Raw genomic sequence first — 72,089 nt, forward strand, 5'->3', positions numbered from 1 at the left:
CCTTAGTGGGGTATAATGTCATACAGTCCACCCTTCAGGCAGCCATTTTCTCCAGGGTAATTGATCTCTGTAGTTGGGAGATCAATTGTTATTCCAGGAGATGTCCAGGAACCACCTGGAGGTTGGCTTACCTAAAACCATATGGTATCACAATCTCAGCACATCATAGTACTGAGACAGCAGCAGTAGGAGCTCAAGGTATAACATAACAGGCACCAAGGCCAGGACTATAGAAAGAAGACCAGAAGACAAGACAAGCCTAATGCCAGGAGATGAGGAACAAATCAGCACAGCGATGTTCAGAAATCTATCTCCCTTGTTTTCTCTCTCTCCCTGCCTCACGCAGTTCAGCCATGCCACCCTTCAAACCCCCACCCCTTATAATCCAATACTCCTCTTCCATGTCTGAAGTTTAGAGTGCCTTCCCTGACAAAAGGCTAATTTTCATGGAAAAAATAGGCTCTGCTTTGGAGGTATGTGCATAGTGGCCAGACTGGTTGAAATGGAAGGTAGCCAGCCAGTAATTGAGAGAAAGGAGGCAGAGCAGAGCTCTCACATGCATTAGGCTTCTCCTTTCTTTTGGCTACAGGAATAGCCTTTGCCCATTCTTCCTTGATAATATCTTTTGTTTCAGCCGATAGTTCTTCTGGTTCATGATTAATTAAACTTAGTACTGAAAATCTGTTCTTTACAATGTCTTTTAAATTCTTCAGTAATATTATTTAGATCAGCACTACGATTCTTTTAGTGTTTCTCTTCAGCTTTATTCTAATTTTTGATATTAGAAACTCATGATCTGTACCATAATCAGCTCCTGGTCTTGTTTTAGCAGAGAGAATAGAGATTCTCCAACTTTTGCTTCCAATTATGTAATCTATTTGGTTCTTGTATTGGCCACCCGGTGACTTCTACGTATACAGTTGTCTTTTGGGTTGCCTGAAGCACGTGTTCACAATGAACAGGTTGTTGGATTCACAAAATTCCATGAGTTACTCTCCTGCTTCATTTCATGATCCTAGTCCAAATTTTCCAACAATGTTTAATTCTGTGTTGTCTCCTACTTTTGAGGTCAAGTTACCTATGATTATCAGCGTATCTTGTTTAAAGGCAAGGGGCAAATCTAGACTTGTGGGCTGCACACTTACAAGCAGCATGTGCACTTCCTCAAGCCCCAACATCAGGGTAAAGCAGGAGTCTATAGCTAGAAAACCTTTGTTCACATCATGTACTGCTACAGAAATTTAGAAAGAGGCTATAACTTGAGGAGGGGAGGTGCAAATGATGGTACCAGGTATATAAATACGCCAAAAATCTTATCAAGGAAAATGTGGTACTTTCTCTGGACTTGAGGATATAAGCATTGCTTTCCTGGATCAGACAATAAAGTTCTTCTTCTAATATCTAGCTGCCTTGGAAGACCACAAGCCAGACATGAAAGAGATGGCTTTCCTGTTTGTTTGGTCCTGGCACCTGGCTATCAAAAGATATTTTGCCTCTGGGTTTTTGTAGTCCATGAGATCTGTTATTCATATTAGATACATGTTCCCAGATCCCATTACGGTTCAGAGAAGGGAGCAGAAAAATGTATCCAAAATAAGAAAAACAAGCATTAATTTTTGTCCTTCTTCAGATTTTTCCAAGGGCTCAGATGTGGTAATACTGTGATTTGGCTTCACTTCCCACAAATCAATACCAAATGCAGAGAAACAACCTGCTACATGGCCCTTTGAGGACTAAAATAGTGCAGAAACTAATCAGGAATTCAGCTGCAGGAAACAGGCCTTCCTATGACAGGAAGCAAAAGAGAGACTGCTGGAGACAGCCGTCCAAAAGCAACCAATTGCCAAAAAAGACAACATGGCTGTACTGACAAATCCGTAGCAGGAAATCTTTGAATTATGCATTCAGTCTGCAGAGCAATTTAGTCTGTCATGTGCTTCCTGACAATAGGCACTTGGAGTCACTTTATATGCATTTCAGCTCCCATAGTCACATGAAGACCATCATCTTCTATAGAAACAAGGATGTCAAGGTCACAGAGTTTTTGGACTTCTACCCTCAAAAATATTTGTAGCTCATTTCCTTAACTATTTCCAAAGTTCTATTGTTTTCAGGTTTGAATCTCTTGTCTCTGTTTTAGTTTGCGTTTAGGCAATCTCTGACAATGGTCTCCCTAGCTAAATAGTGAATCAAAGACTAAAATAAATAGCCTTATCAAGGATGAAAAAGACTAAGCAAATTCCATCACCACCATTCTGTATTGTAAAAGAAAACAAGAAATGTCGGAATGCTGTGATTCTGAAACCCTGTGAAAAATAATTTCATTTAATGTGATAGAAAGGATTTGAAAAACCATCACTTAATTTTGGAGAAAATAACAAATCTGAGTTTCAAAATATCTTATACTTGGATGCAACCAAATCTGAAAGCTAGTTTATGAGATAAATGACATTAGGTTCAGAGGATTAATAATAGATTGCATTTACAAAGTATATTACAGTAGACCTTGCCTGCTAGGATCAGGAACTCAGGTCTCATCTTTTTTTCAACATCAGATATGTTTACACAGCAAACCCAATTCTTACTATAGGTTGCTATGACAGAACTTATTGTTATCTGAGTGATACACTGGACCTTTCATTAATTCTTCTTTCTTGTTGTGTGACCATTATATTTATATATGTGATCCATCTGTTTTAATTTTTAGCACCATGTTAATCTGTGGCCAAAATAAATATAATGGAGGATGCACAGCTGCCACTCCTCTGCCGTATCATTTCCATGGTAATGTTTGGTAAAAATAATGCATGTTGTGGCTGCATACAGCATTTCCCCACCCTATTCATTGGCTTTTGCCTGCTGGCAGTGGTGAAATTCTGGTTGTAATGAGATAACATCTGATACTTCTTTTTTGAAAAATATATTGGCAGTGTAATATAGATTGTGAACACCCATGCATCTCACAATAGCTTGTCAGGTAGACGGGTATATAACCTCTAGACTGAAGATGGGCATGAAGAATGAGAGATAATGGCATGCCTATGGATCACCAAATGAGTCCATGGTTTAGATGAGATTTGATCAGGAAATTTTGTTTATAACTCACATTCTTGGTTATGTTATGTCAGGTCTCATGGTTATCACACAATTCACATTATCACAGTTGTGTTATGTTTGGCCTGCTAAAGATTAGTTAACCATTTGCTTTTAATTGGCACCTATTGGAGGAGAAACATTAAGTGCCACCTAATGGCAAGACAAACTTACTTCGTTTATTAGCCTCTCTCAGTTTAATCCTATAGCCTGTGATATTGTCACGGAACTGGTTTTGATTCAGATGGGTTCTTTATAACTCAAAGAAGCTTTTGCTTACCATGCCTTTGGTCTAATGGCTTCCAGGTTATAAAAACAGTCAGTAAAGGTAGATGCATATTAATAGAGTAGAAAATATGTTGTGGATATATGCTGCAGAAGCAGCAGTAATCTTGTGAATGCTACAAGTGTCCAAAGCATGATCCAGATATTTGGAAAACTAGATTGAGCTGGGCATCATAAGTCCACCTGTTCTAGCCCCCAACACCCAACAATGAATGCCTTGGGAAATTCATAAGCAAAATATTCATTCTACTTAGTTAACAAACTAAAATAACCTGGAAAATCAACCCAAGTTGACTTCAGTACATAAAAGGGACTGTGTAAATTAGTGCTTAACAGAGCTATCACAGATCATTCACTTATATCATTAAGGCAACGAACAACACTATAAGCCAAAGTATAATAGCTGCTACAAATACAGTGAAATCCTAAAGAGAGTTACATCCCTCTATGCCTGTTGACTTCAAAGGACTTAACTCTGCTGATGATTGCATTGCTAATATAGGACCTTACTCAAAATCCCCTTCCATATTCAAAGTTAGGACCATTATAAAAAGAATTCTAGATTGATTGTCTGATTCAATTAACTCCTCAAGTCAATTATAAATATTCTTTAAGGTCTTCTGTAAAATTGGGTGGTCAGAAGAACCAGGGTTCCCTTACTTACTATTTAGAATTTATTTCTTTACCAATTACAATATTAGAGATTTTGGTGATTCTGGAACTATTTCTACTTAATCTATTCTCCTGAGCAGCTTTTCACTTTATCCCACACAGCAGGAATACATCAAAGGTCATTGCCCTGCCATATGTGCTTACTTGCTAGTCTCTTCCTTGTAATTCCAGTTCAACAGAGGCAAACTGCTTCTGCTTGCTGCAGATAAACCATTGTGAAGGGTGACTCTGCAGTTCTATTTCCAAGCAGAAAGAAGAACTCCCTTTTGTTGGACTTATTTTAAAACTAGCAGATAAGCACATTCCAGATGATATAAAATTTGTTTGCCCTGCTGTAAAATTTACTCCCAATGTTCTTTTGAAACATGCATTTCAGAGGCAGAAAAAAAAGTAAAAATTGACCATCAATTCTACGGAAAAAATATGACAAGATGTTATAAATCTCTGGACATGCAGTATTAATAAACTTAGACAAATTACTTACATTTAAGCCAACTAATGATCAATTGTTATAACCACTTTGAGGACGCTTATTCAATGCAACCAATATAAAGAACCTAAGCATAAAAGAACAATAATTCACTGAAAATTCTTCCCCTCATCTACCAATAAAACTGTCAGGGTCTGTTATCCTGGGAGAATGTAGCCTAAGTAACGCCATATTAATTTCTGTAGTTGTTTAGTCTTTCTCTCCCTCCAGGTCCCCCCCCGCCAAGTGCCAGGACCGCATTTTCCATGGGAGAGGATGCTGCATCTTACCTATGTTCTTCATAGTCGACCTTGGGTATCCAGCGTTCCCACAGAGAAAGTTCCTGCTATGTGAACTCTGGGGGGAGGCTGGGTTCTGAGGGCTTGATGTGTAACAACCTTCGTTCTGTACGGAATGAGGTACAAAACGAAAGTTGTTACACATCAAGCCCTCAGAACCCAGCCTCCCCCCAGAGTTCACATAGCAGGAACTTTCTCTGTGGGAACGCTGGATACCCAAGGTCGACTATGAAGAACATAGATAAGACACAGCATCCTCTCCCATGGAAAATGCGGTCCTGGCACTTGGGGGGGACCTGGAGGGAGAGAAAGACTAAACAACTACAGAAATTAATATGGCATTACTTAGGCTACATTCTCCCAGGATAACAGACCCTGACAAAAACTGCCCTTCTAATGTTGGACCTGACTATAGGATACAAACTGATATCCCTTGATGTATTGTCGAAGGCTTTCACGGCCGGAGAACGATGGTTGTTGTGGGTTTTCCGGGCTGTATTGCCGTGGTCTTGGCATTGTAGTTCCTGACGTTTCGCCAGCAGCTGTGGCTGGCATCTTCAGAGGTGTAGCACCAAAAGACAGAGATCTCTCAGTGTCACAGTGTGGAAAAGATGTAGGTCATTTGTATCTACTCAGGAGGGGGGGGGGTTGAGCTGAGTCATCCTGTAAGAGTTTCCCAGGGTATGGAATGCTAAAGGCGGGAGGCTTCACTGTATCCTGAGGAGGTTCTTTTGCATATGGATTGGTACTTGATGTGCTAATCTTCTCTGCAGGGCTGTTGTCGGGGATAGAATGTTTTGTTAGCCTGGTGTTTTTCAGAACTGGAAACCATGCTCTGTTCATTCTTAAGGTTTCTTCTTTCCTGTTGAAGTTTTGCTTATGCTTGTGAATTTCAATGGCTTCCCTGTGCAGTCTGACAAAGTAGTTGGAAGTGTTGTCCAGTATTTTGGTGTCCTGGAATAAGATACTGTGCCCTGTTTGAGTTAGGCTATGTTCAGCCACTGCTGATTTTTCAGGTTGTCCAAGTCTGCAGTGTCTTTCATGTTCTTTTATTCTTGTCTGGATGCTACACTTTGTGGTCCCGATGTAAACTTGTCCACAGCTGCAGGGCATACGGTATACTCCTGCAGAGGTGAGGGGGTCTTTATTGTCTTTTGCTGATCGTAGCATCTGTTGTATTTTTCGGGTGGGTCTGAATACTGCTTGTAGGTTATGCTTTTTCATAAGCTTTCCCATCTGATCAGTAATTCCTTTGATATATGGCAAAAACACTTTTCCTGTAGGAGACTGTTTTTCCTTGGTTGTTTGATTCATCCTGGGTTTGATTGCTCTTCGGATTTCATTTCTGGAGTAGCCATTTGCCTGAAGTGCGTGGTTTAGATGATTGATTTCCTCACTGAGAAAGTGCGGCTCACATATCTGTCTTGCACGATCCACTAATGTTTTCATTATGCCTCTTTTCTGTCGGGGGTGGTGATTGGAGTTCTTGTGTAAGTACCGAACAGTGTGAGTTGGTTTCCTGTAGACCTTATGACCTAACTGAAAGTTTGCTTTGCGGATGACCAAGGTATCCAGGAATGGGAGTTTTCCCTCGATTTCGAAAAGTGTTCTTAGGATTGCAGCCAGCATGCCTATAATGTAGGCATGCCCATATGAAAGTTTTGGTTATACCACCTTTCAACCTTTTTTTTCAACTTTTAAATATGGGAATATTAATATCATAAATCAGGGTTACTGAAAAGTTCAAATATCTCAAGAAATATAAAGTATACCGCATACTAAAATGCTGGTTATAGCTTTTGAAACATAACACCTATTTAATTGTTTTATTTACCACCAGAGAGTATATAATAATAAAACAATAAAACTTTATCATCACTTGATAACACCAGCAGTGATTTAAGATTGGTAGCTATATCAATGTACTTTTCTTTTTCCAAAAGCTTTTTACAAACTTTGGCCTTGGAACTTGTGCTGTACACAGATTCACTGTAAGCCTGCTGAGAAAGAAATTAATCTGATCATCATGATGGAAATTACAATAAACAGGAATGGCTAGCCATCGTAGCTGGAAGTCTACTTGATTATGCCAAAACTATGTGGAAAGATAAAATTAGGGTACCAAGACTTTCAGTACCCTTGACTTCCTGAAGTGAAGGTTTCTGCAATACAAAGACTTTATAGCTGCCTTGCTTTCTTTGTTGGTGGTAGGAGGGTAAAAGAAAGATAGCTGTCATGTCTTTTCTGTTTATATTAGAGATAATAACAATGACATCTCTTACATCTGGTTGATGGAAATATTGATCCTAAACATGGAGCTAAAAATTTAAGGATAAGCATTAATAAAGAGTTACATCAATGTTTTCCCTTTGTTCCCTGAATTTTGAAGCAGGCATGTGATGGAGATGGGGCAAGTTTTCCCAGTCCTTTGCAGCCAACCGGTTACGCTGTAGATTACTCAGTGTGTTAATTGATAGTAAAGAGTGAAATCTTTATGAGCTATTGTCACAAAACTCAGCAAAGAGGAGAAATAATATTGAGAGTGGGGGAGTACTAAAAAAGAAAATAAAGAGTATGAAAGGAAGAAAGATGGGAGCTGAGAGGTGGAGGGACAGAGATCTATGGGTGGGGAAACAAAGAACATAACACAGATATGGTGATACAGAGAGAAAGAGCTGTGCAGTGTAGAACATGGAACTGAGAAAGATGTGGTGGTACCACTACTGAGACAATAGAGCCCTATGAAATAAAGAGGAAAGGAGAGGTTAATAGCTAATGGGTTAAAAAATACTGAGATAAAATTGCTATAAAAATGTGTCTCTGCTGTTAATGTAGCAGTGCAGCCCTCTTGAATTAATTAATATATAATAGTGGACCTCAGAGTGATTTAGCCCCCTCATAGTTGCTTGAATTGCATACATCTGATTATGAGCATGCATGGAATAATTGGGGTTCATGGTAACTTTGCTCACTTCAAAGGTAAAGATATATTTCTTAGTACATTGTCTAAAAATCAATACAAAAACCTTATACACATACAGAGAGAGATACACACATATCTATACATATTTATATATCTGTATCTAGATACATGTAGATATATAGATCAATTGATAGAGATAGAGATAGAGATAGAGATAGAGATAGAGATAGAGATAGAGATAGAGATAGAGATAGAGATAGAGATAGAGATAGAGATAGAGATAGAGATAGATGTGGGGGGAGGAAGAGGACAAACTTTGTGTTCAAGAGAAGATACTGGATGAATTTCTGTGGGTCATGAAAAATTACAGTTTTTATCATGGATGCTCATTTCTAGTGATAATATTTGAATATTGCCTGATCTGCATGCCTCTTTCTCTTTTGTGTTGAGCATCATTTCAAATATAATTAAATGATCTCAATAGCTGGCCACTGTATGAAACTGGATGCTGATGGACCTCTGGTCTGATCCAGCAGAACTCTTCTCATGTTCTTATGTTCTTATAACAATAAAAAAAATCAGAAAATATAATGGATGCAACCACCCATAAATACTTGTTTCAGAAGACCTTTGGGAGGAGTTCTTGGTGTGACTCATTTTATTGCTGTTTGTCTGCTATTTTTAACTGTATTGATTATATTGGTTTTATTGCTGCCATAAGACTTTAATGCTGCTATTTCTGGATTTTATCATTACAGCTGGCTTGATATTCCTTTTACAATATGAATTGGTTATTGAATCAGTTTTAGTTACTATTTTATTGTGTATTGGATTTTATGGTGTTATTTTTATTGCTTGCTTTGTATTTTGTATTTTAAAATATTGTAATGTCTTTGCTATTCTTGTACAGAGGAGTGGAACACAAATCATCTTAGCAGCAAGATGCCAATGTATACAATATTAGAAATGCTTTAAGAAAGTATGCAGAAGATGTACATAAATCGCAGTCATCTTGCGAGTCTTTTTATAGCTAAGTTAATCATTTGTCTCCTACAGGTTGGAGTTACTTTTTCAATTATAAGCATAGCTTCCTCCCTTTTTTAAAAACTTGTCTGCCTGGCAAGCCAGTGCCACTGGATGTCTCTTCATTAGACTGCTGCTGTGCCCTCATCCTGTTTATTATAGGTCATTGAAGATTACCGCTTATCCAGCATGACCAAGCAAGCCCTCCCAAGCCATTCAGGATGCATGACATTAACCTGAGCAGCCTTTTTGGAGCCAAGCATCCATCCTTCATGCTGATCCTTCACACAGCATTAGAATTCCTTTCGTTTGCTTGTTTCTAAATCATCTGTTTCCTCTCACGAGCACAGCTGCTGCACATGGTCTGTTGTTATAACTGTGTAAAAGACAGAACCCCATTAGAAGCAATTAGTCTTTGCAACCATTGGATCCTGGTTCTAAACAACAGCATCTCCCGAGTCCTGGAGATACATTTATTTATTAGTCTACTGGTAATTATCTTTGAACTTACAGGTTAAAGGTATTACTATTACATTTAGTACTAAACTATTTAGCTCTTAGGTGGATAATGAAAACTGCACAATGGAGCCATACTCAGACAAGACAGGGAGACTTGGGGGACAGATATGCAGAGAAGTCTTACTCTTGTACATTCATAAAAGTGGGGAAATCACTTAATAAGGACTGAAATATGGTCCAGAAGGGATGAATTGAGAATCATTAAAGGAAAAATGCAGGGAAGGGAATCAGCCTATTAAAGCCCCTGAGAATTTAGAGAATCCAGGAAGGGGGATTCTGAGGATAGAAATTTCCCAGTTGTCCCCCCTGAGATTCTGGTCAGATCACCAGATCACCATTACCTGTTAGAGGATCTGCTCCCAGTTAACTGGCATCAGAAGAACTTTGATAGCAAAAGGATTGTGGACACAGGACCTGACCCCTGGAAAACATGCAACTTCCAGCCTCAGTTTCCCCCTAAGTTATAATGGTAGTCCCTGCACTGTACTGGTCATATTTGGCGATCAATACTGTCATTTTTATAACATTATATTACACAGGACAGGGCAGTGATCCCCAGCATGGCAGCTGATAGACACCTTGGTGCCTCCTGATGGGTTTCCTGAGTCCCATTTGTTTGTTCCCCAAAGCATCTCTCTCACCAAAGCAAAAATCCAGTCCTGGATTTCCCCTACCTCTCCGTTGCAGGAGAACTCAAAAACAAATGAGTTCACAGTTGGAGGATGCTTGGCTTGCAATTTCCCACATTTTGTGATTGGCCTAGTATCCCATGGCAACAATTTTCCGATTGGCCCGAGCACTCCATGGCAGTTATTTTGTGGTGGCACCCATTCCCTGATCTCAAAATTCTAAAAGTGCCCACAGGCTTAATAAGGATTCAGAACACCTGGGCTCCTGGGCATCTCTGAACTACTGTATCACTGAGCACTGTATTCTATAGCACGATCATACTACAGAGCCGGATGGGACTTTTTCATAAATCCAGGGTGTTCAGTGGCTAAAGGAATATCTCACATTTTTATTTCCTCCATGCTTCTTCATTATGTATTATTATGAAAAGAAAATAATACCATTGTTTCAAAAGAAAAATCCTGTTCCATAAAAAATAACCCTAAGCCAGAATAACCACCATCACTATATTTCCTATAACTTCATCCTTTTTGCATCTTATATTAGGATGCTTCCAAAATTATGGTGGTGGAAAGCACTGTCAAGTCATAAACCACTTACGGCAAACTCTTCTGGAGTTTTCAAGGCAAGAGACTAACAGAGGTGTTTTGCCATTGCCTGCCTCTGCATAATGATGCTGGTCTTCTTTGGAGTCTCCTAGTCAATTAATAACCAAGGCCAACCCTGCTTAGCTTCCAAGATCTGATGAGATTGGGCTTGCCTGTGTTAGCCAGTTTGGGGCTTCAAAAGTTATACTTAACAGAATTTCTTCCAAGATGATGTTGTTTTGAATTACCTGCTGGATGGAACTGATGCTTTAGAAATACTCTGTTACTATATTTTTCATTTCTATCATTAGCTTTTCCATTTCTGAATCCTATATAAAATACTATAAAATACTTTAGTCCTGTACAAAATACTTTAGCCACCAGTGGGGGGGGGTTGGGGTGGCACGAGGGTTTATGGGGAGAAAAGTCTTTTGCCTTCCCCTGCAACATTTTTCCTAAGGGTGCTATTTCACCCCTTAGGGGATCCATGTGTACCACTGGCACATACGTTCGGCTATAGATGTAGCTATAATGAACAATTCAGTGTGTCTGCCAGTGACATTATTACATCACCAGCAAGAGTCTCTCATTTCCTCCCTTGTTTTTCCACACACCAGCCAAGTCAGTGGTGGCAGCTGAGGGGGGCTGACTGGAGGTGGGGGATTTCCCACCCTATCCTGGGTAATTGCAGCCCTGAATACTACGAATATTCTAGTTTGTGACAGTTTTCAGTTCATTTGCCTCCCCGTTCCCACTGATGTGTACATGCACATTGATAAAATGCTTCAAAAGAGCCATCTTGATATGATTGTAGGTATCAAAATTATTTTTGTGCAGTGTTTGATTAATGAAGAGAATGCAATGCATCAGTAAAACACCACACAGATAGGATCTACAGCACAGAAAGAAAGTGCACAAAAAAGCACAGAATTAATAAGGGAATGAAATGGGGAAATCCGCTAAATTAAAATGTAGATTCTTCAGTAACACCGTCTCGGCTCATTAGAATATCATGCATAAAGTTACAAATAAAAAATGACTGTTAACTGTAGTGCTGTCAGCAGCTGTTATACTGTTTGTGATCAATTAAAAGAGCTAGGCCAGCAGATGACAGATCCCTCTAAATGGCCACCAGTTATAACTTGCATACTGCCAAAAATCAAGATCATGTTCAAATTATTATTTACAAGGCTTCATTTGGCACATGTTCATTTGTTGAAATTCTCAACATGCAGCTATATAGAAGAGCAAAGCTTTCTGTGCAATCCTTTGCTTTGTTGCTGTGCCAGCTTGATGAGGTCATGCCATCACTGAGGAATAAAAAGGGGAGTTGGGCTATTTCTTGGAATGTCATTATTGTATTGTATTATATTGTATGTAAATGGAAACGTTGTATTCTGCCCTAAGGCCTCCTCCGGCGGTGGCAGCAGTGGCGGTGGCCCTCTCTGCCAGCCAGTTAGCCACAGCTGCCTAGCAGCGATGGGGAAGGCCTTCCGCCCATGTGACACTGGCTGCACCGGCAGGCCACGGTGACAGGGAAGGCTTTTTCTGCTGGCCAGCTTGTCCGGGATCTGGGTCCCAGCCCCCAGACTTGGTCGGAGGGAGCAGTGGGAGGCAACCAGGAGGCAGTGGCCCTACCACCCCAGCCAGCAACCAGGTCCAGAACCTGCCCACTCCAGGGGGAAGAGGCGAAAGGCCCAAGCCTCAGAGGGCTGGGGGAAGCAGGGGGAGACCAGGCAGTCCCACCCTCCAGGGAGAAGAGAGGGGGCTAAGCAGGACAGAGGTAAAGGGCCAAGGCAGGGGGAACAGGGACCCAGCAACAGCCCAGACAGAGCCCGTACCTGTCAAGGACGAGAAGCAGCCACTGCAGCCCAGAGCCACACCCTGGCTAGAGGACAGCAGCCTGGCTCAGGAGGTGCTAGGAGCCAAGCCCCTCCAGGTGGGGCTGCCACAGGCACTCTGGGGGAGGAGATGGGTAGCCCCGCCCAGCATCAATGAGCAGGCAGCCCAGAAGCTGGCCAGGGCAGCTCCTCGCAAGCAAGGCCAGCCAGGCTCAGCAGCACAGAAGCCGGCTGGGGCAGCTCGTCGTGAGCAAGGCCAGGCATGCTCAGCAGCACAGAAGCTGGCTGGGGCAGCTCATCGTGAGCAAGGCCAAGGAGACCTCAGCTGGGGATGGCTTGCATTCAACCCCACCCTGCCAGCAAGGCAAGGAAGCCAAGAAGGGATTAGTGGTAGGAGGGAAACACCTGAGGGAAGGCACAGCTGGGCCAAGTCAGGAGAGGGAACAAGCCTAGAAGGAGGGTGGGGCAGGGAAAGGAAGCCCTATATAAGGTGGCTAGGAAGTGCTCTGAGGTGGTGGGTGTGAGTAAGGAGTGATGATGTGGAGTGAGAGAAATTGCATTGCATTGCATTGCATTGCATTGCATTGCATTGCATTGCATTGCATTGCATTGCATTGCATTGCATTGCATTGCATTGCATTGCATTGCATTGCATTGCATTGCATTGCATTGCATTGCATTGCATTGCATTGCATTGCATTGCATTGCATTGCATTGCATTGCATTGCATTGCATTGCATTGCATTGCATTGCATTGCATGAGTGGAGGCTTGGAGGAGAGTTCTGGAAGGAGGAGATGATGGAGGACGCAGAGGGTAAGCAGGCCAGGTTGAGCAGGCCAGCGAGTGGACTGAGAGGGAGTCTGGGTGATGTATACCGCCCCTCCTTCCACAGAGCAGGGTCTTGCAGTATCCCTGGTGCCCCTCTGATGCCAGGGCTGGCCCAGCTGGGGCCCCGCCCAGCGGCGGCAGCAACAAGCCCTGACACAGCTGGCCAGCACAGCAGCGGCTCCAGCCTTCTGCCTGGTCAGGTAAGTGGGGTGGGGGTGGGAGTTTAAGGGTGGAGTTGGGCCTTAACACGAGCTTAACAGGAACATATCAAGACACTAAATAGTTGTGATGATTAAATATCATGTTTTCCTTGCCTTAACTGAGACTAGAACTGGGACCCTACAGCTCATAATTCTGGTTATTTAGCACTCAGTTGCACCAGCTAGAGACTTCAGTAATAGTTTCTAAACTCTCTCTTTTTCAAAGAAAAAAGCAAATGTGTTTCCATAAACAATGAAGAATGCAACGGGTAATTATAAATGTTATTTGTAGATTGATCTATATGGCTTATTCATAATTCTGAATTCCATATTTTCTGCTAATTGGTCAAAGATGGACTATTCAAACATGGCCAGAATAGAGGTGCATGCTATACTTCTATTCTGGTCCAACAAGTGACAACTGTACTCTAGGGGTATGCACCAGAAAAAGATTTGGGTTTCCTGCTTCAGGTTTACCCAAAGCGGAAAAAAGATTCGGAAAACCCTGAAATCTGAAGCGGCCTGCACTTCAGATTTGAGTTTCTAAGTCACTTCAGAATGCTCCAGAAAGATCTGGAGCATACTGAAGTGACAGGGGAGGGGGAGGGGGGAGGTGCACCAGAATCCCCTAATGGTTCCAATAACACCCTCCCAGGGCCATTTCAGCTTGGAAAAATGGTACAGTAGAAGGCACAAGCCTCTTCTCCCCATGTACCACAATACTAGCACAGATCAGGCTCCTGTATACCTGACATTCTGTTAAGGAATTTGCTATTCTTGTCTGATTGAAAGTCTCAGAACAGATGGGACTTCCGGTTTGGGATTAATGGGGATCTGAAGCAGCCTGGGGATCTGGGCTGTCCGGGGCACTGTTTTTTTGGAAAGCGAGGTGCTGAAACGCCTGCTACCAACCCAACTTTAGGGAGAAGTTGGGATTGAACACTGTGCACCCCGAGAGAGTGTGATCTTGGTGAGGAGGGGGGTTCTGAATCAAGGATTCTCCCCACCACCTTGAGGTCCCCTCGGAGAAGGGTGAGCTACTAACTCTGCAGTGCCTCAGGAGTCATTAATTGGCATAAGATTGTCAGAAACCAAGCTCCAGTAACAGCTTTAACCAACTATAAGCAAAGGAAACAGCACAGACAACCCGCAGACTCGTCGAAAGGTAAAGATCATTATCGGACTTTGTAAATCAAAATGGCAGTGAAAAGACTAGGATAAAAAATTTAAAAGGACAGAATTTAATAGAGTAAATGTCAAGGATCAATTATTGAGTAAAATTTTGGATGCTGGCGAAGTTTTAAGGACTAAAAAAGTTAAAAGAAATATTGTTTATACATACTTGTGGTTAGAAAAGAGATAGCCAGCGTGAGAAAGGAGTTGTGGACTAGTGGAAGCATCGCGAGACGGGAAGTAAACAGGGGAGCAGACAACGTGCTGCCTAGAGAAGACAGCAGAGGGCAGGAAGCGGGAAGACCGACTAGAAGAAGCAAGACCCAGAAGCAAAACAAGGGAAGTACTGGAAAGGCTACACGACTACAGGAACAGGAAGCACGCCATTTTAAGTGAGGTATGAAGCAAAGCCAGTAACCATAGAGAAGCGGCTAGGAAACCATAGAGAAAAAAAGGCTGACATTTTGAAATCAAAAGGAACTATTGTTAATTGTTAAATAAAAGTTATTTAAATATATTGAAATAAGAGAGGAACTAAAATAACTCAAAACGGATTTAAGGAAAAGAGCGGATACATGGGGAGGTGTGAAGCCGAGTCCTACGATGGCAGCAAAAAAAGCAGACAGAGAATGGCAAGCCTCAGTAGATGCAGCAATTGAAGGATTAGAAAAAAGAGTTGCAGAGAATCACAAAGAATTGCTGCAAAAAATGCAGGAAATGCTTTCAAAAGATTTAAAAGATATGAAAGATGCTAATAAGGCAGAAGTAGCGGGACTGGCAAAAAATATAGATGGAATAAAAGAGGAATTGCAAGCAACCAACAAAAAAGTTGAAGAGGTAGAGCAAAAGACTAAGGATTTAGCAACGAATATAAAGCAGGAAAATCAAGGGATGCAAGAGAGAATGGCGTTGATGGAATGCGAGGTGACGGAAAGGCAACTAAGATTTCACGGCGTGCAGGAATAAGATACGCAAACTGCACAAGAACAAATGACAGAAATTCTGGCAGAATTTCTAAATAAAGGAACAGAGGAAATATCAGCAAATATGGATCTGGCATACAGAATCAACTCAGCTTATGCACAACGAAAGAAGATACCAAGAGATATTATTGTCTAATTAGTGACAAAAAGAATGAAAGAGGAAATTATCAAAAGGCATTTTGAAGATCCCTTAATAATGGAGGGAAACAGAATCCAGATTATGAAAGAAATGCCAAAAAGGATTCTCCTAGAAAGGAAAAAATATAGAGAGTTGACCCAGAAATTAAGAGAAAAGGACATCAGATACAGATGGGAAATACCAGAAGGACTAAGCTTTTATTATAAAGCTTTAAGAGTCATCATCAAAACAAGAGAGCAGATAGAAAAGTTTTTTGAGGAAAATGCGGAGGACTTTCCCAGACCATTAAGAATTTAACATAATGGAATACAAATTATTATCGTGGAATGTAAATCGACTTAACTCACCCCAAAAGAGAAAAACAATTTTTAATTGGCTAAAAAAACAAAACTGCAATATAATTTGTTTACAAGAGACACATGTTAAGGATCAAGATACTAAATATCTAAAAAATAAAAAGCTAGGAAAAGAATATATAACATCGTCCAACCAAAAGAAAAAAGGAGTAGTGATTTATATTAAAGAGACTATAGACTCTAAATTAATTTTTGAAGATCAGAATGGAAGATACGTGGTGGTGGAAATTAGTGTAAATGCCAAAAAAAAATTGATAATAGGTCTCTATGCACCCAACGGTGCAAAAGACCAGTTTTATAGAGAAATAATGGACAAATTGGATCAAGACTCATATGACCAGATGATAATGGCTGGAGACTTCAATGGTGTTGTGGATTTACAAATAGACAGGAAAATAAAGGGAGGTAACAAAAAATCTGGAAAATTACCAAAAATATTTTTTGAATTAGTCCAGCAAGAACAACTTAAGGATGTATGGAGAAAAGAAAATCCCAAAGGCAAAGACTTCACATTCTACTTCACGAGGCATTCATCATTTTCAAGAATAGACATGATTTGGACATCAAAAGAACTAGCTTTAAGTACAAAAAAAGTGGAAATTTTGCCAAGGGTGAGTTCAGACCATAATCCAATATTATGGAAAGCAATAATGGGTCGGAGAAAAGTAAGATGGAGAATAAATGAAGATCTATTACAAAGTCAGGACAACTTGAACTATTTGAGAGAGGAGACAAAACATTTTTTTCGAATATATAATAATAATGAAGTTTCAATCCAAATGGTATGGGACACATACAAGGCCCCCTGCAGCTGGGACGGGGGCTGCCAGATGTTGGGATCCAGCTCCCTGCCCTGGATGGGACACCACTGGCAACTTTGCCAGTGGTAAAGAGTCTGGGTGTGCTCCTGGATGCCTCCCTATCGATGGAGGCCCAGGTCACGGCTGTTACCAAGTCTGCATTTTTCCATCTTCGTCAGATCAGGCAACTTGCCCCCTACTTGACGCCCCAAGACCTGGCTACATTGATCCATGCAACGGTCACCTCCAGGCTAGATTACTGTAACTCACTCTACGCTGGGCTACCCCTGGGCCTGATCCGGAAACTACAACTGGTCCAGAATGCGGCGGCACGGGTCCTGACTGGTATACCTTACCAGTCACACATCACACCTGTCCTGCGCCAGCTGCACTGGCTTCCAGTTGAATTCCGAATCAGGTTCAAAGTGTTGGTTCTTACCTTTAAAGCCCTGAGTGGGTTGGGACCGGCATATCTTCGGGACCGCCTCTCCCTGTACATTCCCCGGAGATCGCTTCGATCAGCGAATAAATATTTACTTGTGGTCCCCAGCCCTAAGGAAGCCCACCTCGCTTCAACCAGGGCCAGGGCCTTTTCAGTCCTGGCCCCAGCCTGGGGGAACGCTCTGTCAACGGAAACCCGGGCCCAGCGGGACATATTATCGTTCCGCCGGGCCTGTAAGACAGAGCTGTTCCGCCAGGCGTTTGGTGATTGAAGGGGGCGGTGCCATGTCGGCCTCCCACCTTTGGGGTGGGGAAGGTTCTCCCCACCACTGCACCTTGTTAATTTGTTTTATTATTTGTATATTGATTTTAGCTTTTGTTTTTATCAATTTTAACTGTTCACTGCCCAGAGCCCCTGGGGATGGGCGGTATATAAGTTGAAAAATAACATAAAATAAAATAAATTTAATTGTATTAAACAACAAGGACAAGAAAAAAAACAAGAGAAATGGTATGAAATTCAGGAGAAATTGCATAAAAAAGAACAGGAACTAAAGAAAAAACCTGGGGGAAAATCAATAAGACAAGAAATTAAAACACTGCAGGAGCAAATAAGAGCCATTAGCAACAAGGAATTAGAATGGAATTTAAAGGTATTAAAACAGAAGTCATTTGAAGGAGCAAATAAACCAGGAAAGTACCTAGCTTGGCAACTGAAGAAAAAAAAAGAGAAGAAAACCATTAGTAGGATAATGGAGGAAGGAAAGGAATTGAAAGGTCATCAAACAATTAAGTGTGCCTTCTACAAATATTATGTGAAATTATTCCAGAGGAAGGCAGTAAATTTGGAAGAAATAGACCGATATTTGCAAAAAACAGATCTACCAAAGATAACAGAAGAAATGAAGCAGAGACTGAATGCTCCAGTAACAGAGGAAGAAATCGTACAAGCAATAGAAGCAGCAAAGATTGGAAAAGCACCAGGACTGGATGGGATCACTGCTAAATTCTACAAAGTAATGAAGGAAGACCTTGTACCGATATTAAAAAATATAATGAATGATACACTTCAAGGAAAAGGACTTCCAGATACATGGAATGAAGCGAGTATAGAGACTTCCGGTTTGGGATTCATGGAGGTCTAACGCAGCTCCATTTGCGGAGCTGACCGGACTGCCGTTTTAAGCGGCCGGCGGGGTGAAAATAGCCCGCGGCCGACTGCTCTCAGGCGGAGAGCAGGCAAAGAACGCTCAAGACCCTAGGGTGAGTTAGATCTCGGACGAGGGGGGGCTCTGTGCAACGGGTCCCCTCCCGATCCTTGAGGTCCCACCTTGCGACGGGTCGGCTACAATCTCTGCGGCAGTTTTGGGGCCAATTCGGCTGGCATAAGACCTACATACCCAAGCTTCGATTGGGGGAAGAAGCGGAAAGGAGAACTTGAAATCGAAACAGCGATTACAACCCGAGGAAAGTGAAGGGAAGGTAAAGATCACTATCTTCCGATACGGGACAGATTGATAAAAACAGAGAGGAAAAAAAGTAGATTTTTAAACTGCAACAGACTAGCGAAAAGGAGGGGAAGCTTCGGCAGGAGTTGTATTTGAAAAGAGACTAAGTTTAAAGAAGTTATTAAAGAAATCGGACTATTGTTTTGAATACCTGTGGCTTTGGAGCTGTGAGAAAAAGACACCATCGCGAGATCTGCTGTGGGAAGACGGGAGACAGGAAGTGCGTAACAACAATAGAGCGGCTGGAGAGAAGCGGCCCTTGCTGGAGGGCAGGAAGAAGGGAATCACCATTTTTGAGAGGGGAAGGGTCGCGGCCTCAGCGGAAAAGGAAGTAGGCCATATTGGATTATAAAATCATAGAGAGACCATAGAGAAAAGACGCCCGACATTTTGAACCCTTTAAAATCAATTTATGCAAGAAGACCGGGACATTTGAAACAAAAAAAGGTACCAAATTTAACGCCACGGAGCTAAGGAAGAGAGCGGACTCGTGGGAGCGAGCAAAAGCAAGCCCCACGATGTCGAAGAAAGAGTGGCAATCGGCAATAGAAAACCTGGATAAAAAACTTTTTGAGGTGATTAAAGAATTTAAAGACATGAAATTGGAGCTGATCAAAGAGGTTAAACAGACAGTAAAATCGGAGCTGTCAGAAGTAAAATCGGAGCTGTCAGAAGTGAAGAAAGGTATGGAAACAATACAAAGTGAATTACAAGGGACACAGCAGAGAGTTAAAACAGTAGAAGGAGCGATGGAGAACTTAGCAGATACGCAACAAACAGAGATGAGGCTGATGAGGGGAAGGTTGGCGGTTGCGGAAAGTAGACATATGGAGAAGCAGCTGAGATTTCGCGGTCTGCCGGAAATGGAAGGAAAGACAGCGCAAGAACAGATGACGGAGGTGTTAGCTGAATACCTGGGGAAGGAGGAGGAGGATGTTGTGGCTATCCTAGATGTGGCATATCGTGTGAATTCGAGAATTGCAACCCAGAGGAAAGTACCAAGAGACGTGATTGTACAATTTACAACAAGAAATTTGAAAGAGAAGATTGTGACTAAACAGTTTCAAGATCCATTGGAGATCGATGGCAAGACAATCATTATAATGAAGGAGCTACCCAGATCAGTGTTACTAGATCGGAAAAAATATAAAGCGCTAATCCAGATGTTGAAGGACATGAAAATCAGGTACAGATGGGAGCTCCCAGAGGGTTTGTCCTTCGAATTTGGAGGTGCCAAAAAGCGTATCAGATCTGAGCGGGAGATGGAGCGATTTATAAGGGACAATGAAAAAGACTTACCAACAAGATTATGAATATGGAGTGTAAAGTATTATCTTGGAATGTAAATGGACTAAACTCACCGAATAAGAGAAAAAATATTTTTCACTGGCTATTAAAACAAAAATGTGACATTGTTTGTTTGCAAGAGACTCATATTCGAAAACAGGATGTAAAATATTTAAAACTGGGAAAATTGGGCAAGGACTTTGTAGCGGCCTCAAGTAAGAAAAAAAGAGGAGTGGTGTTGTATGTAAAAGAGGAGCTACAACCAAAATTCATAATGAAAGATGTGGAAGCCAGATTTGTAGCAGTGGAATGTACTTGGAACTTAAAGAGAGTGTTGGTAGTCGGAATCTATGCACCTAACGGTGCAAAAGAGAGCTTCTTTGAGGATTTGAGGAAGCATTTAGACGATCTTTCATATGATCAGATAATTCTTGCTGGAGACTTCAATGGAGTGACAGACTTGGAACTGGATAAAAAGACTACAATGGCACAAAAGAAAAGAGGACTATTACCAAAGCTCTTTTTTGAGTTGATTCAACAAGAGACTCTTGAAGATGTATGGAGGAGAGAATATCCTAAAAGTAGACAGTTTACTTTTTATTCTGCAAGGCACTCCACACTATCAAGAATTGACATGATCTGGGCCTCAAAAGATTTGGCGTTATGGACTAAGGATGTAGAAATAATGCCGATGGTAGGCTCAGATCATAACCCAATTATGTGGAAATTAGGGAAAAGGAGAAAAAGGAAAGCATGGAGAATAAATGAGGACTTGCTACAGGAAAAAGAGAATATGGAAATATTGAGAAGAGAGACAAAGTTTTTCATACAATACAACGTGAATAAAGAAGTACCAACTGATAAAGTTTGGGATGCTTATAAGGCGGTTATAAGGGGCATACTAATGGACTTAAATGGCAGAGCAAGAAAGAAGAAAGAGGAGAAGAGACAAGAGATTGAGGAGAAAATAAAAGCTAAGGAAATACAGTTAAAAAAGAGACCAGGGAAAAAGAAATTATACCAGGAAATTAAAATATTGCAAGAACAGCTAACAGCAATGAGTAATAAAGAATTGGAGTGGAATCTCAAAAGGCTGAATCAGAAAGCGTTTGAGGGTGCAAATAAACCTGGGAAGTACCTGGCATGGCAACTGAAGAAGAGAAGGGAAAAGAAAACAATAAATAAAATTTGTGAAGATGACAAAACGTATTTGGAACAGACTACCATTAGTAGAGCCTTTTATAAATTCTACGCTAAACTGTACAACAAGAAAGAAGTAAACAAAGATTCAATAGCGTCATATCTGGAGAAAATGACACTTCCAGAAATCTCGGACGCTTGGAGAAGTAAATTGAACAGTGAGGTAACAGATGAGGAAATAAGCAAGGCAATACAATCTGCAAATCTAGGAAAGGCGCCAGGGCCAGATGGACTTACAGCTAAATTTTATAAGACTATGGCCAATGAGCTGGCACCATTCCTAAAGGAGGTGATCAATGGAGTTCTAAGGGATCAAAGGATTCCAGACACTTGGTCTGAAGCGAACATATCATTGATCCCAAAAGAGGGCCAAGATTTGACTAATGTGAAAAATTACAGACCTATATCGTTACTCAACAATGACTATAAAATTTTTGCGAAGATACTGGCGGAAAGGCTGAAGTGGTGGCTTTCGGAAGTTATAGAGGAGGAGCAAGCAGGCTTTTTGCCAGACAGACAAATAAGAGACAATTTAAGGACAGTGATTGATGCTATTGAATATTATGATAAGCGTTGTGATAAAGAGGTTGGTTTCTTCTTTGTTGACGCTGAAAAGGCATTTGACAATTTAAACTGGGACTTTATGTTTGCCACTATGGAAAAGCTACAATTAGGAGAAAGATTCATCAGAGCAATTAAGGAAATTTACAGAGACCAGACTGCAGCAATTGTGGTGAACGATGAACTGACTAAGAAACTGATTATAAGTAAAGGAACAAGACAAGGTTGCCCGTTGTCTCCACTGTTGTTCATTTTAGTATTGGAGATCCTGATGATACAAATACGACAAGACGAGGAAATTCGAGGAATAAAAATAAAGGACTATTCATACAAGGTCAGAGCATTTGCGGACGATATAATGTTAATCGTAGAGGACCCATTGGAGAACATGCCAAAAGTGATAGACAAGATCAAGGAGTTTGGAGACTTGGCAGGTTTCTATATTAACAAAAAGAAGTCAAAGATATTATGTAAAAACATGACTAAGCAGAAACAACAATTGTTAATGGAAACAACAGACTGTGAAGTAACAAGTAAGGTGAAATACTTGGGAATTGAACTGACTGCAAAGAATATAGATTTGTTTAAGAATAATTATGAAAAACTATGGACTCAGATAGAGAGAGACTTGATTAAATGGAATAGGCTCAATCTGTCATGGTTGGGTAGGATTGCAGCAGTTAAAATGAATGTGTTACCAAGAGTGATGTTTTTGCTACAGACAATACCAATCATCAGAGACTCTAAACAATTTGAAAAATGGCAGAGGAAAATATCAGACTTTGTATGGGCAGGCAAGAAGCCTCGAGTGAAAATGAAAGTTTTACAAGATGCAAAGGAGAGAGGCGGAATGCAACTGCCCAATCTGAGACTTTACCACGATGCAATCTGTCTAGTTTGGCTGAAAGAGTGGATGACATTAAAGAACAAGAAATTATTAGCCCTAGAGGGATATAAAAAAATATTTGGATGGCACGCATACCTATGGTACGACAAAGTAAAGGTCAACTCGATGTTCCTGCACCATTTTGTACGGAGAAGTCTATACACAATCTGGAAGAAGTACAGAAATTATCTACAAGAAGGAACTCCTTGGTGGGTGGTTCCATATGAGGTGATAGACCCGAGAACTGTTGATAATGAACGACAATGTTTAACTTACAAAGAAATAACTAAAACTGAAGCAGCTAAACTTAGAATAAAGACGCAAGAGGAACTATCACCTAATTACGATTGGTTCCAGTATAGACAGATTAGAGACTTGTATAACTCGGACTCTGTAAAGGGAGGTATACGAATAGAGAATTCGGAACTAGAGCAGACCCTGCTTAAAGAGGACAAGAAAAGAATATCCAAGGTATACCAAGTACTGTTGAAATGGTATACCGAGGATGAGATAGTTAAAACACAAATGGTGAAATGGGCTATAAATTTTAATAAAGAAATAACAATGGAGGCATGGGAATACTTGTGGAAGACTACAATGAAGACAACGACATGTACAAATATCAAAGAGAACATTTACAAAATGATCTATCGTTGGTACATGACACCAAAGAAGATTGCGCTAGGGAATTTGAACACTTCTAATAAATGCTGGAAATGTAGGAAGCATGAGGGCTCCCTCTATCATATGTGGTGGTCGTGTGAGGTAGCCAGGCAGTACTGGGGGGTAATAATAAGAGAAATGAGTGAAATTTTACAATTTCAAATCAATAAGAACACAGAACTCCTGCTACTGAACTTGGGAATGGAGGGAATTCCAGCCCATCACAGGACGCTGATATTTTACATGACGGCAGCAGCTAGACTTTTGTATGCGCAAAAATGGAAAGTACAAGAAGTGCCAACTATCGAAGATTGGATCTACAAATTGCTGTACATGGCTGAAATGGACAAGATGACAAGAAAACTGAGAAATCTGGACTCAGGGCAGTTTAACACAGACTGGGAGAAGCTGAAACAATACCTGGAGAAGAAATGGGAGGTGGGAGGAAAACTGTGGCAGTTTGAGAACTACTGAAGTATAATAAAATGTAGGGGGGGGTGACTTTACCGGGGGGAGAAGAGATAAATGTGAATTTATAAGCAGTTAGATTAACAGATTGACATATATATAGATATATATGGGTTAAAAAACAGAATATTGATAGAAAATAATTAACTATAAGGATTAAATATAAGGATTGAGTAACCAATAATATTTTCTTTCTTTGATAAGATTTGTACAATGCACCAAACTGAATGTCTGAAGGTATAGACGAGTCAAATTGATCGACTATGCGATGAGAGTTATATAGAATTATTATAAAAAGACAGAATAAGTCAAATTGTTTGATTTAAATGAATGTAAGATTTATATGGTTTATGATATATAGAAATATTTAAAATTGGAAAATGGGATAAATTGTTTATCCAAGATGGAAACAAAGACTTACAGTTTGGGTATATAATATTAAAAATAGTTAAGGATGTACTGCTTAGAATAATGGAGAATATATATTTGTTTTAGATAGAGGAATCTAATAGAAGTAAGGGAAAAGGGACAAAGGGTTGGAAAACTGTTGGAAGTCAACAAAAGGGGGGGAAAGGGAGGGGGTTAGAAATGTAAAATTGGGGAAAATCGAATGTAAATGTAAAAATAACGGATTCTAACCCAATAAAAATTTTTCAAAAAAAAAGGAATGAAGCGAGTATTGCTTTGATTCCGAAAGAATTACAAGATTTGACAGATGTGAAAAATTACAGACCAATTTCGCTTATAAACAATGACTATAAAATAATGGCAAGAATATTAGCAGACAGGCTTAAAATATGATTAATGGACTTTATAGGAGAAGACCAGGCTGGATTCCTACTAAACAGACAACTAAAGAACAACTTGAGAGTGGTTATAAATGCCATTGAATATTTTGATAAGTGACCAGACAAAGAATTTGGCTTTTTCTTTGCAGATGCAGAGAAGGCCTTTGACAACTTGAACTGGGACTTTATGTTCGCATCAATGGAAAAGATGGACCTAGGTAAAGAATTTAAAGAAGCAGTAAAAACAATATACAAGGAACAAAGAGCGACAATCTGTGTCAATGACGACCTGACAGAGAAGTTTGAAATAAGAAAAGGTACAAGACAAGGATGTCCTCTATCACCGTTGTTATTTGTGATAGTCTTAGAAATATTACTAAGGCAGATTAGAGAAGATGATGACATAAGAGGAATAAAAATAAAGGGATCTTCCTATAAGTTAAGAGCGTTTGCAGACGATGCACTACAAACTCTGCCAAGACTACTGGAAAAAATTAAGGAATTTGGAGATTTGGCAGGCTTCTATATAAATAAAAAGAAGTCAAAAATAATAACTAAGAACATGACCAAGAAGAAACAACAGGAACTAAGTGAAATAATAAAATGTGAAGTGGTACACAAGACTAGGGGTGTGCAAAGGCACAGTGGTTCGGCTTTCCTGATTCGGGTATACCCGAATCGAGAAGCCGATTCGGGAACAGCTGTACCCGAAACGGCAAGCCAATTCGGGTATGGCGATTCGGGTATCGATTCGGCTTGATTCGCGGGTTCGGGAAAGCTTTTCCCCAAGCTCAGAGAAGCCTGGGGGAGGCATTTTCCCACCTAATCATGCCAAAATTGGTGGGGGCCTTCCTCTAACTCCCCTCTAACAACCCCCCAAGTTTCAGACCGATTGGACTTTGGGGGGCCATGTTATGCCCCCCCCAACCAGGTCCCCCTATCCTCGCCTATAAAAGGGCATAGCTTTAGGTTGCTGCTGCTAATCTCCTATTTTGTGCTTGCTGCTGCTGATCTCCATATTTCCTATGGGGGGGAAATGAAGAGGCAGGCTTCCTTTGCCAGGGGTGGCATTTTGCATGCAATGAAATGCCTCCCCAAGTAGGTGACCTTTTCTCTACAACCTACAGGTGGGGGAGGCTTGTCTTGCCAGGGGTGGCATTTTGCATGCAAAATGCCCCCAACCCTCGGGGGCCCTTCTCCCACCTTTCCTCCCACCCCCACCAAGGGTCAGCCTGCTCCCACTTGGGGGGGGGGCTTTCATGGCCTCCCCAAGTAGGTGACCTTTTCTCTACAACCTACAGCTGGGGGAGGCTTGTCTTGACAGGGGTGGCATTTTGCATGCAAAATGCCCCACAACCCTCAGGGGCCCTTCTCCCACCTTTCCTCCCACCCCCCACCAAGGCGCAGCCAGCTCCCACTTGGGGGGCATTTCATGGCCTCCCAGAGTAGGTGCTCTCAGCCCCCAAAGTCCCCTCCTACATCCCCACACATACCCAATACCCCCCAGCTGCCACACAGAGACCCAAATTCCCACATTAGCCCCTCACAGACCCAAATCCACCCCAGTAGCCCCACACCCATAACCCCAGGAACAGGCTTGCCATCCCTCTCCCTTTGTTCCCTATGCTGGGAACTTCCAAACTCTCTTTCCCAGGGCAATTCCGCACAGCCCAGGGGTGCAACAATGGTGGGCACACTTCTGAGTGCCAACTTGTCCCTGGGAAAGAGCACCTGACACACAGACACCCTCCCTCAAATTCCCCCACCACCTACAGAGATGGCTGGCCAGCCAGCCCCATTGTTCCCTATGATGGGAACCAACTGCACAACAAAGAATAAAACACGAACAACACAAAATAACGTTTTTAAAAAATTATTTTCTCCCTTTCAAAGTACAAGTAGGCAAAGCATTATGACACATTACACCAGCAGTCCCGTACACAGAAAACTTAACACAACTCACTTAACATCAGAGAATCACAAAAACTCAATTCCTGTCAAAAAACATTTTATTGCTTGAACAGCTTTAGGTTACACAGCAGGGGCGCCACACCAAAGGGCATTCCAGCATTCCACCTCACAAAAATAACACAACTCACTTAACATCAGAGAATCACAAAAACACAATTCCTGTCAAAAACACTTTATTTCTTGAACAGCTTTAGGTTACACAGCAGGGGGGCACACCAAAGGGAATGGCAGCAGTATCTTACACAAAAATAACACAACTCACTTCACATCAGAGAATCACCCAAACACAATTGCTGTCAAAAACGGTGAAGTGGGTTGTATTATTTTGTGTAGTGCACTGCTAACATGCCCTGTTGTGCCCTCCTACTGTGTAACCTAAAACAGTTAAAGAAATAAAGAGTTTTTGACAGGAATTGTGTTTTTGTGATTCTCTGATGTTAAGTGAGAGTTGTGTTATTTTTCTGTGTGGGGGACTGCTGGTGTAATGTGTCATAATGATTTGCCTACTTGTACTTTGAAAGGGAGAAAATATTTTTTTAAAAACTGTATTTTGTGTTGTTCATGTTTTATTCTTTGTTGTGCAGTTGGTTCCCATCATAGGGAACAATGGGGAGGCTGGCCAGCCATCTCTGTAGGTGGTGGGGGTGTCAGGGGGTGGTTGTCTGTGTGTCAGGTCAGGTGCTCTTTCCCAGGGACAAGTTGGCACTCAGAAGTGTGCCCACCATTGTTGCACCCCTGGGCTGTGCGGAATTGCCCTGGGAAAGAGAGTTTAGAAGTTCCCAGCATAGGGAACAAAGGGGGAGGGCTGGCCAGCCTGTTCCTGGGGTTATGGCTGTAGGGCTGCTGGGGGTGGATTTAAGTCTGTGAGGGGCTAATGAGGGGATTTGGGTCTGTGTGTGGCAGCTGGGGGGGAATTGGGTTTGTGTGGGGCTGTAGGGGGTGGACTTTGGGGGCTGAGAGCACCTACTTTGGGAGGCCATGAAATGCCCCCCCAAGTGGGAGCTGGCTGAGCCTTGGTGGGGGGTGGGAGGAAAGGTGGGAGAAGGGCCCCTGAGGGTTGGGGGGCATTTTGCATGCAAAATGCCACCCCTGGCAAGACAAGCCTCCCCCAGCTGTAGGTTGTAAAGAAAAGGTCACCTACTTGGGGAGGCCATGAAAGGCCCCCCCCCAAGTGGGAGCAGGCTGAGCCTTGGTGGGGGGTGGGAGGAAAGGTGGGAGAAGGGCCCCTGAGGGTTGGGGGGCATTTTGCATGCAAAATGCCACCCCTGGCAAAGGAAGCCTGCCTCTTCATTTTCCCCCCATGGGAAATAATGGAGATCAGCAGCAGCAAGCACAAAATAGGAGATTAGCAGCAGCAACCTAAAGCTATGCCCTTTTATAGGCGAGGATAGGGGGACCTGGTTTGGGGGGCATAACATGGCCCCCCAAAGTCCAATTGTTCTGAAACGTGGGGGGTTGTTAGAGGGGAGTTAGAGGAAGGTCTCCACCAATTTTGGCTTGATTCAGTGGGAAAATGCCTCCCCCAGGCTTCAGAGAAGCCTGGGGAGGCTTTTTCCCATTGAAAAGCAAGCAAAATGCTGCCCCGAATCGCCCCGAATCGATTCGGGGCATGCTGATTCGGGTTTCCCGAATTGATTCAGGAAACCTGAATCGATTCGGGTTTCCCGAATCACCCTGAATCAGGGTGATTTGGGATTTTTTCGGGTTTCATTAACCCGAACTGCACACCCCTAGATTCGGGGCATGCCGATTCGGGTTTTCCGGATCGATCCGGGAAACCTGAATCGATTCGGGAAACCCGAATCACCCCGAATCAGGGTGGTTCGGGATTTTTTCAGATTTCATTAACCCGAACTGCACACCCCTACACAAGACTAAATATTTGGGAATAGATCTGACAGCTAAAAATATTGATTTATTTAAGAATAACTATGAAAAGCTCTGGACACAAATTGAAAGAGATATAATAAAATGGAATAAACTAAACTTGTCGTGGTTAGGTTGGATTGCCATAGTCAAAATGAACGTGTTGCCTAGAATGATGTTCCTAATGCAAACAATACCAGTTGTAAAAGACAAAAAACAATTTGAAAAATGGCAGAAGATATTGGAATTTGTGTGGGCAGGAAAGAAACCAAGAGTAAAGATGAAAGTTCTTTGCGATGCTAAGGAAAGAGGTGGAATGCAGTTACCTGATCTTCGACTTTACCATGAAGCGATATGTTTAGTCTGCCTAAAAGAATGGGTGTCTTTAACCAATCACAAACTACTAACTTTGGAAGGTTATAATAAACTATTTGGATGGCATGCATATATGTGGTACGATAAGTATAAAATGGACACAATGTTTCAGCACCATTATTTGAAAAGAAATTTATTGTTGACTTGGCTAAAGTACAAAAAATTTATAGACCAGAAGAAACCACTTTGTATTATACCAGCTGAGGTGATCAACCCAAACTTAGAATATAAAGGGAAAGAATGGCTTACTCTCAAAGACTTAACAGAAGTAACAGATAATGAGTTGAACCTTAAACCAAATGAGGAGTTGCCATTCAAATACGGTTGGTTGCAATATAGACAAATCAAAGACTTATTTGATTCAGACCAAAGAAAAAACAGGCCTTAGAACCAAGAATTCAGAGCTAGAAGAATTACTGTTGGGAGATAATAGTAAAATAATTTCTAAAATGTACAAATAGTTATTGAAGTGGTTTACAGAAGATGAAACAGTCAAGGTGCAAATGGTAATGTGGGCTATAAACTGTAATAAATGAAATAACGATGGAAGCATGGGAAAAATTATGGAAAAATACTTTTAAAATATCAACATGTACCAGTATTAGAGAGAATGGCTACAAAATGTTATATAGATGGTACTTAACACCAAAAAAATTAGCCATAGCCAACCAAACAGCTATCTAATAAGTGTTGGAAATGTAAGGAGCATGAAGGTTCTCTGTTTCATATGTGGTGGACTTGTCGTAAGGTTAGAGACTTTTGGACCCAAAATATGTACTGAGATGTCTTTGATACTTGGTTATAATGTTGCAAAAAATCCAGAAATGTTGTTATTATCATTGCATTTGGAAGATGTTAATAGAAATGATAAGATATTGTTATATTATATGATATCAGCAGCTAGAATAATATATGCTCAGTACTGGAAGAGAGAAGAAATACCTGAAATTGAAGAATGGACAAGGAGATTGTTGTACATGGCTGAAATGGACAAACTAACAAGAAATCTGAAGAAGCAAGATCCAGAAGTATTTTTGGAAGATTGGAAAAAGTTGAAAAAATATATGGAAAAGAAATGGGATGTTAAGGGACAATTATGGTCTTTCGAGGGGTTTTAAAGAAATTACGTAAGATAAGATATAATTAAGATCTTTACTAACAATAAGAAAAGAACAACTTTAGTATAGAAATAAGGTATTATTAATAACGGGGGGTTGGAGTGCTGTTGGAAGTCATTATCGAAAAGGGGGGAGGGGAGGGGTGGGAAAATATACCCAGGAGAATTGAAATGGAATGTATTTGTATTTGAAATTGATTATATATTGACCCATCCAATAAAAATCTATTTTTTAAAAAAAGAAAGTCTCAGAGCAGACTGTTATATGACTTGAAGACTCTGTAATGTCAGATTTGATACTGACACAGGATGAGCCTGAAATAAAGCAACAGTTTCCCCCAGTTGTTTCAATGTCAAGAATAGTCCAGTGCAGTACCCCCAACCCCCAACACTAAAAAAAGTGGAGAAGCCCTTGTTTATCACTATTCACATCACAGCAGCCATGAAGCTGCGGCTGTAGATGAATCTATAAATGTGGAATCCATGTGCAGCAGAATTGAGAACTGTTTTAATAACAGAAGTACTGCAGTTATGTGAATAACCCATTGTAATAAAATGCTTGCATCACTCCAACATTGTATGTGTGTGTGTGTGTGTGTTTATGCTATCAAGTCACTTCCAAATTATGGCAACCTGTGAATGAATTCCCTCCAAAATGCCCTGTCATTGACAGACTTGCTCCGGTCTGGCAAACTGAGGGCCATGGCTTTCTTTATTGAGTCAATCCAGCTCATTTTGGGTCTTCCTCTTTTCCTACTGCCTTCAGTTTTTTCCTAGCATTATTGTCTTTTCAAGTGAGTCTCGTCTTCTCATGATGTGACCAAAGAACAATAGCCTCATTTTCACCATTTTATGTTATAGGGAAGACTCAGGCTTGATTCAATCTAGAACTCATTTAGTTGTCTTTTTGGCAGTCCATGGCACCTGTAAAACTCTTCTCTAACACCCAATTTTCTTCATCAAAACCAATATAATCTTAACTAGAGGTGGGCACGGACCTCATAACGGACCTAATTTCCCCACGGATTTACCTTGTTCGGTATTCGCGAACACGTGGGGACGTGGGCGCGTGTTCTTTTTACGAAAGCGAACGAACGTTGGGGCGTTCTGTCCATCTGTCCATTGGCCCGTTATTCCAGGATTCCCGCCGTCACTGTTCAATCAATTTCCTAGGCAGTGATGTGGAGCCACCTTCCCCATTTGGAACACATCAATCTCAGCCCAGGAAACCTTGATTAGTCAATGAATGAGGGACAACACCCACAGAATACCAAAAATCAATTTCATATATTGATACACAATTTCAAATATTCCACAAAATATACAAAGTGCAAAGTGCTCATAGATACTTAAACATATTTATACAAAATTAGTCTCATTATAGAATTTCATACTGAATCTTTCATAAATGAACCGGAAGACGTCAACTCCCTCCAAAACTGCTTAAAGTCCAAAAGCTTCTCTTATGTTTTCCTTTAAATTCCCAAGCAATAATCTATTCAGAGTTTTTTTCAATGTTTCTCAGGATGGAACGGTGTACTTCCCATGGAGTATGTAATGCCAGACTGGTCTGTTTCTTAAGGCAAGGATATAGCCATAAGGCGTACCCCGATGGAATGCTCTCAATCTGAGGCCGGCTGCGAACAGATTTTGCGCCTGCTTCTTCAGGAGCTTAGCACCATCAATAATAGACTTTAAGGGAAACAAATCATTCCTGCGTTCCGGTAAAGGCGGCGTTGCTCTCCACACGCACCTGGTGGGAGCTATTGGGCTTTCTGTGGCCTGATGGGGAGATGTCTGTTCCCCCCGAGACTTTCCTTCCCCACAGAATCACCTCTGTCCTGTCCTGTCCTGTCCTGTCCTGTCCTGTCCTGTCCTGTCCTGTCAAGGGCTGTTCCTATGTGTCCAAAGAAATCCACTCCCCCCCCATTTAACCTCCTCTCCAAGATTGTCTCTGTCCTTGTGTCCTTTCCAAGAGGCTTTCTCCTGCTGTCTCCCCCCAAAAAACATCTCCTTGACCGTCCCCTCAAAGAGTCCTCCTTTCCCTCCACATTCCAGCCCCAGAGCAGGTTTTCTGCTGCCAGGAAAGGGATGTACTAAAACGAATGACAGGATTGTCCATTGGATATCACGGGAGGCAGGAATGCCCATTTACTTGCATGGGCTCCATTGAAATACATTACAGCAAAAAAAAGAGAGGTTTTTGAACATAAGAACATAAAAGAAGCCATATTGGATCAGGCCAATGGCCCATCCAGTCCAACACTCTGTGTCACAAAGTGGCCAAAAAACCAGGTGTCATCAGAAGGTCTGCCTGTGGGGAAGGGACACTAGAAGCCCTCCCACTGATTGCCCCCCCCAACACCAAGAATACAGAGCATCACCCAGGGGCTGTCACTCCACCCAGGGGCCTGTCATTCCAGTCCCAGAGCCCTTCTGCTATTTCCAGGGGCTGTCATTGCAGTGTGGGGCCTGTCTTTCCAGTCCCTGTATAGTCTATCTGGGCTCAGAGATCTTCCTGGAAAATCCATTCCACATTTTGTTTGCAATTTTTTTTTGCTGTAATGTATTTCAATGGAGCCCATGCAAGTAAATTGGCATTTCTGTTTCCCGTAATTTACAATGGGCCTTCCAGCCTATCCCATTATCCTGCCAAGGAGCATCATTCCCCTCTGGGGGCCGACCTTCCATTCTCAGAGGAAGATTCTCCCACTCCATTCCGGGTTTTCATTACAACTTTTGGGTGCTGCAAGGCAATGCCAGCCTGTTGGCTTTTGCAGCTCCTATTCTCTGTACTGGAGGTTTCTTTGGGGTGGCCACTTTGGGGGCCTGTAACTCAGACATCTGAAATGCAATCTTAACTAAACTTGGAGGGTGGATGGAGGAGAGGATGCTGAAGATAATGTGTGAGTTTGGGCTGCTGGGATGTGAAGGGGGCAGAGCCAGGGCCCCCAGAAGTGACATAACCCAGTTTGCAAACCTGGTTCATGAACCAGGCTGGTCCGTTTAAAAGTTCATGGTCCGTGGTCCATGAAAATCAACAGGCTATGGACTAGCGGTCCATGCCCTCTCCCCGGTCCATGCCCACCTCTAATCTTAACCAATTAAATGATCATCTAGTAAATATATATATCTATACAGAACATTCCTAATATAAACCACAAAAGTCCATATAAACATGAAAAATCAAACATGTTTGATTAAACATGAAAAATCAAACATGTTTTAATGTATTGCCTTTGACAGTGTCAAAGGCAATACATTATAAATACAGCGGTTCCTTTGTAAAAGATATCCAGTTTGTGCATATTATATTGGTTTTAAAGAGTAGATTTAAAGAGTAGGTTTCGTTTGCTTTGTGTGTTAGATGCAAGTTTACCACCACCCCACACGCTTTTTTTCATACATACCTTTAGACGTAGCATGCACAGAGGCTATATGCACATGCAAAATTCACAAGTTGCCCCTTTCAGACAACATGCCAATGGTGCATATTGGGAAGATACATGTGGTTGGCAGGCTGCAGTTATGCACATTTGTAACATCTAAAAAGAGCTTTAAGTCCTCTTAGAGATGCAATTATCTAGGAAAGACCTGAAATTGACCCAAGATTCTTACTTTTTTCATCTGGCTTGTGTTGCACCTAATGGTTCTGATTGGATTTCCTGTATGCTTAAAACAACTATGCCCCTCTCTGAAAGGCTCTTAGCTTTCAAGATTAACTCTGCTCACAGCACCTCATAACACCTCACTCTTCTCTTCTATACAATTCCATACAGTGTCCTTGATATCACAGTGTACACTATTGGCAATATTCTTTCCTGCCTCCACCCTTAGTGGGATATTGTTAACCAGTAAGTTATGTTTCTTAGAAATAGCAGAATAATGTATAAGCATACCTAGCTGCCAGGATCATGCATTCTTTAGAAGCCTTCGGTGTTTTTGACTTATTACTGATTACAATCAAGATTCATCCTGAAACTCCATAAAATATTGTGGCCCTGTATACAAAGAGAGGGGGGAAAGCTGTGTTCAGTATAAGCTGACATCTTCCTCACCTCCTCCTCTATTGTCCTGGCAGCACTTACAAAAATAATTGGTTACTTTCCATTAGTTTTTGTGGTAGAGAAATAAATTGTAGATGGTAATTTATATTAAGAATTCAGATGCTTTACACTGATAGTTTAATAGTAACAGGATTAAAATACAAGAGGATACAGTTACAGATGTGTGGCTGATATCTCTGCCCACACTCAGCAAGAAAAGAATCTATTTGTTATTGAAACACCAATTGCTCTCATAAATTGTACAATGAAGAGAGGTGATGACTAAAATATGACAAATTATAGCCATTAGTATGCCTTGATCTGCCTTTTTCTAAGCACAGAAAATCAAGCAGGAGTGAGACAATTGATATTTAAGAGGAAATAACTGTGATTAAGAGACAAATGTTTTTAAAAGGGCTACACTTGGGTACAGATAGGAATATGAAAAAGATGATCTAAATGTCAGTTGAGATGCCTCTGGACTGAAGGAAATGGAAGCAAAAGGCAAATTGAAAAGGGCAAAATTGCCTCATCAACCTCTGTGGTAATCAGAATATTAATAACAGTGAGCTCAATCTACCAGGAAGATGTCTTGCACATATTCTGTTGAAATGAACAGAAGCCACACACTGTTCTCATTAATTTCAATGGGCCTTCTGAAGGACACTTTCTTGTTGGATTATGTGTATAAGCTGGAAACAATGCATGTAGAGACATGGAGCAGGAACAAGTGCTCAGATCTCACCCTCTGCCCATTCAATCATGAATGCCAAAATGTGAACCCAATGCCTATACATGTTGTCTATACATGTAAACAGGGCTTTTTTTCAGCAGGAACACAGTGGAACAGAGTTCCGGAACCTCTTGAAAATAGTCACATGGCTGGTGGCCTCGCCCCCTGATCTCCAGACAGAGGGGAGTTTAGATTGTCCTCCGCGCAGCTGGAGCGGCATGGAGGACAAGCTAAACTCCCCTCTGTCTGGAGATCAGGGGGTGGGGCCACCAGCCATGTGACCATTTTCTCCGAGGGCAAACCACTGAATTCCACCACCTCTTTTCCCAGAAAAAAAGCCCTGCATGTAAACAGTGCTCAAGTTTTGGCAATCACACATAGGCAGAGGATGGAGCCAGCATGCTAGTCTCACTCCCTTGTGATGCCTTTTCTTTTCACCCTGCATGTGTGGTCTGAAGAGGCTTTATGTGTTGGAAGTGAACTGCTTGATTTCCAGTTGATCTGGAAGTAATGTTGCCAGCATTGTGAGGGAGACTGACCTGTTGCGGGGGGGGGGGGGGGGGGCTTGCCAGTAATTTAATGGCATCAACAGTGACATAATGACATCACTTTCAGAATGACAATCTAGCATTCAGCCCAAACTTTATGATTTAACCATGGAATTTTAACTGGATGCTAGAACATCGCCAGTGAACATGACATTAGTGCATTGAGACACCAGCGATCACCTGTCCCCATTCCCATCTTTTCCCACCACCACCCAGCTGAGAATGGCAGAAAAGGCCAGCCAGGGGTAAGAGATCTCCTGCAGAAAGCAGGAACCTGGCATCCTTATTTAGAGACAAAATTCAACAGGATTATCATTAGATTCAGCCTGGATGAGTCAGAGCCAACAGAGTCTGACAGAATAATGCATATAGAGAATCTGACTAAACAGTCTGACAACTACAGCACCATGATTCATTTTTAAGCATCCATTTTTCCTTTCTTTAAGAAAAACTGCAGGTCTGTGTTTAGAGTCAAACAATAGCAAGTGAATCTCAAAAAAAATTCCATCAGACCGTCAAAACACTTAGGTCAGGTCTAACGATAATAAAAAGAAACATTACATTTTTATGAGTCCACAGTAACAAGGGATAGGAAAAAGAAAGTAAAAAGTTAAACAAGTTCATGAAATGTTGAGTTCACTGTTAAAGTTCAAGCTTCAATAAATTTTTAAGGTGCCACAGGATTCATCTTCTTTGTTGCGGTTGTTAAAACACAGCTAAGTATTCCAGAATCTCTCACTAAACTTTCAGCTCCTTAGTAACTTATTAACCTGATAATTGGCTGCGAAACTAAATAAATATGGCAGTTATTTCTTTTACAATGGTGTTATAAGAATTTCCTTGTTCTTAGAAAACAACACACACCAAGCCAAAAAAAAAATCAAAGTCCTGGGAGGGGGGCGGCGGCTTTTATTAACATGTATATAAAAAGGTACCTCATTGATCTGAGTGCTCAGGAGGATATGAGAATTGCAAAAGTACTTCTTTCTTAACAGACAAGAAGCTGAAATTTTGGGAATGGTCTAAACAAATGGTTTAAACAATTAAAGTGTGAAAAATAGGACATTTGTGTATCTACTAGTCAAAATTCTAGACATGAAATGTTCCTCAAAATAAGCCAAGCTGCATGCAAGTGGAATGCTTGTAGTGGAGTACATGTGAGAGACACAACAGCACCCGGCAAAAACCCATATGTAGTCAACTATACACTGTTTTCTACCAATATTTTTCTAAAGAAGTAGGAAGGGTGCTGAATGGGAGTGTGGGCAGGGAACCAGCTTGAGAGCTCTTTAAGCTCTGAGTGCAGATAACCCTTGAAATGAGCACCTTCATTGTATGCAGCTGTTTTTGTCAGTAGTGTGATCTATGAAAGGCATCAACAAACCCACAAAAAACCTTCAGTGTAACAAGTGTAACATGTTTCAGATAAATGCTCAAAAAGGCAGGAAATGCAACATGCCTGCTGCTGACAAATATCAGTCTCATTTGCACACATATAAATCAAATTAAATCACACAGAGATATGAAATTGATAATGCAGTCTCTAGGATTTTTGCAGATGGATACAAATCTTTCATTATTGCCTCTCAGTTTTTCCAATAAACCAACAGTGCACAGCCCATCATCCTTATGCATCTCTGACAGCATGTGTGAGTGATGTTCAAAAGAGTTGTCCCTAATCATTCATTAATATGTATTGCCCAGAGCACACTTGCTTAAGATAAACTACCAATGATAATAGGAAGCCGTAAGTCAAAGTTCTCATAGCCAGCTCTACATGCAGAATATGAGAGGGGAGTTGTTTTTTTGTCTGTGGACAACTCAGATTTAAAAAAAATTAAAAGACATGCAAGGGTCTTATTCACCATTCCATTTATAACTTCTCATATCCATCGTTGCTGTTTGGCCCAACTTTACACTATATTACCATTGTCCTTACTCAGTGTTCAGTTACTGTAACTATAGCTACATAGCTTTAACTGTAGCTACGGTAAAAATGTTCTCTTTTAGGGCTGCTTCATGTGTTACAACAGAAGAGGGTTCCTTGTGTTCCAACCACTAGGTATTTTCTGTAACAATGTAAACAATTAATTGATTTAATCAGTAAATTGTTCAACTAAAGCTTGCAAATCAAAAAGTGTTTCTGAAAAAGAACTTTCCCAATTCTTGAGTAATAATTTGAGCTGTGTAACCCTCAGTACCTATATCCTTAACTGATGATCAAATCTGGGGTCCCATATATGCAAACTCTGCGTTCTTACTGAGCATGCAAAGAACAAGATCCATTCTGAGTTGCCCATCTGGCAAAAATCCGTTTTGTGGTGTTAAGACTTGCACTGTAAGCACCACCAACATATTTAGTAAAACCTAATTAAACGGTGGTTGGAATTGTTTTGAGGAATAAGTGACAGGCACAAATTAGCATGCATAGCCACCAAAATTCAGATGATAATCCTTTCCAGAGGTCCATTTATAAAGTGATTGTGTACAGTTATATTTTGAATGTTATGATGAAGTTAGAGGCAACTTTTGAAATTAGATTTGTGTGATGTCGACACTAGTTACAGAAAGCTCATCATCGCTCATTTTGTCCCACTGAGTCCCAGCTGCGGTCAGTAAGAACTGGAGCCAACAAATGTACTCGGCACAACCTGTTGTGCAGAGATCACAAGAAGGTCAAGGAATTGCAGCAGCAGGAGAAACTCAAACCAAGCAAGGGGGGAAAGGTTTGCTGTAAACAGAGTTATGAAAGAATTACATAAGAATCACAAATGGAACCACATTCTGTGCTTTGATTGCACAGGGTGACGCTAAATACATATGAAGTTGTCTTTCATTGAATCAGACACTGGTCCACCTAGCCTACTGCTGCTTACAACTGACAGGCATTCAAAGGTCTGTTCATGATCTTAGGTGGATGTTGATCCCAGATTAGACACGGGCACAAATTGAAATACAAATCAAATTTCATGATGAATTGTGCTGATTCATGTATTGTGAAAATGCATCTCATGGGGCTGCGTTTTTCATGAACTCCACGACTTTTGGGGCCAATTCGTTTGATACGTGAATGCTTCGTGATGCCAGACAGTCTGGTGCTGATCCATTGTTTCCCTAGGCAACATAGGCCCAGGATGTCTGCAGACCTTTTGTTGCCGTGGAAACCCCAATCTTAGACCACATAACCTCGATATGCAGCTCTCCCTGCCAACCTGAGAGCTCCCATTCTGTTCTATGAGAGCAACGAGCAGGTAGGAAATGGGCCTTCTGTAACCATGGAAACACTAATCTCATCCCTCCAAACCCTGTTAGGCAGGTCTGTCTGCCAGCCAGAGAGCTCCTGTTCTGCTCTATGTGAGTGTTTCTTATATAGGACACAGCTCTGTGCCTCCTGCTTTCGGTTCCAGTAGACAGAGGGAGAGGAAGGAGCTGTTGCTGGGATTTGGAGTGAGAAAGAGTGGATTTGGGAGCTTTGGGCTGGATTTGCTACTGCTTCAAAAGAGACTGAATAGACACTTATTTTCTGCTCTTGTCCTTGCTGGGAAGGTTGTTAGGTGAGGGTGCCTTTGAAGACTCCCTGTGAGTTTGGTATCTCTGTGTCTGAACGGAGCCATTGTAGGGCCCTGGGATCTGATGAATCACGAACCATTTCATAAAACGGAACAATTTCGTGAAAGTTCGTGGTTCATGGAACGCGACAAACCACAAAACTCAGGATTCTTTTTTTCCCGTTTCATGCCCATCTCTATCCCAGACCTACTACCAATGCTTATGTGATATCACTGAGCTACAGCCATGCCCACAGCACCTAGTTGGACATAACATTGTGAAACAAGATCGTATTTAGCAAAGGGCAAAAGTATAATATTTTGACTGACAACATTTTTAGAAACCTGAAAGGTCCATTTAAGCTTGTCCTGATTTCCTGGGAACTGATTCTTTGCTTTTAATGAAATAGTAAAGTTGCCTGGAACATGGTGATAGTCAAGGTATAGGACCTATTCCAGTGCTTCCTAGTGGGAGCTTCTTCACCCATTATGACTTCCCCATTCTCCATTCAGGCAGCTCTATGCTGATGTGAAAGAAAAAATAGGTGATAAAAGGAGTCACTGAAATTACTTCCAGAAGATTGGGACTGTATCCAACCAACCCCAGGCTCAGCCCCCAAATCTCCAGGAATTTCACAACCCAGAGTTGGCAGGCCTACACATGTATGAAGGGACTCTGAGTTGTATATAACAATTACAGAATTGTTGGGAATCCTTATTGATCATGTCCATGACATCCATGACACAGAGGGTAAAAGTCACTCTTTTAAGACATCTGAAAGACACTGAGGTGCTGCATGAATGCTATTATAATAATAACATTCGATTTATATACCGCCCTTCAGGACAACTTAATGCCCACTCAGAGCAGTTTACAAAGTGTTATTATTATTACCCCACAACAATCACCCTGTGAGGTGGGTGGGGCTGAGAGAGCTCCAGAGAACTGTGACTCGCCCAAGGTCACCCAGCTGGCTTCGTGGAGGAGTGGGGAATCAAACCCGGTTCTCCAGATTAGAGTCCCATGCTCTTAACCACTACACCAAACTGGCTTATAACCAACAATCCAGATTTCCAAATTTGGACACTCAGGGCTAATTACCTATATCCTTGTTATTCTTGCACTTAAGTACTAGAATGCTGAGTATCTCAGACATCTCATGGGAATCTTGGCTGCTTAGCAACTATAAACACTTGGCTGCTGATTACATCAGTTCCAGAGATCCAGTGAACATTCTGCCTAGTTTGAATAAACAGTTTCAGCTAATCTTACTCGTCATGACAAAACTAAGTCTTTCTGACAAACTCCTTATGTTTAGCATTAATAGTGTTTAAATATGTGTTGTAGAGGCTAAGTTCTCCTGTTGAAGATGTATCTCTGCAGCCTCCCTGTGTCTTCACCTTAAGTGCTCTTGATAAAGCAAAATTCTTTGGAGTGATGTAGAACTGAAAATGTAATCCAGCTGTTTGTGTGGTGTGGACTTAATCAACAAAGGATACAAGAAAACTTTGCAGCTCTGAACCGATCTAGAAGGAACCAGAACTAGCCAAACCAAGTCTCACATGATATTGGACATTCCATTTTAGTTTCTTATTAATCTAAGATAATGTTCCCATACTGTTTGTGCTCTTGCCTTTCAGATCTGGGGGACAACGATAAGATGTAAACGCTAGTACATTCAACTTTTTTAGACATGTGCTTGGTCTGACCTATAAACCTGTAATGTCATTTTCAGTGGAAAGCAGGTTCATTTCCTGCAGCTATTACTTTCTCTTAAAAGCTTAATCAGCATTTTGTATAGTTTAGCTGCAGTGATTACACTACTATAATAATGGTCACAGCAAAACCATGCTGAGAGCTTCTGTTCTTGTCAGGCTTGCCAGTACTTCACAGTAGGGTTGCCAGTACCCCGATGGGGGTGGGGGATCCCTCACTGGGGCCAGAGGATCTCCCACTCTGACCCCCTACCCCCCACCCCTGCCTACCTGACCAGCAGGGGAATCCGCCTCCGGGGCATGCTCCCAAGTGACACGGCATGCTCTCGTGTTCCATAGTGAGCTGAGTTGGGCCCCAAAAGGGCCAAATTGGGCCCATTTGGGGCCTAAATTGGTCTGTTGTGAAGCGCAGGAGCTCACCAGGGCCCTCTTAGCATAGCCCCTGCCCCACAGCGGGCCGAATTGGACCCATTTAGGGCCAAAATCAGCCTGCTGCAAAGTGCAGGAGCACTCCAGGGCCCATCGTGCTGCCCTGGCAGCACTCCCACATGCCACAGTGGGATGATTTTGGCCCCAAACAGGCCAAAATTGGCCTGCTGCAGAGCACAGGAGCACTCCCAGGGGCAGCACAAGGCCTGAGTGATGATGGCACTTCCTGGAAGTGATGTAATCATGCAGCCCTGGAGTGCATGCACGTGAAGAATCTAAATAGATAAGTGCCAGGTTTCCTGCCTCCTGCGTAGCGAGTAAGGGGACCTGGCAACCCTACTTCACAGTCATATCCAAGTAATCAAGTACAAACTTAACAGTACAATACTATGCAAAGTCTCCTCCACTCTAAGCCTATGAAATCAGTGGAATTAGACTGGAATAACTCTGCAATATTAGTCAGTTATGTTATACATGCTTATCTAGGAATTGAACACAGGCTTACTTCTGAGTAAATATGCATAATATGTAAGTACCATTGGAAGTCTTAGCCATTGAAATAAACTAGATGTTAACATTTAGTTTTCTCTGGATCTTCATTTCCAAATATACCAAATATGCTGGACTTTATGAATCCTGTTTAGTAAACATGGGTGGATTCATACAACTATTGTCCTCCATATAATATGATGTTTAAATTACACACACACACACACACACACACATTATAAAAGCCATCTTGAAATTTTCCTTCAGCTGGCCTCCATGAGCTTAGCTGGGGGGGGGAAATCATGTTAGCTTTCAGAGCAGGAAGCTGCAGAACTCCATCACCTGGTTTTTAAAGACCCTAATCAAGAGTAGTGATCAGAAATAAAGAGCATTACATTTGCAAAGCAATTGATGGGTAGTTTTCAGGGGTCTTTAACAGGCAGCTGAAACAGCTTTGGATAGTAAAGCTACTAATCACCTTTTTGCTATAAAACATCTTTAGGTGCTGTAATCCTCTATTCCAATGATCTTCAAACATTGCTGTGCTGATGTCTTCCTTTCCTGCAATCATCCCTTTTAAGACTGCAAATGGTGCATTTACAGCACAATCCTAAAGAGAGTTACTCCTTAGGATTTCAATGGACTGGATAGGTGAGGGCAGCAGGCCTCTGTCCAGTGCCAGCTCCTGCCTCAAGCACCTGTGGCGGGGGTGGTGCTCCTGCAGCTGCCTGAACAAAAAGGGCCTTGTGAACCCTCTTTTAACCAGAAGCCAGGCTGGTGAACAGCAGTTGTGATGGGGCAGGCCTCCCCCTCCTCTCCACCTCTCTAGTTTTCTCCCTTGCCTTTCCCCCAGAGCCCCTCTCTAGTCTCCCATCATTCATTTTTCTGTCCCTTGTAACCCAAACTAACTAATAACTAATAGAGGTGGGTACGAATCATAATATGAATCAAAATTCGGTTCATGGGGCCACGTTTTCCACGAACTCCACGACTTTTTGGCCTGGTTCGTCAGAGTCGTGAGCAGTTCATGAAGCCAGACAGGCTGGAGCCGATCAACTGATTCCCTAGGCAACATAGGCCCAGAATGTCTGCAGACCTTTTGTTGCTGTGGAAACCTCAATCTTAGCCCACCTAACCTTGATAGGCAGGTCTCCCTTCCAAACGTGGAGCTCCCATTCTGTTATATGGGAGAGAAGAGCAGAGGGGAGACGGGGCTTCTGTAGCCATGGGAACACCAATCTCATCCCTCCAAACCCTGTTAAGCAGGTCTGACTGCCAACCACAAACCTTCTGTTCTGCTCTATGTGAGCGTTTGTTATATAAGGCACAGCTCTCTGCTTTGTGCTTTCAGTTTCAGCAGACAGTGGGAGAGTGAGGAGCTGTTGCTGGGATTTGAATGAGAGAGAGGGAGAGTGGAATTAAGCTTAACTGCTGCTGGTTTAAAAGAGACTGAAAAGCCTCTTCAGCTTTAGTCTTGGCATTGCTGGGAAGGGTGCCTTCTTTCCTCCACTCCATCTCACCCCATCCCAGTCCCAGGGCTACTGCCTGGCTCTGGGCTAGGGCCTAGGTTGACTGAGGCCTACCTTTTTTCTCTTGAATTTTCTTTGTTTCTCCTTATTCTCACGTTATTTTGTGCACCTGCTCAGGTCAGGTGTCTGTGTGTGGCGGGGTAGGGCTCTACCCCCCCATCTCAGGACCACTACTAGGCTCTGGGGCCAAGCTAAGTGGGCACATCTTGAGGAGGGCTCACACTCACTCTTCTTTTGTTTCCTAATTATTCTTGTTTTGCAGCACTATGAGGCTTAGAGTGGGGGGCAAGGGTGGTCATGGGGGGAAGTGCAAAGGTTGTCCTGGTTGCTCATCACCCAGCAATATGGGGGGGGGGAGTCTTGGTGGCACCAGAGACTCCTACTCTAGAAAATCCACCTGCAGGGGCTGTGGAGTGGGCAAAAGAGGTCTTACCGCTGGGGGAAGAGGATCTCCTAAAACTTTTTGAGGAGGAGGAGGGATCTCAGAAGGAATGGCTGGGGTTTGGAGAAACCTCCAGCCCCCCTCACATCCCAAACTCTTGGGGCTGTCCCTGCCTGCAGTCCACCCCTCACTTCATCTTCCCGGCCCAGCTCCACACCATGGCCAGTAATCGTAGTTCTCCTCATGACCTACCACCCAGTCCCCGTTTCAATCTCTCACACTGGCAGCACTTTCTTACGCTTCCTAATGACCTGTGTGTGGCACGGTGCTGTTCCTGTGATAGCCTGGTGCATAGGGGCTGTGACCCTAAGTACCTGTCATCCATGGCCCTGCACAAGCACCTGCAAAGGCACCACCCAAGCCTGTTGCTTCCAGCCTCACCCCACGAAACATCCAGCGGGGGGACAAAGAGGGCTTCAAGTTCTGATCAGGGAGAACTGGGAGGGGAACGGGAGTCCACCCTGAGCAAGAAGCCTTGCCCTGAGGATGCTGTGGGTGGGAGCAGAATGCCAAGTCAGGCCACCCTTGTGGAAGTTGTTCCCTCAGGGTCAGGGACAGTGCTCTTGACAAGAGTGAGGTCGAAGGCTCAGGAGGCAGGCATTCACATAGTGGCAGACACCATTGTTCTGGAAGGACTCTCTTTGTCCATAGTGGAGGGTGTGGGCTTTCACAGACTGCTGAGTCATTTTGCCCCATGGTTCACAATGCCATCGCAGTGCACCATTGGCCAGCGAGTCGTGCCCGCCCTTCACCAGTATGTGTGAGACATGGTCTTTAAGGAGCTGTTGGGTGCCAAATGCCGGACCGTGCACTTCATGGCAGATATGTGGAATGGCTGTCATCATGGCTATCTGGGCCTCACTGCCCATTGGTGGCAACTGGAGGACCTCTGCTGCCCCTGGCAAAGACCAGGGCCCCCAAACGAGGTGTCACCCTTGGGGCCGGGCTACAGGGTGGTTCTGATCCAGGCACAGGGGATGGATGACATTCCCATGGGGAAGAACATCTCCACCATGATCAGGGCGGGTCTGAGGGAGTGGGCGCCCAGGGGGGTTGTCCATGGCGTCATGGTCACCAATGCAGAAAGCAACATGCTGGCAGCCCTGAAAGAGCATCCTTTCCGGGCCTTGTCTGCTTGGTGCATAAGCTGCACTTGGTCATGAGGGATGCTCTTGGGCTAGGTAGGAAGCCCAGGGATGCCTGGGATGAGGGAACATTGGCCATGCACCAATTGTTGGACAGCTGCCAGCGTCTGGCTGCCCACTTCTCCTGCAATCTGAACTCTTCACGCGAGCTGCTCCAGAGGCAGGGGGAGGGAGTGATCCCAAGCACTACTTGTACCAGGACATGTCCATCCACTGGAACTCCACTTATGACATGATAAGTCGTCTAGTGGAGCAAAAAAACCTGGTGCAGGACACTATATCATCTGTGGCCATTGTGCAGAAGGGAGAGGAGCTCAGCCTCAGCTCTGCGGACTGACTAGTCCTCTCCCAAATGGTGCGTGTCCTGAAACCATTTAAGGACACGGCCAAGCTCCTCTGCTCCTACCAGGCCAGCCTGGATTAGGTCATCCCCCTGATATGGATGCTGGACTGGGTGCTGGTCAATGAGCTGGAGCACAAGGAAGCTCTTCTCCCCATGGTCAGGGACTTGGTCAGGAGGTTGCAGGCAGGTATAGCTGCCCGCTTGCATCCTCCTTGTCATGAGCTGCCATACAGATTGACCTACCTCTGTGACCCCCATATCAAGGGCAGCATCGCCATGTGGGATGGCAAGCTGCAGCACTGGAAGACGGAGCTCCGCAGAGAGGTGAGCAAGTTCCAGGCCAAAAAAGCGGGTCGGAGGGAATAGGGCAGGGCTGAGGAGGAGGAGAAGGAGGTAAACGAGCCAGGCCATGAGAGCTGTCCCCCAAATGGGCCCACTCCAAATGTAGGCTTCGTCGGTGGGCTGGGCGGTTGGCAGCAGCAGGGTGGGAGCATCTGTCATGGCAGAGAACTCAGCAGAGGCCATGATGTGAGAGTACCTTGCCGAGCCACGGAGCCCTCCCACTCCAACCACCTGGAGTATTGGGCACGAAAATCTGCTGTCCAGCCGGACCTCTCCATCATGGCCACTAACATTCTCTCCTGTCCTCCCACCAGTGTCCAGAGCAAGCGGGTGTTCTCCCACCTGAGAGACCTCTCTGTCCCCGCCGTGCACGTCTGCACCCGGACCTGGTGCACATGTTGTCCTTTATTAAGGTCAACTTCCACCTGCTTGGCTATCCCTCCCTGGCCCTGGACTTATCTGGGCTCTGAGCCACCCCAATCTATCGGGGTCTTAAGTTCTAGGGCCAAGCTCCTCTGCTGCGGGCCCAAAGTCTCAGGGCCACCATCTGGCTCTGAGGCCAAGCTAAGTGGGCACCTCGGCCAAGGGCTCACATTGTTCTTTATCTCTTTATTTTGTGCACCTGTCCTACCTGCTCAGGTCAGGTGTCTGTGTGTGGCAGGGTAGGGATCTACCCTGCCTCAGTCTCAGGGTCACTGCTAGGTTCTGGGGCCAAGCTAAGTGGGCACCTTGGCCGAGGGCTCATATTGTTCTTTCTCTTTGATTTGATTTCTATCTCTTTATTTTGTGCACCTCTCCTGCCTGCTCAAGTCAGGTGTCTGTGTGTTGTTGGGTTAGGGCTCTACCCCCACTCTTAGGGCCACTGCTAGGCTCTGGGGCCAAGCTAAGTGGGTACCTCGGCCAAGGGCTCACATTGTTCTTTCTTTTTGATTTGATTACTATCTCTTTATTTTGTGTACCTCTCCTGCCTGCTCAAGTCAGGTGTCTGTGTGTGGTGGGGTAGGGCTCTACCCCCACCCCTGTCTCAGGGTTGGTCTGTAAGGCTCCTTACAACTCTATGATTCTATGAAAATGGAGGGAGGGGAACCATAAGTGGGCCACATTGCTCCCAGTTCATCTGCTACTTTCCTTTATAGGGCTACAAATAAGAGGATGCTCTTGTGGTTCAGGGTTTTTTTCTTGGTTCGTGCCCATCTCTACTAACCAACCTTATTAAACAGTTAAATTACTAACCCACCCAAAGCACCTAGTCAAAAATGAGTTTCTTTTAAAACCTAACTACCTACTCTGAAAGCTGGTTTTGTGGGTTTAAACATGAAGATGGTCACACAAATCTCTTTTTAAAAGGCCCTATTTAAATATGTGGAAGTAATACACTATCAAGTAGCTTAATTTCTCTTCAGGAATCAAGCTACCCCTGAACCCCAATCTACAGGTAAGCTTATGACAAAAAAATCTACTTCTAATGTGTCTGGTCTGGCTTCAAGGGAACCAGAGGTGGGCAGGGAAAGCCTAGTTAAAGTTCACTAATGGGTGGCCTATTTATCTATAGAATTTAACTAGAGCTTGGACTCTTTTTAATTCCTATACAAGCCTCTGTTTTCCTATGCAAGCCTCCTATACAAAGGACTCTGTTTTGGCCTTCATAGTTACCAATTAAGTTTTTGCTTTATAAGACCTACAACTAGCCTATCTTAAAAACACACTTTAAAAATTCACAACCCTCTCAGGATACCCCAAAAGTAGACCCAAATACCACTAGGTAATTTATGCTAAACTGACCCTAGCACCCCAGCAAACACCACCACCATCATCACCCTGTAGAAGAACAACAACAGAACAACAATTGAATACAAAACCAAACTTTGCTGAATTTTACTGAATCAGGTAAAATACAAAATTTTAAAAGGAATACTGAACCCGAATTGCATATCCCTAATTAAAATCTGACTTGTGCAGCAGGCTCTGGAAGACGTGAATGGGTGTGTGAGTGTGCTTTCCTCTCCCTTCCAAAGATCTTCAATCAGAGCATTTGGGGAAAGGATATTTAAACAAATGCACAGTGTGAAGATAAGTGGAGATAAACCCTGCTGTCCCTTTTGAGTTTTTCCTCTTGTGTACTGAAGCTTGAAGCATTTTTCTTTCCAAACAGTCTTCAATATCAGGAGTTAGCTGAGCTGGAAGAAAGGAGCTTTAATCAGCATAGCAAATAACAGAATTTACCTGTGCCCTCTGTGTTTTAAAAAGAACCTTTTAAAAACATATATATGAATGGAAAGTCGCCTTTTCCCCCCTAGCAGGGCTAATAGCTAGGAGGAAAGCAGTTTTTATTTAGGGCAGGGTATGGTGGCCACTTTTACAAGAAATTATAAACATTGGAAGATCAGTTTATTATTTTTGTTTAAGCCCAGTGCTCTGGTTACCATTCAGCCCAATGTCTTTCTGTGTATATGGGTGATCGTTATGCTTTATGTTCCAATAGAATGACATATGCTTCTCAACCAAATAGAGATGAATATTTATATACATTTCTTTTCAGAGCTAGCCTTATTTCTCTTGTCAAGTGCTTCTTCTTATGAATATTAATTTTGCAGCACCTCTTTTCTAAGTCTTCCCTCTTGTTATCTTGCTCCTCAAAGGACAGTGATGTATAGTAACCCAAAATGGTAGGCTTCGGCAAAACCCACATTCCAGTCCCATGAGTTAAACTTGGGTCAGTCATTCTCTCTTAGTCTAACTTACCATATGGGGCCAGTATCGAAGACGACATCACAGAACAGTGATGTCTGCTACACTGAAGAAGAAGACTGAAATAAATAAATCATTGCTCAGCTTGGGAAGATCCTACTGCACCCCTGCCTGCAGTTGATTTGATTTTGTTCTCATTTATTTTGGAGGCAGAATGCTGATTAACCAAATTAATTCGGCTTGAGGTAATCTGTAGCTTTCCCTTCTTTTTCTACTTTTACAAGTGTGTCATCAGCAAGGCATACTCTATTTCTGTCCTTCCCTGTTACCTTAATGCTCCAATTTACTACTCATTTTGTTCACTGTATCTTCCAAACTATGATAAATAACACAGGGGACAGTGGGCACCTTTGATGGAGCTCTTTGTCAGGTCTGACATAAGTTCCTTGTATGTTCTAACCAGAGAGACTCCATTTTAATCCTGTCAGTGTGTAAGCTCTTCTTTTGCAGGTGACAAGCAGTCCAGCAACAGTTATCTCAAAGAAGAGGAATGTTTTGACTACAGTCTTTCCAGCCCTGGGAAAGCTGCACTCTCTCAGCTTCAAGCCGTTTGTTTTGAGAACTGTGGGGGGAGGATGGGAATTGCTGGGCTATGCTATTCTGTACCTTAACCTTTACCTTCATTCGTAACAATACCCGTGTACCAGCCAAGATATTGCATCTTGGTCCGTGGACTATAATGGTTGTTTATATTCAGTAAAAGTCTTTTGAAACCAATGGACTCATGTCTAATTGCAAGAGATAGTCTGGATTGCAACTTTTAATAAGCCACAGTCTGACACTCTTTACTAATTTTGGCTCTTTGCTTAAGATCATTTCCAATAATTATAGCTTCCTGAGTTTAGTATAAATTATAAATTATCCTCTGTCTTGACTTCCTAGCTTACTCCTGTCTTGTGCAATATGGTGTTTGTCCCTGCCAAGACTGTCGAAAGCTTTTTTCTGGGCCAATGCTAATCTTCTTCCTGTCAGTCTTCAGATATCACAGATGGCTTCCCTTGCTCTGCTTTGTTTTCTAAAGTCAGACTGATCCTGTTTAATTATTTGCTTATATTTATCCAATTTTTTTGTTGTTAATAGCATTATGTAATAAATCTTTGTCTCTTTTTGGATATAAAAACAAATGCTCTATTGCCACTCATGTTGCTCTTTGATAAAGTTAAACAGGTGATTGTGAAGTTTTCTACTAATTCAGCTGGAATATGACATCTTCCTGCTGATTTATTTAGTTTTCAATCCTCTACTGCTCTTTTAAACCTATTGGTCCTCTTCAGCCACTGTCTCCAGTGCTTTCATTTATTTAATAGAGGGGAAACAGAGGCAGATTTTCAAGAAGAGGAATGGATGAAGGCAGGATGCCAAGCCAAAACACAGCTCTTTTGTATTTTTAATAATGTTTTTTACCTCCTAGCTGCATTCCAAGGTCTTTTTTTACCACAGAGAATATGCAGAGCTACAATGGAAATATTCAGGTATTAATATATCCCTCAGAGTGGTCTATCCATGAAAATAAAAACAGTGCAGAATCATCAGCAGAGGAATTTGTTCTTGATAAGTGCACCAGCTTGAGGACACTAGCAATTCATACAACAGCAATATTGTCATGAATATTTTACATGGATCTCTACTTTGCTAGCTGATCAAAATGGTAGAGCTGTCTTAGCAATTACCACCACCAATCCCCTACCATAATTATACTGTGGAATCTAGAGCATCCAGAGTATATGACTACCACCACCCAGGTCTCTTAAGAACACTTTACTGGGAGTAAGCACCACAGAATAAACTGAGACTACTTCTGAGTAATAAGGGTTCCTTCCATTGTGTGCCTGGATGATCTCAAGATAGGACAGTTTCTTCTGTTACGAGCATGTTTGTTACATTGGATACTCCCAGGAGCTCCTCCTGACTGAACCCTCTCTGCAAGTTGTCAAATCAGTCCCAATATGAACCCGTTCTTTTTCAGGCACAGCTCCAGCATTATGGAATACCAAGGATCTGTGGAAGGTTCATATGCTATCCTAATTTCATACAAGTTGTAAGGATATTCTTTTCAGGAGGGCATTTGGCAGAAGGGTTAGAAAGGGTTAGAAACATTATGGAATGACCTGGCTGAGGAGGCCAAAAGAGCCCCTACTCTCCTAGCTTTCTACAAATGATGAAAAACTGGAATATTCTAGAAGGCTTTGTACTGGACCAATCCAATATGGCAACTAACAAGGAGCTCATTTAGATGAGATCCTGAGCTGGCTCTGTGTCCTGGGCTTTACAACCAGGTAGGGTTGCGAAAAAAACAACCTGAAACCTGCCCTTTATTGATAAGGGACATAGCAAGCTGTGTGTGCTGGTTTTATCTGGGGAATTATTTCGCTCTTTCTAATGAGAAGGCTGAAGAATCTCTGGAGCTCAGAAAACACAAAAACAACCTACGGAAGCAGAACCAAGTGGTGGAGGAAGCCAGATAAGTCAGCCTGGATCATTTCTATACTTTTCTATTAGACACTTTTTAGACTGTGCTAAGATCCTTTCTTCTTGTAATTCTTCACTTAATATAAGACATTTATATAAGGAACAAACAAAAAGCTATAAGCAATGCTTTACTTGGTCATTTGGGAGACTTGCAAAAATCAAGCTCTCTCCATAGAAGCAAACTACTCATGTTTGGATTTACAGTCCTGAGTTTCTTCTGGATGCAGGTGTTATATAATTATCTTATTTTAATTCTGAATGGAGATATGAGGGCCTTAATTGAAAGAAATTTTTATTGGGAGTAGGCAACCACCTAAGGAACTATTTGAAAAATGAGATACAAGAGTTCTGCAGCAGAAAGAAATAGGATATCATTTGAAAAATGTCTGGGAACCTAGGCCACGAGTGGTGTCTCTCTCTTTGCTGACTTATTCCCCCCTTGATCTCCTTTTCCTTACCATTTGTGGATTACAAATTACTCTTAAAAATTTCACCTCCTGTTTGGAATACAAACATTATGTGGATTACAAATGTTAATTGACTATTTGAATTACAAAAACTGACATCAAGAATGGATTAAAGGTTATAATTAAAAAGCTGCTCTTTCAGCCAAGCGTTACTTATAAAGTTGCTGTTACAAGATAGTTTTGCCAGCTTTTTTCATCTTCTGACAGACGCTAACAATCTTTTCATACAGCAATATACTCCAAACGATATACCTCTGCAATCCCACCAACCAACTCTAGTGGCTTTCTTATTTGATTGATGGATTGGTGGTTGGTGGGATTGCAGAGGTATATTGTTTGGAGTATATTGCTGTATGGTAAAACTTAAGAAAATGGCAAAGAGAATAAGAAAAAGCAAACTCGAACTGTGCTCTGAAGACAAAATAGAACTAATAGCAGAAATAACTTTAAAAATTAAGGAAAACAAGCAAGGTATTCAAGAAATTAAAGACCAATAGAATGAATTGAAAGAAATACAAGAGCAAATAGAAGCATCACAAAAGCAGCAGAAAAATTCCCTGACACAGTCCAAAGAATAGAAACTTTAGAAATTAAACTCAGGAGCAAAAATTTAAGATTCCATAGAATTTGGGAAATGTTTGGGGACCAGGATTTAAAGAACAAATTCCGAAAGTTAATTCAGAACTATTTGAAAGTTCAAGGTGACTTCCCGGAAATTCAACAAATCTTTAGTATTAATTCTAAATAAGCAACTCAGCAAAAGGTGCCAAAGATATACTGGTCACCTTTTCATGCAAGAAAACAAAGGACACCATTCTTCTACACTTAAGGAAGGAACTGCTGAAAGTAGAAAGAAAAGAAATACAAATATTCCAAGATTTACTACCAAACACAATAAAGAAATGAAAAGAATTTGGGAGCCTGACAAGAGTTCTGCAGCAGAAAGAAATAAGATATCACTTGAAAATCCCTTGCAGATCAAAAATATTCTTGAGTCAAGATAAAAAAAAGTAACATTCATTACAGAAGTGGAAGCACTTCTAGAAGGTTTAAAATGGGTCAGCACCAAGCTGGGAAGACATCAGTCCTTCAGTTAAAGAGAAAGAAGGAACAATTACCAAGTGAAATGAGAAAAAGAGGGGAAAAGGAAGAAAAATGAATGGATTTAAGATAATCTTAGCAAATATGAATGGACTAAATTCTTCCTCTAAAAGTTTGAGAAGTTTCAATCAACTGAGGAAATTAAAAGCAGGCATTATATGTATTCAGGAAACCCATATTTTAAAAGACCAAGAATATCTACTAAACTGTAAAAAATTGGACAAGATTTATACATTATCACAAGTGAAGAAAAGAGATGTGTCAATATACATCAATAACCAGAGCCTGGAGATCCTTCAAGAATTAAAAAATGAAGAGGGAAGATATCTGATTTTAAAAATAAGACTTTCTGATGGACCAGAATGCACAAAAAAGACTTTCTGATGAACAATATATGCACCAAATAATGGCAAAAAGAAGTTTTATGATATTTACAGGCATTATTAGATTTTCAAGAGAGAGAGATTCTGATTTTTGGAGATATGAATGGTGTCCTGGATATGAAAATAGGTAGATCTACAAGACTGGGAATCTCCCAAATTGTGTACCCAATTATATGTCTAATTTGGAACTGGAAGATGTTTGGAGACGATTGCACACACACAAAAAGAAACTACACATTTTTCTCAGACAGGCATCAAACGTATTCCAGAATTGATATGTATTGAATATCCAAAAGCTTATTGACAAAAGTGGACAAATCAGAAATTCTCCCAAGGACTCTAGCAGACCATAACTAGACAGAGGCAATTTGTCAAAGTGGAGGCAAGAAAGAAAGAAGATGGAGATTAAATGACACTATTGCTACAGGAGGGTGTATTGCAAAAATGGAGGAAAGAATTGATTGACTCTTTCAGGATAAACAAATTACTACTACAATGGACATTAATCCAATAACCATCTGGGAAACCAGTAAAGCCTATGTAACAGGGACCTTGTTAGCAATAGTGTCCAAAAAGAAAAAAGAAAAGTTGGGAGTTATGGATAAATTAATCCAAAAATTGAAGAAACTGGAACAAGAACACAAAACAACAAGTAATCAAGCAGCTAAAAAAACAGTTGGATGTATTGGAGGTAGAAGAAACTCAGAAAAAAATTGAAATATTTAAAACAAAGACATTTCAAAGTTGCAAGCAAACCTGGAAGATATTTGCGTACTGTTTAAGAAAAGAGAGGGAGAAAAGGATACCAAGAATTAGGGATGGCAATCAAGTAATCTATAAAGAGCCAGAAATGAAAGACCAAATTAGAACTTTCTTTTCCAACCTCTACAAAGAAGGAACCGTAAAAGAAGAGATAGAGAAATATCTGCTACAGACACCAATCAAAGAGTTTACAACCGAGCATAGAAATAAACTGATTCTAAATGAAGCAATGATAATACAAGAGATTAATTTTACCATCGAAAAACTTAAGGTAGCGAAGGCTGCAGGTCCAGATGGGTTGATAGCTGCCTGTGATAAATGCTTTGAGGATATATTAGCCATACCTCTACAAAAAGTGACAAAGGAGCTACAAAACAGGAAGATCCTACCATGGACATGGCAAGAAGCAAATATAACTTTAAAACATAAAAGAGGAGAATGATCCATTAATACCACAATCATACAGACCCATCTCTTTACAATGTGGATTATAAGATATTTACAACAATAATGGTGGAAAGATTAAGATGTATCCCAGAAGTTATTCATGAAGATCAAACAGGCTTTGTCTTGAAGAAATACATGAAAGACAACATCAGAAATCTCCTCAATGCAACTGAATATTCAAGAAGGAAAGGCGAAAAAACGTGCATTCACGTTTCTAGATACTGAAGAAGCATTCAATAATGTGTCTTGGAAATTTCTTATGAAAGCACTGCAAAGAATGAATTGTGAGACTGAGTTCTTGAATTGGATGCAAAGTATCAACACCAACCAGCCAGCCACAATCCTAGTTAATGGTTCATTTATGGAGAAAACTAAAATAACAAAAGGAACATAACAGGGGTGCCCAATATCACCATTACTGTTCATTATTGTCTTGGAAATTCTGGTGGTGAGAATCAGATAAGACAGTAGAATTGATGGAATAAAGGAGGGAAAAGAAATATATGAAATGAAAAGCTATGCAGATGATGTGGTTATATCAATGACAGATCCAAACAACTCTTTGACTTATGTAATGGAACAAATAATAAAATTTGGACAGTACTCTGGATATAAGTTGAACAAAAAGAAAACAAAGATAATATTACTTTTGATAATGACGGGAATGAGAAGAAATTGGAATAAATATATCAGCACGAAATGAGAACCTATATAAGGATAGTTATCAAAAAGTGTGGACAAGCATTACTGAAGACTTGCAAAGATGGGAAAAATTGAATATTTCATAGCTAGGAAGAATTTCTGCTGTTAAAATTAATACACTGCCAAAATTGAATTTCCTGTTTCAAATGGTCCCAATTCATATAAATCAAAAGATTTTAAACAAGTGGCAGAAAGTAATAAATGACTTCATATGGAAAGGGAAGAAACCAAGAATAAGATTTCAAGTATTACAGGATGACAAAAAACGAGAAGGATTGGCAGTACCAAATATTAAACTGTACCGCCAGGCGGCATTTGGAGATTGGGTTATAAATCTGACTAGAAGACACATCAAATTGAAGACAATTGATGCTAGAGAGGGCATTCATAATTATTTATAGCTTAAGAAATCACTAAAATCCATTCAAAAGCAGAATGGGGTCCATATACTAAGATAAGGACTATTTAACACATGGTTTCTATGCAGAAATAGATTGATCCCACCAATCTCACCACTGATGTCACACCAATAAACGCTCACTGTGATGCTGCCACCAGAAATAGAATTGATCAGTTCAGCTATGAATCTATGACAGACAAGCAAGGAAATGTGAAAACTTGGCAAGAAATTCAAGCTCAAGGGAGAAATATTCCATGGTTGATGTATCACCAAACAGTATCTAGGTTTAAAGAACAAACTCTCAAAGAAGGCAACAGTTTAAGAGAAAAAACAGAATTCGAATTATTAATAAGCGGTGACCTGAAGCATTTATTAGGGGAAATTTATAAAATTTTACTGCACTACCACACAGAAATGGAGCAAGTTAAAAACTGTATGTTAAAATGGATGAAAAACTTTGGAGAAACCATCCCCATGAATCAATGGGAAGATTTATGGACTAAAGATATTAAATTTACAGATTATCAGTTGTTAAAAGAGAACTGGTATAAAATATTCTTCAGATGGTATACTACCCCCAAAGACATCTCAAGAATTATTAAAATCTATAGTGGACAGTGTTGGAAATGTCAATGCACAGATGCAACATTACATGTGGTGGACATGTAAGAAAGCATGAAAATATTGGATAAAGATACACGAAGTGATGCAGAAGATTCTTAAGCTCAGTTTTGAGCAAAACCCAAAAAATATGCTACTAAACATTTTACCGAATAATGTTACAAAAGAACAGGGAGATCTTTTCCAGTACATGGTGTCAGCTGCAAGACTACTATATGCAGCAAAATGGTAAACAGAGTCGTGCCCTGACATGCCAGAGTAGATAGACAAGATGTACGAATATGCATCAATGGCTAAATTAACTTCCTATGTGCACAATAGTCTAATAGTGGAATTCTGGGACAAATGGAAAGATTTCTTTGATTGTCGAAAGCTTTCACGGCCGGAGAATGATGGTTGTTGTGGATTTTCCGGGCTGTATCACCGTGGTCTTAGCATTGTAGTTCCTGACGTTTTGCCAGCAGCTGTGACTGGCATTTTCAGAGGTGTAGCATCGAAAGACAAAGAGATCTCTGTCTTTCGGTGCTACACGTCGATACGGCCCGGAAAATCCACAACAACCATTTCTTTGATTGTTTAGGTTAAAACTAAGATAAATTAAGGTAATATTGTTACAAAGGTAACACAGGAGAAATGACTGATTAAAAATTATTGACATTAAAGTTTGGGTATAAGCAACTAAGGAGCGGGGATGGGAGCTATTATACAATTTAGTTGTACTGTTATATATTCAGAATATATCTTTCTATTAGCTTAAATTAAATTCAAATGTAGTGCTTGTATAAGTTTCTATGCATTTTCTATTGTTATATCATTTCTTTTTAAATAAAATCTTTACTTTAAAAAGAGAACTTTTTATTCGGATAGGATGACTGTTCTGGAGGGAGGTGGTCTCAAAGGGAGGCTTCACTAAAGGGACCTTTAGTTCCTTTAGGGAATGTCTCTCCCCATATGTGCCCCAGAGAGTGCTTCATTCAACTGGAAAACATCTACTAGTGGTCCCTGGCCCTAGGGAGGCTCAGCTAGCCTCTACCAGGGTCAGGGCCTTTTCGTTCCTGGTGCCAACCTGGTGGAACTCTCTGTCTGAGGATACTCACACCTGCCATGATCTTGTATCATTTAGGCGGGCCTGTAAGACAGAGATGTTCTGCCAGGCATATGGTGGAGGCTAATTTTAGTCCATCAGTGCCGAGCCTTCCACCGGTCTCCCTCTATGAGGGGTGATGGAGGGTCCACTGCTGGCTGCCCCAAAAAGGGGTACAGTAATCTATCTGTCTGCTACTATCTCCCCTTTTTGTATGCTGACGGGCAGGAGTGCAGGACTGCCCGTCTTGGAATGGTTTTATTGATTGCTGTTTTTATACTGTGTTTATTGTTTTTATGTTGTATTTTAATTAATGTTGTACCTTGCCCTGAGCCCACTTGTGGGGAGGGCAGGTTAAAAATATAATAAATAAATAAATAAAAAATAAAGAGATAGTACATAGTGGTAAAATCTATGGTCTCTCTGTTGCCTAAGGTCCTATCTTGTTTCAAGTATGTGCTACTATGTACTATCTGATGCTCTAAATACTAACCTATTGGATAGTTCTACGTTGTTTAATGTCAGTCTTCTAATAGCTTATGCTTTATTTCAACATTTCTTCAACTCTGTACTGGATTTATGATGATGTTATGTCTTTGTAAATTTGCTTTCATATACCATATGGCATTTTTATTGAAATGTCCTGTACTATACTAATCTCACACTATGTAATCCACCTTGAATCTCAGTTAGAAAGGCAGACTATGCATTACAATAAACAATTAAACAAATAGGTCATTGTAAGGATAGCAAGTTGTAGCTGGGGGGCGGGTGTCCCTGATTATTTTAAATTATTTGCTTTCTGCAGGTCACGTCTTGTAAGTTGCCTTTAGTCACTGAGATCAGCAAGAAAAATAATTTATAAATATTTTAATAAATATGTATGTATGTGCAGTCAAATTGCAACTGATTTATAGTGACTTTCAAGGAAAGTGAGAAGCAAAGGTGGTTTGGTGTTTCCTTCCTCTTTATAGGCTTCCTTGGTCATCCCTCATCCAAGCACCAACCCTGCTTAGCTTCCAAGATTGGGCTAAATCATGCCTCCTTCCCTTCTTGGTTTAATAAATAAAAGTAAATTTACTATACGTGGGATTAAATAATGACCAGATTGGTTGCTGCTGCCTTATAGCAGAGGTAAAGGGAAAACCTTGCATAACCTTGCAAAACCTCATAATGCTAATGTGGGTAGGGGCATTTGTAGGCGAGAAACAGCAAATGAAAGGAGGTTTTTACCATTTTCTCTGCTCTTTCCAACTTGCTTTCCCCTCAGCCAGGCTCTATGTCCAAACATAAGTCCATTAGGTGAGAAAATTTAATAACAACCCATGATTACTTTTGCAGAGCAGAACGGGTGAGCACAGAAAGGATAACACATCCACTTCAAATGCTCTTCCAATCCCAACTTTGCTGGAGCGACATTTAAATATACCCTTAAAGCAAAAGTCATAATAAACTCTTGGTTAATTTCATAAAATTGTTTGTTTCCTTTGAACATGTGTAAAGAATTACTCGAGGGAGAAAGGCAGCCACTAATTATTAATTTACAATAATGTAAGGCTTAATGGGAAAATGTCATTTTCAAGGAGCTCTTAAAATCAGACCATGGGCACAAACATGAGTCATTCTATCTAACATTAGATCACAGTTTGAGATCTACATGAGTGAATAAGTTTGGACCCCCTACTAAATGCCTCCTGCTTTTGTCAAGTTTCAGAATATTGGGCTATTTGACTTTCAATGGCTTTTGTTGTCTGTAATGGAGTGGAGTTTACATCTTTAGAATATTAAGTGGATAGAGTTGTAGAAAACTAATGTGCAAGCAATTTTGTTAGATATTGTTAGGCCTAATGATAACTGTAGGCAATTTCATGCAAATGCTGGAATTTGCTTGAGAGTTGCTCCTCACAGTAATTTGCAGCAACCTCCTTTTGAAGCACAGATGGGGGAATGTCAACAGCAGCAATTTCTGGTGACCTCCTCCTTTGCAGCTGTGTGGTTATCTTCTTAAATGGTTAGTAAAAAAAAAAAAAACTAGGAACAAATTAATATACAAATTCTCAGATAGGAAGGAAAAGAATGCTATGAATGCATAGGAACAATTAACAGAAAATAAAAATATGCTCATTTAACTTAAAGTCAAGTTAGAGGTAATGGCACATCTCTTAAAAAAATGACTAAAAGTACATTCCAAAGGAATGGATGGGTCAGTTTGGGTGTCCAGCTATCTGGCCACAGTGCCACTGGGGGATAATAGCTCATACCTGCTCTGATCAAGCATTCTGTTCATGTTCTTTTAAATTTGAGAGGAGGAACAAAGGAAATCTAAGTATTAGAACACAGTGGCTCTTAGCAGCCTTGCTACTTGTCTGCTCATGTATGTCAGCCTCATTCACACATAAAACAAAAAAGACATTTTGGGCAGTAGCTTACAGAAGTAATATAAAAACGGTTTTTTCTTCAACCCACCTGCACTTTTTTAAATATGAGAATTACAGGGGTGTGCTGAGAAAAGGATTAGGGCCTGATCTGGAGCATTTGGGGCCCAAATTGGCCCAAAACAGCCCAGATCAACCTGGAACAGGCTGCTGCTGCATGGGAGAGTACTCCCCCACCCAGCAGCAGCCCGAACCTGGCCTGAAATGGGCCCAAAATGGCCAAAACAGGCCGGAACAGCGGCCCGGATCGGGCCCGAGTCAGCCTGGAATGGGCTGCTGTTGGGCAGGGGGAAACCACCTCCTGCCCGGCAGCAGCCAAATCCTGGCTGTTTCAGCACCAATCCAGGCTATTTTGGCCCTAATCCTGGTCATTTTGAGCCCTAAATGGGCCAAAAATAGCTAAAACAGGTCCAAAACAGCCCAAAATAGGCCCGAGTTGGCCTGGAATGGGCTGCTGCCACGGGGAACCTCGGTCTGTATTGGGCCCAAGTCAGCCCGGAACTGGCTGCTGCCAGGCAGGGGAACCCTCCTCCACCCAGCTGCGGCCCAATCCTGGCCATTTTGATCCAGATCGGTGCGGTTTTGGGCCCAAAATGGCCAAAATGGACCCAAAATGGCCAGGATCAGGCCCAAGTCAGCCTGGAATGGGCTGCTTCCAGGCAAGGGAACCATCCCTCACCCAGCAGTGGACCAATATGTGCCGTTTCAGGCATGATCTGGGTCCAAACAGGCCAAAAATGGCCAAAACAGGCCATTTTAAATATACCCACATGACACCAATCACGTGGGTATTTTAAAGAGGTGCTGGAACACTGTTCTGGGGCATTCTGGCTCAAAAAAAGCCCTGTATTTGAACAAGAAGTGTGGCTGCATCTGATCTGGCAGTATATGATTGTATCTTGATGGCATCATGTAGGAACTGTTTGCCTTTCTTTCTATGTCATACTTTTCAAACACTGGACTCTCCTTGGCTCCCTATCTAGAGAGTTTCCGACCTTTGTAAAGGAACAATACTAAACACAGAGAGCTATTCAAATCATAGTGATCTGCTTAATCAAAAACATGTCACTGGGAAACTGTTATAAGCTTATGGATAAAAAGCATTCCTGGGGGTGGGGGGGGGCATTCAGCCAAATCATAATACTTTTCACTTCATGATAGCTGCCATTTATGTTAGGGAGGTGCAGTCACCCTCCAATATTCTTACTAATTTCCCCAGCCATTTTTCTCTTAGCAGGGGTGATTTCCAGCCTCTGAGCTCCATTGAGGAATAACCTGGTTGTGGAATGATAGTTTTGGTTGAAGAAGGGCAGACAAGAGAAGGTTTCATTCAGCACGACCAACCCTCCTAGTCATGCTTCATTTTAAAGATGTTCTTCCTCAGTCAGTTTTTGTAGAAATTTAGTGGCAATTGGGTTCTGTAACACAACTCTGCTGGTATAATGTCTAACTTGCTCCCATGATTTTTGCCAATCCATTAATTTCAGTGATAGACACTAGCAAAGAGATCATTCCTAGTCAGGCCTACCAATACTTTTCATCTTAACCTACTTAAGCTTATAAAAATATTTATACCCTACTCCCTCTTCCAGGGGAATTCAATGTCGATTGCAAAAATAACTAGTGCAAATTACAAGTCAACCAACAGAGTTTAAAGTCGCTCGCCACACAAGTCAATATGAAATTGTGGATCCCTGATTTTAAAGGCTTTAAAGGTAAGCATCAGGACCTTCAACTGAACATAGAAACAATAGGTAAAGAGATGAAGAAAGTAGTAATGTGCAAAATAACTAATTGTATTCAGTAAATGAGCTGCAACAGTCTGGGTCTATTGAAGCCTCCAAGTTGTCTTCAAGGATAGCTCCAAGTTCTCATTCACAATTATCTTGGTAAACTAATATTTTATTCCCACATTTTGTTTCTCCTATCAGATGGTTTTGAAAGAAGCATAAATCCTTTCCTCCCACAAACATTTCCACATACTACAGATGAGTTTCAGTAAGGGATGAAAACTATAAGTCACACCAAAGTCTATTACACAGTGTAGCAAACTACATCCATCTGGGCATAGGTGAACAACCAAGACCATATTATACAATTGAGCCTGTATTTCAGGCACTATTCAAGCTGCTACTTTTAATTTAACTAGAGTGGACCCTATGTGCCTGCAGAATCACCTCCATCTCTCACAGTGCACTTTCAGCACTGTTTTATGTGCACACTAAGACACAGGAAGCTAGCAGTAATGTTGGTCAAATTTGGAGTGTGGTCGATTCACCACAGGTTTGGGTAAGCCACTTGCTGGCAGCAACTAACACCAAAACAGGGTTGTTTAGCTGAAAACAAACAAATAATTTGTTTTTTTTAAGGATTACAGACTTTTTTATTGGAGGAACTAATAGATTGTCATTATGTTAATGGATCGTTATCATGTTATTTCAACTATAGCACAATTAGCAATTACCTTTTTTTTTTTACATAAGCCATCAAAAGCCCTCCCCGCAAGCCCTGACATGGAGGGGGGAATGCAAGGAAAACAGCAGCTTACAAAGGAAAAAGCACAACCAGAACTCCTTTGTGGATACTGTGTTTCCAGTGCAAATGCTTCTCCATTCACAACAGTAATGGCAGGGAAACAGCAAATCCTCATCATGAAGGGTCTCACCACACGAGACAAAATACACTCAAATTACACAGGTAATTCAAGCGTATTTTGTAATTCGAGTGTAATTCAAGTGTATTTTGTCTTGTGTGGTTTGACCCAATGATACATCTATATGCATTTTTTAAATGATGCTATTCTTCACTGTAGAAACCAAGTGTAGGAGGATTTATTTATCTTTAGCAAGGCTATAGTCTCCTGCGGCAACAACATTGTTGTTGCCTTTTTTAGCACTTCATTTTATAAATGCTTTGCACATTCCCTGCCTTTCTGGTGCATTTATTCTTACCCAGATTCTTAGACTAGATTTTTTTTCAAGAACAGGATAAATGTATTCCTTGTGGCAAAGCTACACTTTTCCAATATACAGAAGATTGTGTCTACTGCTGTTCTCAAAGCTTTCTTCCACTGAATCCATCCTGATCTGTAAGCATCTTTCTTGACATATGATAAGTTTTTATCAGTGCTGAGCTAAGCAATGCTATCATTTCCCAAAACTTGGACATGATGCTCGAGTAAATAAATCTTAAAAAGCTATTGACCTTTGGTGTCACATTATCACATCCCTTAGACAAGTTCTGCTTCTTATCCAGTATAACTTATAAAATCCTCATTGGCAAATCTATTGCCTAACCTTTTCTCTCCCATTCTGTAACATAACTTCAGTATGTGTTACAAAACAGTCAGTAGACAAAAAGCCTCAGTGACCCTATGTCTTATTTTTCAGGAAAAGGGAAAAGTCACATGATGTAAAATTCAAGACAATTTTTATGCTGAGAAAGCCTGGTTCGGTAAGTTTATAAGCCACACTTTCCTACAAGTTTCATGCAAAAAAATTTCTTCACTGCTCTTATCAGTGTTCTAGGTCAATGTTCAAACAAGTCATCAATGATAAATTGTTTCCTTGCTTCATACCTTAATATACTACTTCCCAGCAATTATAATTTGCATAAAGGATTTTTATACTATTCTGCAATTTAGATAACTCCCTTTTTTATCTCTCTCTCTACCACATACCTCTTCTTCCTATGCCTGGACTTCTCTATCAAACAACGTCTTCCTTCCACAAGCCCCATTTTTTTGCTACACTTTTAAAATTTATTTATTTTATTTACAAAATTTATACACAACCTTTTTGCTCTCACCATGGCCACCAAGACAGTTAATAGATTAAAACATATATAATAAAAACACATCTTAAAAACAATTTAAACCAAACAAAAACACAGCCTTAAAGCAATTAAAACCAAGCTAAAATACACACACAAAATAAAAAACAACCATGAAAATATAGAGCAGGAAGGAGGGATCATTGAAGGAATACCAAATGAAACAAAAGAAAGTCATTTCACTCAGGCAGAAGATGGAAGGGGGCAGGTGAGCCTCTCTGGGAGAGAGTTCCAGAGTGTGAGTGCCATAACCAAGAAGACCCTCTTCCAGGTTGCCACCCACCTAATCGCAGAAGGATTTTAGTCATTCTAACTATGTATTTGCTAAATTTTCTACTACAAATTAACTTTATCCTTTCAACCCTATTGTCTTTACTTCTTTGCCAAGTCCAGTCCACTTCCTTCAATATGTCCAATGAACATATTTTTCCAGTATGGACTCTTTCTAATTGTCCCAAGGGAAAAAACCATGACAATAATAACTCAGGAGTTCCCTCCTTATTTATTCCTTGGGTAAATTAGGGATGGGGTCTATTTGGCCAAATAGCTTCAGAGAAAGGCTAACTGTTGAAGGCTTTCAAGCAGAGTGTATCTCCAAGTTTAAAAAAGATCCTGCGTTAAAATGTTGCAGAATCTCCTGCTTCAGGACTTCTTATCTCCCTGAGGTAAGGGTTACCTTTGATCAACTTGACTAAGATTTGTTTTTATCTTAGACAATACATTTGCATGATATAATCTGTATTGCTGATGTTGAAAGTACAAGGGCTCTCAGGATACTATAGAAGGATTCTGCTCAGCAGCAAGAGAGGTGATTTCAAAGCAGACTCAAGTTAGTTCCAGTTGTCTGCTGCACTAACTGCAGTTCATCATGTCACCTGAATGCAGCCTTGATCAAACTATGTATTCACCTATGCAGGTGAATACAGGAAGATGTTAAATCTACAAGTATGTACATGCAAAGAATTCTACATTTATTTCAACAGATAAAAGAGTCCTACACAATCATACCTGTGGATAGGAGCATGTGCTAATTCATCTAAAATTACTGTTCATTTTAAAAAAAAATTATTGGATGGTTAACATATCATACATATTGTTAATACATACTAATTATCCCCTATATAATATTGTATGCTCCCCACCCCTCCCCTCCCCCTTTCTTCTATTGACTTCCAACAGCACTACAACCCCCTGGTTCTGTTCCAAATACTATCTCTTAGTTGTCAGTTTAAACTTAATGGTAAAGATTTACATTATATCTTATCTTACTTAATAACACTCAAAAGACCATAATTGTCCTTTAACATCCCATCTTTTTTCTAAATATTTTTTCAATTTTCCCCGTCCTCAAAAAATTCCTTTGGATCTTGCTCTCTCAGTTTCCTTGTTAATTTGTCCATTTCCGCCATATATAACACTTTTTGTATCCACTCTTCAGTTTTCGGTATTTCTTCTTTCTTCCAATATTGTGCATACAAAGTTCTTGCCGCCGTTATCATATAGTACAGTATTACTCTATCCCTTCTGTTAACATCTTCTAAATGCAAAGATAACAATAACATTTCTGGATTTTTAACTACATTATTTTGGAGTATTAAGGACATTTCAGTATATATTTTAGACCAAAAATCTCTAGCCTTATCACAAGTCCACCACATATGAAATAGAGAACCTTCATGCTCTTTACATTTCCAAAACTTGTTGGATAACTGCTTATTAGCAATGGCTAACTTTTTCTGTGTTAAATACCATCTATATATCATTTTATAGCCATTCTCTTTAATACTGGTACATGTTGAAATTTTTAAAGTATTTTTCCACAACTGTTTCCATGCATCCATCATAATCTCATTGTTACAATTTATTGCCCATTTTACCATTTGAATCTTAATCGTCTCATCTTCAGTATACCATTTTAACAATAATTTGTACATTTTGGAGATTATTTTGTTATTATCCCCCAATAAAAGTTCTTCTAATTCTGAGTTTTTATTTTTAAAGCCTGCCTTCCTTTGATCTAATTCAAATAAGTCTTTAATTTGTGGATATTGCAGCCAGCCATATTTAAATGGTAATTCTTCATTCGATTTAAGTTTCAGCTCATTGTTTTCGGTTTTTAATAGTTCTTTATAAGTAAGCCATTCATCTCATTTATATTCCAAATTCGGGTTAATTACTTCTTCTGGAACAATCCACATTGGTTTCTCTTGTTCTATAAATTTTTTGTATTTTAGCCAAGTTAACAATAGATTTCTTCACAAGTAATGGTGTTGGAACATTGCGTCCATTTTATACTTATCATACCATAAGTATGCATGCCATCCAAAAAGATTGTTATACCCTTCCAAGTTTAACAATTTATGATTGGATAAGGACACCCATTCTTTTAGCCATACCAAACATATTGCTTCATGGTACAATCGAAAATCAGATAATTGCATGCCACCTCTTTCTCTTGCGTCACAGAGCACTTTCATTTTGACTCTAGGTTTTCTTCCTGCCCACACAAATTCCGATATTTTCCTCTGCCATTTTTCAAACTGTTTTTTGTCCTTAACAATTGGTATCGTTTGCATCAAAAACATAACTCTAGGCAGCACATTCATTTTGATTGTAGCAATACGACCTAACTAAGATAAGTTCAGTTTATTCCATTTTATCATATCTCTTTCAAATTGAGTCCAGAGCTTTTCATAGTTGTTTTTAAACAAATCAATATTTTTAGCTGCCAGCTCTGTTCCCAAATACTTTGTTTTTTGTACCACCTCGCAGTCTGTTACTTCCATCAATTCTTGTTGCTTCTTCTTTGTCATATTTTTTGTTATTATTTTTGACTTCTTTTTATTTATATAAAGGCCTGCTAAATCTCCAAACTCTTTGATCTTAGCTAACAATCTTGGCAGAATTTGTACTGGGTCTTCAACTATAAACATCACATCATCTGCAAATGCTCTTAGCTTATATGAAGACCCCTTTAATTTAATCCCTTTTATATTCTCATCTTCTCTTATCTGCCTCAATAGTATTTCAAAGACCATTACAAATAACAGCGACGACAGTGGACAACCTTGTCTTGTTCCTTTCCTTATTTCAAATTTCTCCGTCAGGTCATCATTAACACAAATTGCTGCTCTTTGGTTCTTATAGATTGTTTTTACAGCTTCTATGAACTCTTTACCTAGATCCATCTTTTCCATCGATGCAAACATAAAGTCCCAATTCAAGTTGTCAAAGGCTTTCTCTGCATCTGCAAAAAAAAAAGCCCACTTCTTTATCTGGACGCTTATCATAATATTCAATGGCATTTATAACCACCCTCAAGTTGTCTTTTAATTGTCTGTTCGGTAAAAACTCTGCCTGATCATCTCCTACAAAGTCCATTAGCCATATTTTAAGTTTATCTGCTAATATTCTTGCCAATATTTTATAGTCATTGTTTATTAGCAAAATTGGTCTGTAGTTTTTAATATCAGTCAATTCCTGTGACTCTTTTGGTATCAAGGTAATATTTGCCTCATTCCACGTATCTGGAAGACCCTCTCCTTTCAATATATCATTCATTACAACTCTTAAAGCTGGAGCTAGGTCTTTCTTCATTGCTTTATAAAACTTCGCTGTAATCCCGTCCGGTCCAGGTGCCTTACCAGTCTTTGCCACATCTATAGCTTGTTCAATTTCTTCATCTGTTATTGGTGCATTCAGCTTCTCTTTCATGCTAGTTGGTATGGTTGGTAAATCTATTCTCTGCAAATATTGATCTATGTTTTCTTGTGGTATTGCTTTCCTTTGAAATAATTTTGCATAGTATTTATAAAACACTCGTTTAATTCTGTAGTGTTCTTTAATTTCTTCCCCTTCTTCAATTATTCTACTAATTATTTTCTTTTCTCTTTTTTTCTTTAGTTGCCAGGCTAAATACCTTCCGGGCTTATTAGCACCTTCAAATGATTTTTGTTGCAATGTCCTCAATTTCCATTCTAGTTCTTTATTTTCCATTGCTCTTATTTGCTCTTGCAATATTTTAATTTCTTGTGCTATTGATTTTTTCCCTGGTTTCTTCTTTAATTCTTGCTCTTTTTTAAGTAATTTCTCTTGAATTTCTTGAGCTTTCTCCTGCTTCCTTTTTTATCTCAGTTGTTTAATGTAATTAGTATTCCCCTTATTACTGCTTTATATGTATCCCATACCACCCAGGATGAGACTTCATTATTTTTGTTAATTTGAAAAAAAATGTTTCTTTCTGTAGATATTCCATATTTTCTTGATTATGCAATAAATCTTCATTTATTCTCCATCGTGATTTCTTCTGCCCCATTGCAGCTTTCCAAAGCAATGGATTATGGTCCGAACTCACTCTTGGCATTATTTCCACTTTTTTTGTCCCTTTTTTTTTTGAAAATTTTTTATTTTTTTGTTACTTACATTAACTAACAATACAAAGGGAAAGAAGGGGGGCAGGGGAAGGAAAGGGAAAAAAAGCAGCAACATATAACAACACTACACTACAAATAATGCTTTCCCTTCATACTGCCATTATTAAAAAATTAAAACTTTGTAAGATATTGATGGAGTGGTTGACCTTGCAAAATACAGATTACAATCCAAATTAAGTCTTCCTCCCCCCCCGGGCCTCGGACGCAGTTCTCTCTGAGCAGCTGCAACCGCAGTGCTCGTTCCCTCCCCCCCCTTCAGGCTTCAAATCCTTTTCTTCTTGCTTGGTGTCTTGCTGAAATTCTTGCTTTTTTTGTCCTCAAAATCCCTTAGTTGATCTTCTGATGTTATCTTGTAAGCTTGATCTTTGTAACTAAACCAGACACCTTCCGGAAATAGCCATTTATACTTTATTCCACGTTCCCTCAGAAGAGCTGCAAACCTTTTATACTTAAATCTTCTTTTCCGAACTAGGAATGGAACGTCCTTCAGTATCTTAACCTTATTACCCAGAAAGTCCAGATCCGCATTGTATGAGTTATATATGATAGTGTCTCGGAGCCTCTTAGATGAAAAATCGATGATGATCTCACGAGGCAGCTGATGCTTCGTTGCATATTTTGAAGAAGCCTGACGGACTTCCAAAATGGCGCTTTTTACCTCTTCTTTAGTTGCCCTCGCGGGTGTCGCCAATAATTCCGAGGCCAAATCCCTTAAATCCTCATTTTCCTCCTTTTCACGTTCTGGAGGCGCAAAATTGTCTGTGTTCGTTCCACTTGTAGCCCGATCAGCTGGTTCTCCACCAGCTTTAACTCTTTGTTCATTGCCCTCACGATTGACGCATTTTCCCAAGCAGACTTCTCTGCCCCCCCCCGCTACTTCCTTAATGGTTTTCACTTCGCTCTCAATTAAGCCCACCCTTTGATCTGTTTCATTCAGCTTGTCAACAAAGGGCTTTATGGCTTCGATAACCGACCTCTTCACCAAGTCCTCGAGTGACTCTCCTTTCCCCTGCAGGGCAGCCGAGATTGACTTGCCCAAAGCGGGACTCTGCTTTTTCTCCGCCATTTTAGGGGGGGGGGACCGCCGACCAAGTTCTGAAACTCAGCAAGGGGGAAGAAACCCGAGCCTTCTTAGCTACAGATCCCACCACTCCTTCGCGTGCGCTTGTAATAACAGAAGGGATTCGCTTACTTACAGGCTTCCGCCTAGTTCTGCTCTTTGCCGTTTTCCATGGCCCGGCAGCACTCGAGGTGCCGCGCACGTCTGCCGGCCTCCATAGGAACAAACGGGCAATTTACCCCCTGCATCAATTTCAGGGGGCTCTTCCCGCCGCGTTCCGGACCCTGCCTCCCTCACTGGGAGTCCTGGGGGCTAATCTTCGCAGATCAGCTGCCCGGTCAGGCTGCTCGGGCGCTTCCTCCCGGACCTGCGGAAAGGAGTGTCCGACATGGCCGAGAAAACGAAACCAAATCCTCCACTTTTTTGTCCTTAATGCCAGTTCTTTAGTTGTCCAAATCATATCAATTCTTGAAAATGATTGATGTCTCGCCAAGTAGTACGTATAATCTTTGCCTTTAGGATTTTCTTTCCTCCAAATATCCTCCAGTTTTTCTTGTTCTACTAGTTCGAAAAATGATTATGGTAGCTTCCCCGATTTCTGTTTTCCTCCTCTTATTTTTCTATCCAATTGCAGATCTACAACCCCATTGAAGTCTCCCATCATTACAATCTGTTCATATACATCTTGATCTAGTTTGTCTATTAATTCCCTATAAAATTGATCTTTAGCTCCATTGGGTGCATATATACCTATTATTAAAGTCTTCTTATCACACACATTAATTTCCACGGCAAGATATCTCCCATTTTGATCTCGAAATACTAATTTTGAATCCAAATCTTCTTTAATATACATCACTACTCCTCTTTTCTTTTGTTTTGCCAATGCTATAAATTCTTTTCCTAATTGTCTATGTTTTAAGAACTTGACATCTTGATCTTTAATATGTATTTCTTGTAAGCAAATTATATTACAATTTTGTTTTTTTAGCCAATGAAAAATAATTCTTCTCTTCTGTGGTGAATTTAGTCCATTTACATTCCATGATAATAATTTGTACTCCATCATTCTATTTTCTTACTGATCTAGGAAAGTCATTTGCATTCTCAGAGAGAAACTCCTCCATTTCCTGTCTTGATTTAATTATAACTCTCAGGCCATAAAAATAGAAGCTCAACCTTTCAGAGATTTCCCATCTGTACCAAATGTCTTTCTCTCTTAGCTTCTGAGTCAGTTCTCTATATTTTTTCCTCTCTTGGAGAATTCTTCTAGGTACCTCTTTCATTATCTTGATCCTACTTCCCTCCAGCGATAGGGGATTCACAAAATGTCTTTGGATAATCTCTTCTCTCATTCTTTTCATTATTAACTGCACAATAATGTCTCTTGGTAGGTTCTTTTGTTGTGCATATGCGGAATTGACCCTATATACTAGATCCAAATTTACAGTAATTTCTTCTGGTGGTTTATTCAGAAATTCTACTAAAATATCTGTCATTTGGTCTTGTACATTTTGCGCCATCGATTCTGGAACGCCTCTAAATCTTAGTTGTCTTTCTGTTGCCTTACATTCCATCATTGCCATCCTCTCCTGCATCACTTGATTTTCCGTCTTTACATTTGTAGCTAAATCATTAGTCTTCTGTTCCACTTCTTGCACCTTGTTGTTTGTTGCTTGTAGTTCATTTCTGATCCCCTCCATATTCTTAGCCAATTCCGCCACCTCCGTTTTAATTACATCTTTCAAATCTTTTACCAATGTTTCATGAATCTTTTGTATCGATTGGTTCAGTTCTTTATAGCCTTCTGTAACTTTCTTCTCCAGTCCTTCAGTCGCTGCATCTACTGAGGCTTGCCACTCTTTACCTAATTTTTTTGCCATACTTGGACTTGGCTTAGAGCCCCCCCACGTGTCCGCTCTCTTTCTTAAAGCCGTTTTGCTTTTTTTCTGTTTTCCCCTTAATATTACTCACTTTACTGGTCTCAATAAAAGAAAAAAAAGATTTTTCAGTTTAGATCCAAAATGTCGGGCGCAATTTCTCTATGGTAACTGGGATCACTTCTTCCCTCAGCTACAATGGCATAGTTCCTGTTCCTTTAATCCCAATTTCTCGCAATGCTTACTTTGTTTTGCTTCCGGGTCCTCTTCTCGCTGTTCTTCCTGCTTCCCGCTTGTTCTTGTCCTCTCTAGGCATACATTGTCTCCTCCTCTCTCAATCTCCTCTCCTCTCGTGATGTTTCAATGCTATTTCCCAGCTCCCTCCTCCTCTCTCACACCGGTTATCTCTCTTCAAACCGCAAGTATGCGTAAACAATCCTTTATATCACTCTTTTTGTCTTTAAAAGCTTGCCAAATTAGGGATTTCTTGCTCAAATGCTGTTCCTTATTGTTTCCTCTATTTAATTAAGTATTTTATTACTTTGATATCTGGTCTTTTTTCTGCTTTTTCTGTTCAAAAGTCTGATAACAATCTTTACCTTGTGCTGCTTTCTCGAGTTGTCTGAGCTGTTTCCTCAGTTTCTAGTTAGTCAGATCTGGTACTGAGGCTTGGTTTCTGTCGATCTTATGCCAATTCAACGACTCCAGAGGTACTGCAGAGTTAGTAGCTCGCTCTTCTCCGAGGGGACCTCAAGGTGGTGGGGAGAATCCTTGATTCAGAACCCCCCCCCCATCACTGAGATCACACACTCTCGGGGCTGCGTAGCGTTCAGGACACCCTTCTCCCTGAAGGGGGGATGGTAGCAGGCATTCAAGCGCCTCACTTACCAAAAACAGTATCTCGGATAGCCCAGCTCCCTAGGCTACTTCAGATCGCCATTAATCCCAAATCACAAGTCCCCCATCTAAAATTACTCTTCAGTGATTAATAAGTAGAGATGGGCACGATCCACAAAAAATTACCGATCAAGCTGATCGTGGATCCATGCCAGTGACAACCCCAAATCACCGATTCACAACAATCATCTCCCATTTTCGATCTGTGGATCGGATCGGTGAGTGGGAAGGTGGGTGGTGGTGGCGACTGCTGGACCCAGCAGGCGCAGGGAGGGGACGTTCACACACACACACACACACAGAGCAGAGGGGGGAGTTTTAACCCATCCCTGCCTCTCCAAATAGAGAGAGACACCCCGTCAACATGTTTCAGCCAGCTTTTTAAAAAAAAGCAGGGACAGAATCCTCCATTCCTCCCCACCCAATTTTAAAAGCAAGCAGCCAGTCTTCCAAAAGCATATTTTAAACATACACACAGAGCCGTGAATGAGGTTTTCCCACAAAATACAGTGTTTTAAAAGCAGTTTAAAAACAGAGAGTGACAGACAGAAAAACAGTCATTCCTCCTACAAAGCCCCATTTTTTAAAAAAGCAAAAAATGTTTGGAACACTCCCTTCCCCTCCCTCCCCTGGGTCTCTTCTCCCAACTGGTGGTGAGTGTGTTGCTGCTCCGTGGTTGGAAGGAAGCCTTGCTGATCAAGGAAAGCTGGGCTTCCATCCGGGTTTCCAGGGTGACAGAAGGAGAGCAAACACAGCTCAGTCATTCCCCTGGCTCCATTGCCCCAGGAATAGATTTCTGGCGCCTGATTGTCTGCATCCCTGATCAGATCCCGATGGCCCGAATCAAGCCTGGATGAAGGCCCCCCCCCCGAATGCTGGATCGGTCGCCATGGATGGCACCAATCCGCTGGGTCCCGATCGCGCAAATGCCATTATTGTGGGTATTTTTCTATTGTAATGCTGATCGTGGCCATCTCTATTAATAAGCATACTAAATGATAGCTTTAAGTAATCTCCAGTAAGTGGTTTTGAACATGTGGTTTTGGAGACATATGCAGAGAACAATATTATATATGGATCCAGTAAAAAAAAGGATACCAACAACA

Source organism: Eublepharis macularius, chromosome 1 (assembly GCF_028583425.1).
Source record: "Eublepharis macularius isolate TG4126 chromosome 1, MPM_Emac_v1.0, whole genome shotgun sequence".
Classification (NCBI taxonomy): Eukaryota; Metazoa; Chordata; class Lepidosauria; order Squamata; family Eublepharidae; genus Eublepharis; species Eublepharis macularius.